The 70,482-nt window shown below is 55.3% G+C and overlaps 1 protein-coding gene and 1 pseudogene across 2 annotated transcripts; both read right to left on the bottom strand.

Moving 5' to 3' along the window:
• Nucleotides 1–7,254: 7,254 nt before the first annotated feature.
• On the bottom strand, nt 7,255–7,440 carry LOC115526036 (annotated as a pseudogene).
• Nucleotides 7,441–11,019: 3,579 nt separating this feature from the next.
• On the bottom strand, nt 11,020–58,246 carry TENT4A (terminal nucleotidyltransferase 4A). Of its 2 annotated transcripts, none has more exons than XM_030332782.1 (13): nt 57,486–58,246; nt 30,706–30,829; nt 30,108–30,154; nt 28,801–28,921; nt 26,499–26,606; nt 25,198–25,326; nt 22,607–22,820; nt 20,079–20,205; nt 18,953–19,053; nt 18,172–18,344; nt 17,582–17,740; nt 15,139–15,303; nt 11,020–13,317 (listed from the first exon to the last, which is right to left on the bottom strand). In XM_030332782.1, exons 1-13 carry the CDS (start codon nt 58,214–58,216, stop codon nt 13,126–13,128), a joined length of 2,391 nt encoding a protein of 796 aa, XP_030188642.1. In that variant the 5' UTR covers nt 58,217–58,246; the 3' UTR covers nt 11,020–13,125. The 2 variants fall into 2 exon arrangements, with proteins under 2 accessions (XP_030188642.1, XP_030188636.1); XM_030332776.1 differs by having other exon boundaries at nt 11,020–13,320.
• Between the last annotated feature and the right edge of the window lie 12,236 nt (nt 58,247–70,482).

The raw sequence follows: 70,482 nt of genomic DNA on the forward strand, positions 1-70,482 counted from the left end.
TCGCTGCCCCACAGCGCCCTGTGTCTTCCCCATGGTCAGCCCTCGCCGCCGTGCGGTCCCTTCTTTGCCGGCATGAGGAGGCAACGTCTACAGAAGCTGGGACCATGACCATGTCCGCCAACAAGCCACTGCTTAACTCATCTGAAGGAGGGAGGGAGGGAGGGAGGGAGGGAGGGAGCATTGTGGCTGTATGTTTGTGTCCCCCAAAGGTCCTGTGTCAAAGCCCTAACCTCCAGTGGGATGGCATTAGGAGTGGGGCCTGTGGCAGGTGGTTAGGTTTGGAGGAGGGTGGAGCCCCCTCCAAAGGTCCAGCCCCCTTTGGTGGAGGGTGGAGGATTAGTGTCCTTTCTGTAGAAGAGGGAGACCGATCTCTCCCTTCGCAGGCATGCACCAAGGAAAAGCCCCATGAGGACAGTGAGAAGGCAGCCAGGCACCAGCCAGGAACCAAATCCACTGGCGCCCCGACCGTGGACCTCCAGCCTCCAGAACCGTGAGCAGTAAGTGTCTGCCACGGAAGCCGCCCAGCCCGTGGCATCTGTCACAGTGGCCAAGCTGACGAGGACTGGGGAGAGAAAGCAGTGGGTTGGGGTGTGGGGCTGAACTGCGTCCTCCAAAAATGCACATCCACCAGGAACCTCAGAGTAGGATGTTGATTGGAAATAGGGTCTTTGCGGATGTCATTGGGTAAATTAAAATGAGGTCTTAACTGGATCAGGGTGGGCCCTAACCCCAAACTGGTGTCTTGAGAAGAGGAGGGAAATGGACACAGACACGGACGCAGAGGGAAGGCGGCCATGGGGAGACGAAGGCAGTGATCGCAGCGAGGTGGCCACAAGTCAGGGCCCGCCAGGGAGTGCCAGCCGCTGTGACGGGCTGGGAGAGTCCAGGCAAGGCGCTCCCCTGGAAACTTCTGAAAGACCATGGCCTCCCAGTGTGTGGCACTTTGTTAGGGCGGCCTGGGGACGCTAGGACAGCCTCTGGTGAGTTTCTATGCAGGACAGCCATGTGCGTCTGGGCTTTTCAGGCCCTGGGGCTTCAGCGCTTACGGATCCCCGGCTGGGCCCACAGCACCCCTCCCAGCCCTGTGCACCTGCTGTGCTAAAGGGACAGAAGAGACAAGCCAGGAGGCCTGGGGGCAGAGGCCGCTGAGCTGCAGGTGAGGGTCTCGGGGAAGGGGGGGTCACGCACGTCTCCTACCTCCTCCCCCTCCCCACCAACCTGCTGATCTTACCATCGCTATGTCCTGGGGCGTGACGGGCATTTAAACACATCAGGAGGAGCCAAATGCTCAGAGCGGTGCCTGGGGCACAGTGAGCCCCGTGTGGACCGCTAGTGTGTTGTGTGTATGTATGTATGTGCTTCTGGCTGGACAGCCTCTTCGCAGGGGCCCGAGAGCCCACACACGGCCGCCTCCTTTCTGCCACCAAGGAGCTCGTCCTCCAGAGCCGGGCCTGTGTAATCGCCTTCAATCAATACCAGCCAGGGGCCTACTCTCTTCCTTCACGTCAAGAAGGGAAAGGTCAAGTCAGGATGAAAAGGTTAAGTTGGAAAGATCATCAGCGTTCCTGTCATTTTCTAGGTCAGGTGGGTTCCACTTGAAATCCTGTCAAACAGAAATTTAGCTGAAATTGTTCCAGGGAGAAAATGCAATTAGAAGAAGATAGAACCAACGGGGCCCGATCACAAGCCGCCGGGTGATTATTTGACAGGCTCTGCGTTGAGTTTGACTGTGTGTTTTCCTGCCCCCCGCACACTCACCCACATAGGTGTGCACACACGTGTACATATAAGTGTGCACACACACGCATGCACGCCCGTAGAGGTGAGTGCACACGTCCATACACGTCACCGACCATTAACACCCATTCCATCAAATTACATCATTCGAGGGGCGCCTGGGTGGCACAGTCGGTTAAGCGTCCGACTTCAGCCAGGTCACGATCTCGCGGTCCGTGAGTTCGAGCCCCGCGTCGGGCTCTGTGCTGACCGCGCAGAGCCTGGAGCCTGTTTCCGATTCTGTGTCTCCCTCTCTCTCTGCCCCTCCCCCGTTCATGCTCTGTCTCTCTCTGTTCCAAAAATAAATAAACGTTGAAAAAAAGAAAAAAAAATTACATCATTCGAGCCTTTCCCAGATGCAGTCTCTGAAGCGGGATGTTGTCCTGGGGCGGGGAGGGTGTTGGGCTGGGAAACAAGCATGCGATTCTTTTTTTTTTTTTTTTTTTTTTTAATTTTTAAAAAAATTTTCTAACGTTTATTTATTTTTGAGAGCTACAGAGACAGAGCGCGAGCAGGGGAAGGGCAGAGAGAGAGGGAGACACAGAACGTGAAGCAGGCTCCGGGCTCCAAGCCGTCAGCACGGAGCGTGACGCGGGGCTCGAACCCACGGACCGTGAGATCATGACCTGAGCCGAAGTCGGACGCCCAACCGACTGAGCCCCCAGGCGCCCCCTGTGCGGTTCTTCTAAGTCATCCATCTGCCTGCAAGAGTCAGGCTGGGGGCAGGTGGGCTTCATGCAGGTGACATTGGATGGGTCTTGGAGATTCAGTAGTGCTTCCAGGTGGACAAGGACAAGAGCTCCCAGCTGTCGCGGAGAGACCACGGGCCTGGGGGTGGGGTGGATGCCAGCATCCCCGCAGCCCTTCCCGGACCAGTGTAGGCACAGGCCAGTCACATCACCAGCTCTCACGGCCACCGCAAACCGCCATGCTTGGCCCTCTCAGCAAGCTGGGGCTCCCTCCGGTCACCACCCTTGGGAACACCAGGGACTGTGCCCATCCCTCCCCGGGCTGGCTGAGGAAAAGCTCTGAGAGCCCCGGCAGCTGTCCCTGGAGGCCTTAATGTCGTAGCTGCACCAGAGGCACAGGAACAGCCGGGGAACCAGGCACGGCTCACCTCCAACGCCGCAAAGGGAGACGCCGCCCCCCAGATAGCCGGGGCCCTCCCAGGACGGGGCTTGTGAACCCCCCACCACAAACCCCACCAAACCCCACGCGAACATCAAGTATCCGGGGCCCACGGCAGCGGAGCAGAACGTACCCATGAGCCCGTAGCCCCCAGCGTCAGGCTGCGCACTGACCAAAGAGAGGCGGGCCAAAGTCACGTGGGGCTCAGCCTCCGGCAGCCGTCCCCGGTGCAAGCAACCCCGGACCCTGACCCTGCCATGCCGAGCCCCCTGCCCACGCACGTGGGCACCAACCAAGAGCAACAGAAGGAAAAGCAAGATGGCACCCCCCCCACGGCGGAGTCCCCCCTTGGAGGGGACGTGCGCCATGGTCTGTTTCTTGGGGAGCGCGTGTTAGGAATGCTGACCAGTAGCATGCGCCCTGTCACCACGCAAAAGCATTTCCAAGACCTCGGCTTGAACAGCTATTCTGGACACGTGGGTGATTCCCGCGTCCAGGCCTCGGGGGGGCACCAGGACCGCCTCCTGAGACGGTGTGAGTGGCCGCCAGAGGCTCACTCCCCTCCGAGCCCCTCTGGTGTCTGTCCCCGTGCGCGTGCTGAGAGAGGTCGCAGATGTCACCACGTGGGACATCTGAGTGTGTGAGGACGACCCCCCCCGGAGGCCTGGAAGTGAGGCAGGAGCTGGGCCGTGTCCCTTCCGTCACCTCAGGGCCGCCTGAAGCCCGGCCCTCCCAAAGGAGGACGCGTGCTGGGTTGACCTCCTTGTGACGGCAGACCAGGCCAGTTAGGTGCTCGGAGCTGTGAGTGATTTTTGTCCCCAGGGCTCTGGCCTCACTGCCCTGCACAACAGGGTGCCACGTTCACCTAACTTAAGGAAGCGCACGTCAGCACTTTCTCTCACTCCTCGGGGAGGCCCCTGCGTCTCCCTGTGAACCAAGAGCGCGAGCAAAAGGACTGAAGGGCACAAGTGCCGGGCCCAGGGCCCTTCCTCCCGCCTCGGGAAGCCCGAGGGGTGACGTGTCAGCCCACAGCTGCCGTAAAAGATGGTCACAGACGTGGTGGCTCAAAATGACACCGATCCTTCCCCACACGGTTTCGCAGGCCGGAAGTCCAAACTCAGTTCGCAGGTTAGCGCTGAGGCAGGGCCGGCTCCTTCTGAGGGGTCGGAGGTCACACCTGCCCCTCGACCCTTCCAGCTGCACGTGGCTGCTGTCATTCCTTGGCCTGTGGCCACGTCACTCCGATCTCCGCTTCTATCACCGCGTTGGCTTCTCTTTCTCTGTCGTCAGACCTCCCCCTACCTCCCCCACCCCGTAGGATACTTGTAATTATAGTCAGGGCTCACCCACGTCATCCCAGGCAGTCTCCCCATTTTAAGCTCCTTAACTGATGACATCTGCAAAGTCTCCCTTGCTGCACACGGCAATGTCACAGGCTTGGGGGATGAGGACACGGGCAGCTGCTACGGGCCTGAACCCGCCCCCCCAAATCCCCCCCAAAATCTCCCACTGAAGCTCTAACCAGTACCTTGGACCATGACCTTATTTGGAAATAGAGCTGTTGTGGATGTAACTAGCTGATAGGACGTCACCCTGGAGCAGGGGAGGCCCCTCATCTGACGGGTGTCCTTATAAAAAGGGGAAATGTGGACACAGACTCGCACACACAGGGAGAAGGCCATGTGCAGGTGCGGGCAGACAGGGTGATGTGTCCACAAGCCAAGGGGTGCCAGAGATGGCCAGGAAACCCTCAGAGACTAGGGGAGTAGCCTGGAATGCATTCTCCCCAGGCGCCTTAGAAGGAAATAGCCCACTGACCCCTTGACCGTGGACTTCAGGCCTCCAGAACCGTGAGACAATGAAGGTCTGTCATCCAGGCCGCCCGGTCTGTGGTATTTTGTTACAGTGGCCCCAGGAAACTGACCTAACATCTTAGGGGCAGGACTCAGGCCAGCCGCCGAGCGGGTGGCCTATGTGGTGACCTGAGGTGGGGCCCAGGGGAAGTGGGGTCAGGTGAGGTGGGGGAAGTGAGATGGGGCCCAGGTGGGGTGGGGGGAGGTGAGACGGGGGGGGAGAGGTGAGGCGGGGGGAGGTGAGGCAGGGGGAGGTGAGGGGGGCACGAGGCCACCTTGCTCTCCAGTTTTTCCCCCACAAGATGAGGAGCAAGAGCCGTGCACCCCAACCTCTGAGTCCACAAACTGCACCCCACCCACCTGGTCACCTGCTGTCCGCACCGCAAATGAGAGACCCCCACCCAGGAAGTTCCTGCGCGCGTGCCCGTCACTACAAAGGAAGCCCGTGGATGGCTCTTGAGGACAGTGGGACCCCGCGCATCCCCTCCGTCGCCCCCGTCCCTGGAGCCTGGCCCTGCCCCCCAGCAGCAGCGGGACCAGGAACGCGACGCGGGAACGTGTTCCATGCTGAATCCCCTCTGTTGCCCTCATCCTCAAGCCCCGTCTGCGAATAGCAGCCCCCGGAGTATCGTTGGGGTCCTCAGATCCCCCTCGGTTTCCATGGTTTGCTAGAAAGACTCAGAGCACTCGGAAATGCTGAGATACTGGGGTTTACAGCGGCAGCAGGATACGGGCCGTAACCAGCAAAGCCTCGAGGGGCGAGCCCAGGACAGACGGCACACAAGCTTCCAAGGGCCCGTTCCGGGGAGCTGTGCGGACGGCCCTGAATTCTCACAGCAGGGACGCGTGGCCACACAGGTGGAGCACTGCCAGCCGGGTAAGCTCACCCAGAGCCTTGGGTCCAGGGATTTTGTGCGTGGCCGACCTCAATTCTCAGGCTTCAGCCCCTCTGCAGGTCCAACCGAGGCAGCGGGCCCCGCGGCCCCCGTGAATCACGTTGCCCGCCTGACAGCTGTCAGGGCCCAGAGCCCTGTATAAACAGAGACACTCTTGTCGGGCAGGACATCACAGGGACTTAGAGGTGACCCCTGGGAATGGTTAAGGACCGCGCGCGTGTCTCTCAACGCTTCCCCGCACGCTGCTCCAAGCCCAGTCCCTGCTGGTCACGCTGGGAGGCCCTGGCAGGCAGATTCCTTCTGCGCACCTCTGAATCCAGCCGCCCGGACAAGACCCCATGCCTGGATCTCGCCAGATGTAACCGTCTGTGGACGTGAGTCAACGACTGCACTGCTAACCTGAGGGAATCTCACCAGATCCCTTCCTCCAGTTGGAAGAGAAGCCCTTCCCCGCCAAGGTCTCCACATCCGAGTCCACAGGCCCCATTTTTAGGGCCTTGAAGAGCAGTAGCACAAGGAGCAAAAAGGGAATTGGCTTCATAACTCTTGTAATTTCTTCAGTATTTATAACAAATCAGTTATAGATTTTTATAATAAATATAAAGGCGGCATAATGAATCTGTGAAGCTGTGGCCATAAAACCCACCGCCCTCCAGGGCGGAGTTTGCTGGTTCGAGCGGTAGAGTGGATTTGGAGTCCTCAGAAGATATTCCTCACTCTTAGGATTTTGCAGATCTTTTTTCCTTTTTTCAGTTCTAGAAAAAAAGTGGCAGCCTGATTTCCCCGTACTTGTCTTTCACCACAGCACATGGTTTCCTTTCCAATATTAACTTATTTCACAGACCACCTTTGGGGGGCACCCACCCACCCTCAGGGGACCCTCTGGCCAGGGGTGAGTGAGCCCTGTGGCCAGGGAGGGAGGGAGGGAGGGGTGTGGAGGTTTGCAGGGCTGAGGGAGCCTACCAGTGAGGCAAGGGCGCCCTCTCTCTTCCCTGCAGGGAGACAGCAGCCAGAGCTTCTGGAAGGACGGGACAGCGGAGAGGGGGCAGGAGGGGGGGGTAGACCGCGATGCCCACCTGACACCCCCTCGCCCCCCTAGCAGGCAGCAGCGGGCAGTGGGGGACACATGTCGGCGGACACAGCCCATCCAGGAACCCGATAAAGCCAAAACAAAGCGTCGGCCGTTACGTGGCTCCCTCCTGGCTTCAGCTTTCCTTCTTCCAGGGCAGACGGCGGCAGGCACGCTATCGAAACACCAAACTCCACCCTCCGGTCACAGCTAAAAGGAGGACTTGGTATTTTAAAAATCCTGGTTCAGGGGCCCCTGAGTAGCTCAGTCGGTTGGGCGTCCGACTTCGGCGCAGGTCACGATCTCAGGGTCTGTGAGTTTGAGCCCCTTGTGCTGACAGCTCAGAGCCTGGAGCCTGCCTCGGATTCTGGGTCTCCCTCTCTCTCTGCCCCTCCCCTGCTCAGGCTCTATCTGTCTCTCTCAAAAATAAACATTAAAAAAAATTAGAATAAAAATTCTGGTTCATATCTGGATTCCAATTTTCCTTGAAAGAAAAAAAAAAGCACCTTGAGTCTTAAATCTACTTGCTGCTGCTTTTGGTAACGTGAAAAAAATTTTCACTCACTAAAGCTTTGCTGTCTGTTTGTTCCAGACTTTCTTTGGTATGTAATAACGGAAGCAAGGGAAGCGTGACCACGTCCCCATAATAGTTTTCAATTAGCAATAATCGCGCCTCGGATAAACCTCATTGGCTACGATACTGCCACTGCGCAAAGCTACGTCCCCATAATAAACCAGTGAGCATCTCAGGCAATTTCTGGGTGGCGCCCAGCAGGGTGATGATCCTGGGAGCATCCCCCCTCCCCGCCTCCAGAAGGCTCGTGATCTATTACGAAGATGAAATTGAAAAGGAAATGCCACTTTCTTGCCATGATATAGCAGATGTCAAAAGGAAGAGAAGATCAACTGGCCAGTGATGATTCCAGGACTGAACACCAGAAGAGACAAAAACAATCCTTCTGGACCCCTTCAGGTGGCTCTGGGGGGAGAAGGGACCCATGTGACGTGGGCGAAGGGGCCCGTCGCAGAAAGGGTGGACAGAGATCATGGAGGACGAGGTTGCCCCCGAGGACAGCCGACGTTCGCTCGGCGCTCCAAGAGACATGGGACACACAGGTGGAGACCGAGGGTGTCAGGGCCTCCCAAACTCAGGCAGGACCCCCTTCCCGGCACCAGACCTATCCCTGGGGTCTTCTGAAACTTTGCAACGAGCTGAAAATCCAGGACACGAAGAGGGAGGGAGGCCAGCCCCGAACACCCCAACTGCTTTGATCTGTACTCCAGACAGAGTTCAGCACCATTCATTATACCTTGATCTCTGTGGACCCCGCCCATCTGAGTTTCTCGAAAAGCGGCACATAGGGTGCTTAACCTCTCTGTGTGACGGTTTGTTCCTCTGGAGGTGGGAAGGACCCCTGCGCCCTGGCGGCGGGGGTGGTGACGGCGTGCCAGGCCCCTGAAGTCATTAGCTCATGTCCATGAATGGTCCAGGCCCAGTGCCCCAGCCATGCCGACCCACCAAGTGCTCACGACGTCAGCCTCCTCTCAGCATCAGGCCCACCTGCGTGGCCTTGGCCGGAGGCCCCGGTGTCCCACACCTGCGTGTACCGGGAGAGGGGCCGAGGGAGGGGAGGAGGCGCCAGGGACAGAGGAAGACCGCAGAAGCTGCCAGAAGCCGGGCGAGTCAAGATGGAGCTACAACTACCGGCTGGGTTTGGAGCGTGCTTTTCCAGAGCCCGCCTTGGCGAGGACCCGCACGGTAAGCGTAAACGCCGACCGCGAAGGACAAGGCCGACGGCAAACCTCCACATTTCACGAGCCAGGAGGCTTCAGCCTCACCATCGAAACACATCAAGCCGGGCGGCTCTCGTCACTGGTTGCTGCGTGATGAGAATTTCCACCGTCCGGGCCAGCTGTCCACAGGGAGCCACGGATCAGGCCACAGTCTGGAAGCTCACGGGACTCAATGATGGAAGTGGAGGTTTTTCTGCCCAAACAGGGCAGCGGCTCTAAGCTCACCGGAGGACCAGAAGGGTGGCCGCGCTGCTTGTGAAGAGCCCCCCAACTCCCGGCCGCCACAGTCAGGATGTGTCATCACTTCGGTCCCACCTCAGGTCTGCCTTGTGGCCCCGAGACCCCGCTCCCAGGGCCGGGCTTCAGTGTCCTCACCTGGGGCAGAGCTGCCCCGGCTGGGCTCCAGAGCCCTTCCGTCTTCACAACCCTCTCGTGATTCCCCTGGAGCCGAGCACACACCTGCTGAGTAGGCTTGCATTTGGCCACAGCCGTCCACACCCATCACCGTGGAGACACTCGGGACTTCGGGAGATTCAGGCAGGAAGAACTCAAATCTGCGAGCCACCCGCTTTTTACCAAAACTTTAAATGACCCACAAGAGAACCTTCATGTGACCTGTAACACTTGTCAGTGCCTCAAATATCCGGGTTCAGAGGTCACGGACAGAGCACGCAGCATCTGCAAGAACCCAAGTTGTGTTTATTGATCTTGCCCGCAGTTCACTCCAGGGCCTCGTAAGCCGTGGGCTGGCCCTTGCCCGGGACCCACTGAAGCCGGGAGACTAAAGGTGCGTGGAACCGCCAGCTTTGTCCACGGTGCCTCGTGACAAATGACTTCTGAACTGCCCCACCCCCACGGAGCTGTGGAAGCACAGCGAGGAAACCGAGTTTCAAGCCATTCTTGACAAGAATTAGCCCCAACTGTGGGGTGTTTGGGCTGTCGTGTGTTTCATCCTTTCTCCGGCAGCCTCCTCTGGTCATGTAAGTTACCCCACGACGGGCCAGGACTCTGCAACTTAGCAAATACTGATAGCACACCCTTCTCCTCTCCCAAGTTTCAGGAAGATCATCACAGGGTGAGGGCAACAAACCGTGCACACGTGGGCTGGTCTGTCTGCATCGCAGAGGTCCCACCTCCCGCGCTGCACACGGAACGCCAGGAACCTAGGAGAGAGACAGCGAGGACACGAGGCCCCAAGCAACTCCAAGAGGCAGTCACGGAGCAGTGGCCACAAGGGAGCTAATTTGGAATCGTGGGATGTCCCGCGGACGGAGTCACTGTCGTGACCTGCAGGTGACCGACCTGAAGCCGTCACAGGACAGTGGGTGCAGGTATCCCCAACTGGGGTGGGGTGGGGGTGCTTACGTTTCAGGTAACTGCAGTCTCCCCATCCCCTTCCCCGAGGCCCCGGGCTCACAGGCGTGACCTACCAACTGAGCGGGCTTCTCCCAGAGGCCGGGGGCTCCCGCAGATCGCGCCTTTCAGAGAACCGTGGGCAGAAACCCACCGGGGGTGTGGGGCCACTGCCCTCCCACCCTGCCCAGTCCATCAGGTGGCCTTGCCGGTCCCACCTGCCCGTAGCTGCCCGCGGCCACCCCTGCTCACCCGGGCCACCTCAACATCCTCCTCCTGCCCGCTCTCCGATGAGCGGCCACAGTGACTTAGAAGCCCTCCCACTTGCCGTCCGTCCCGGCTCACCTCCCTCTAGCCTCCGCTTCTGCACCTGCTCCCGGCCACCGGCCTCTTACGGTGCCACCAACGCGCCAGCTCCTTAACCCTAACCCTAACCCAGCTCAAGCCCTCTCCTGGTCGGTCCTATTCGCAGACACACCTGTCACTCTGCCTCCAGCCACAACAGTGACATCTGGCACATCAGTTGCTTTCTGGGGGTTTCTGCAGCCTTGCTGGAACTCAGGTGCACCTGCTTGGAGCACCCTCGGAACCTCTGTGGAAGGGAGGAGCGGATGAGTGAGGGTTGTACCAGGCTGTGGCTGAGGATTCTGGCACGCGCACTCCACGCAGGGGGGCGGCGGGGGGGGGGGGGGGGGGCTGCAGCTGACACTCGCTGCTCTGTAACAATTTTTAGATACTTCCTTGTAAGTTCTAAATGTGTCGCATTTTAAGTTACATTCTGTTTGGCTGTTTCAAATGTGTTATCTCTGAGTGATATAATTTGACCTACGAGAGACGGAGACGGACGCGTTTCACTGGAAAGTCTTATCAGTACGCAGTGGTATCACACATCCCCTTGTCAGAAACGGCACGTAAATAGCGTCGTTTGAGTGGCGTTCCTGAACCCGCCGGGCTGGCGTGGAATGCGAGCGCAGACTGCCTTTCGGCCCCATTTCTTCTGCGCACAGCCTGGCACGTCAACTGGATTCCGATTTCCTGAACCAGTGATAAAATAATTTTTCGCTGCTCTATTTAGAAACTTCAGGGACATGAACTTAGAGAAGCTCCCCCTCCTCTTGAAAGGAAAGCAAACGTCAAACACAGACACCACCTGGTTTCCAAAGTTTATTAAAAATCAAAGAATAGAAAAACTTTACATAAAAATATGTCAATTTTAGCTTCCACATTGTTGTCCACACACAAAAAAAAATCGAAACATGATATCGTTTTGTTCAACCTGTAGCGCGTGACCACAGTGGTAGCCAGGCCAATTCATTCGGTTCACCATGACGGGGACGGGGTGTGGCGCCTGTGTCTACGAATCGAGCTTTAAAATGCACACCCCCCGGGGCCCTCGCCCCGCGGTGGCTCCTTGATGTAGGGTTACAGTCAATATTGCTAATGTGCGGAGATTAGTACAGGCCTACGTATCAGTTTTTATAAATATTTCTTTATCAATAGATTCACAATTTAAATATCTTTAAATATTTTTGATAACTTTCGATCAACAAGAACTGCAGACATGTGCTACTCTGTTCTGGAACGCCGCCCCCCCCCCCCCCACCACCCCGACAGCCCACAGCCCCAGCTCTCGACGGCGCTGTGAGCCAGTCCTGGGTCCGAGGCCGGCCGCAACAATGCGGAGCCGCCCTCCCTGGGGCCCCACCACCAGGCCGCACTCCAGAGCGCCCACTCGGCACATCGATCAGGTGTCATGGCAGTAAGTCTCGCGACTCGACGTTCTCCACTAGTGGACTTCAAAGACCAGCCTACCTGTAGTGTTCAGCAGGGCCGGAACCCCCATTTTAGAACTGGGGGCTCAGACGGCCTCTGAGATGCAGCCAACAACACCCAGGACAACTGTGGTGCTCCGAAAACTCAGGGTTAGGCAGGATGGACATATTCTTGTTGAGAACAAGGCCAAGGACAGTGGCCGCCGCGGCAGACTGAGCCCGCGTACTACGCCTGTAGGCTTCTCCAGTCGGGCGCCAGCCGCCCCCGGCCCCACCCCTGGGCTGTGCTCTCCTGCAATACGTTAAAAATACTCCCCACGGTGCACTGAGCAGCTGAAGGACTCCTCATAGGTTTGCTCTTAACAGAACGAAGGCATACTGCTATACAGATTCCTCAATGGAATCAACATAATTCCTTTCTCCACATTCCTAAAACTGGGTACCATTGTCCGTACTGATATTCACCAGACCCATCCTTACAGGCCACGTTACTAAAACTGACGGAAGCATCTCAAAGTTCACATTTGTTTTTTTAGGATTTTATAATGTGACAACCCTTTCTCCCCTTAGAAAGTTCTGGCACTTTAAATGCTGGATTTGTTGTCTACTTTAAAAGAACCAAAAACCAAAACGTTAAGCTCTGTGGTCAGAGCGAGACAACAGACGGGCCGGAGGGCAGGGCCGGCGGGCAGCTGGTCAGAGGGCTTGGGGGCCGAGCTGCTTCCGAGAACCGCCGGGGCCACTCGGCTCCCCCGCCGGGCGCTGAGAGGCCTCGCCCGCGTCTGACCAAAAGGAAAACACGAAAACAAACCCCGAGCCCCTCACTCGCGGTGTTGGTAACGGTGCTCATCAGACAACCAGCCGACACGATGAACCCAACTTAGAAAATGCGACTCGGGAAAGGACCTAAGCTTGTTTAAAAAAAACCTCCTCCCTTAAATATAACTTATGTGAAAATATGAATTAAATAAAAATATCTGAGTTATTGCACAAATCATAACTTTTCAGTATTTACATAGAAAAACAGTTCTGACACGGGACACGAAGCGTGAGGGCAGTGAGACGATGGCGGCCTCCCCGCCCCGCCCGCCGAGGAGGACACGAGACCGGGGTCGGCCTCTGTCGCTCCGACAGACGCGCCACGAAAACAGCCGCACCGCGAGGGAGCCAGACCCGCTGCCGAGGAGCGCCGAGGCCGACGTCGTGTCCTGCAGGCCCCGTCCAGGCCCGCCCAGGCGCCGAGGGAGACGCCCGGGCAGGCGGAGGACAGCGTCCACGCCGAGTAAGGCTTCACAGACGAGCACAGGGAGCTGTTCTTGAAGATGGACGCGACCACCACACGAGGAACATGCAGAGTGAGCGGCGGCGGGCGCCCCGAGGGGCCCGGCCCACGTGCTGGATGCTGGTCTCAGTTCCCGGCCGGGCGCGAGGCCGCCCGGCGTGAGTCTGCGGAGAGCAGGGGCCGGGAGGCGCCGTCGGGGCCATTATCTGCTCAGACTGACAGGCAGGCTGTCCCTCGTGTGTGTGTGTTTTTTCCTCCTCCAGCCGGTGCGGTTGTACTGGTGGTGGCCCCGGTTGCCCACGGGGGGCCGCACGCCTCCGCTGCCCACGGAGCCGTATGTGCCGCCCTGGCCGTGGCTGTGCGAGCCTTTCATGGACAGTTTCATGCCACTGTGCTGCTGGAGAGACAGAGGGGACAGCAGGGTCACAGGCCGCCCCGGAGCCACCGGGTGCCACGGCCACGGGAGGCCCCCCACCCGGCTGCCGCGGAGCGTCCCCCAAGCCACGTCCCCCCCCGGCTGGAGACCCGGCCCGGCCCGTGCACGGCGCACACAGGCTCCCGCCCGTGGCGGCCACGCAGCAGTCTGGTCCCCGCTGCACGCACAGTGTCCCCGTGACACTAAATGTGGAGGAGCTGAGAGAAAGTCGCCTCTTCCAGGTCACATCGGCCACTGCATGTGAGGCGGGAAGTCCCACGCCCACTCGGCGACCCACCCGGGTCAAACCACACACGTTCCCGCCCAAAGATGTTAGCACCACACTTCCAACTGGTCCTATGTGTCCACAGAACTAAGGGGCCCCTCGGCTTTTTTCCTCCGCTTTGGCTCTGAAATTCTGGAACACGTGCACGAGCTCTGTGCCCAGGAGGCTGGGGGCTTGAGCCCCCGGGGGTGTGACGCTGGACACGCCGTGGCCGGCGCTTGGCGCTCCTACGCCCGAAGCTCCACGCAAAGCAGAGCGGAGGAAACATGCCCGCGGTCAGGAGTGTCGCAGCAAACAGGAGCAGGGGGTGGGAAGCAAAGCCAAGCAAAGCAAAGGCTCACGAAGGCACCTCCCTTCTCGAAGTCGTCCCTTCACCCTGTTTCTAGCAGGGCAGCGTGATGCCCGTGGGGTGCCACGAACACCCCTCGTGACAGGATGGGTAAATCCAGGAAGGAATGTCTATTACTCGGCCCCAAATAGAAAAATCAGTCAGGATTTAATGACCTAGCTCCAAAGAGCCAGACCTTAAGCATCAAAAATTCACTGGCAAAATACGATCAGATAAGCATCAGAGGAACTGACTGGAGTAATCGAGGGGAGTGTCCCCGTATCCTCAGAGACAGGGGACATTCGCCTGGGGACACTGCACCCTCATTCCCACGGGCAGACGCCTGCTCTCGGAAACACTCCGGCGCTTTGAGAGCATACGAAGTTGATGATGACCTGTTTTCCCATCACCCAAGTTTCTCACGTGCAGCATCTGGAGAAGCCACAGGGGAACGGACATAAGCATTCGCAGGGACCCCGGCGAAACCAGGTCAGATGCGGGCCCTCCCAGCGCACCCCGGCCCCTCTCCACCCCAGGGCGCACACACAAAGAAGGGGGGTGAGATCACACGGCCACACCTTGCACTGGGCCACGCCAGCATTTGTTCTGGATTGTACCACTGGCTTCTTGAAATCCAAAGCATTTGGCATATAATTAACAAATGAACATGAAAGCAAAATATTCCCCACTTTCAACCTTCTTTCCAACTTCAGTTTTATGCTAACAGGTTCAATCAAAGAATTATGGGAGATGCTTAAAACTATATTACACTTGAAAATATCTTAATACTTTTCTTTCATTACAAACAAAAGCAAACATGCATTTTGTTATGGATTATCAGAAAACAATTCCACCTTAAAGAACGTCTCTGTGGGGCAGTTAAACATCCAACTTGAGCGCAGGTCATGATCTGGCGGTTCATGAGTTCGAGCCCCACCGTTGGACTCTGTGCTGACAGCTCAGAGCCTGGAGCCTGCCTCGAATTCTGTCTCCCTCTCTCTCTGCCCCTCCCCCCCCACTCGTTCTCCCTCTGTCTCTCAAAATAATCAAACTTAAAAGAATCGTAAGAGCAAATAAATAGTAAAGAGCTTCTCTGTGGAGCCCTGTCTCGGGCGGAGACAGCATGGAGCCCCGGCCTGTCACAGACCCACGTGGGTGGGCACCACCAGCAAGGGGGGCGGCCTACCTTGTGATACAGGTGAGGACTCGAGAGCGGGTTGGGAGATGCGGACGGAATGGCCGGGGAAGACATGTGGTGAACGGCTTTCAACGCTGGAGCTCCTTCGACGCCAACCTGTCTGCAAGCGACAGGGGCCACCCCGAGGGTCGGTGGAGGTATCGTGAACCTGGTCTAGGAACAGAAGGAGCAGAGACATCAGCCAGGCAGCAAGCCGACAGAGGTCACGGTCCCAGTTGTCATGCTGAGCCCGAGGAGGGAGGGCGCTACTATGGAACAGCACTTGGCAAACAGGTTCACGAACGTTGTTTGTGTTTTCCTATCACCTGACAAGACTTTGTTTTGCCGCAAGAATACTTCACATTCTGAAACAGCATTTGCAGTATGAAGTCTGCCCGGGAGGCCAAGTCATAAAAGCTTTTGCTCTTCCTGGAAGACCAAACACCAATGTAACAAACGAGTCATCAGAGTGACAACCACCCCTCGCATCTCTGGAAAGAGCTGAAGCACAGTCCCCGCCCCAACACAGGCTCAGAGGCGGCGCGCTGGCCTGTGGAGGGGTGCTGGGGAAGGCTGCCCCTCCCCGTCCTCTCCGGCCCCTGGACTGCTTCTGTCTCTGAACAGGGTGCCCCTGGGAACTCTCTCAGACCGTTGAGAGAGGCACTGCCCACATCTTAGAATCCTCCGTGTGCCCCACAGACCCCTGGGGACTGCAGCCCCCACCCTGAACAGCGCCTGGAACAGGTTGCCGGGACAGGTGCTGGGGTGTCCCAGATGGCACTCTGAGGCTGTGACACCTGCAGCCGCAGGGCGACGAGGGCACCGGACACAGGCAGTGGCCCTTCCTTACGCTCTACCAAACGAAGCTCCCCACCGGGGCCTGCAGCGCACACGGGCCCTCTCTCTTGTCGGTGGGCGCTCTGCCCTGCCCAGGAGCTGGCATCACCGGGAAGAGCCCACTGGGTCTGACAGACTCATGCCCCAGCTCCACGTGCCCCTTTCGTCTCGAGCGGGGGACACCTCCATGGAGACCGCACGCACGAGATATTGCAGACAGGAGTGGTTCACTCAGTTACTCTGCTAGAAGTAATGTCTGAAGTTCAGAAAGAAAACCAAGTGGGCCTCAAGCCGTGGCTTCAAATCTGAACGACCGCAGCTTTAGGCTCACTCACTGTCAGCACGAGTGACAGAGCAGACCACGGCACCAGCACCCGGCCTTCGACCTATCCCCCAAACATTCCTGCGCTTCCTGCCAGAATCACACGGTCGGCATTGGCTGGACCACCACGCGGCGGCCGCGCTGGCCTTTGGGGGACCGGGGGCCTCAGGCAAGGTCAGACCCGATGACTGATCCGGGAAGACCGTGGCCACTACCACCCCCAGAGTTCGTGGCAGAATATATTTTGTTTTTAATTTTTTTTTAAGTTTATTTATTGAGAGAGAGAGTACGAACAGGGGAGGGCCAGAGAGAGGGAGGGAGAGAGAATCCCAAGCAGGCTCCACGTGGACAGTGTGGAGGCCGACGTGGGGCTCCAACTCACGAACCGGGAGATCATGACCTGAGCCGCAATCAGAAGTCGGACGTTTAACCGACTGAGCCCCCCAGGCGCCCCCTGAATCCACGTTCATAGCACAGGAAGCCGCCTCAGCATTACACCCGCACGCAGTTCCCGGGAGCTCTAGCGGGGCCCTCCCGCCTGCCACCGTCGCCACCCCGTGTCACGGCACGCTGCCCTCGGCCTGCGGTCTGGGGCGCGTCCTGTGAGGACACCCTCCCAGGGCAAAGCTCCAAGCCACAGAGAAATGAGCCCGTACGTTTGCGCCCACGTCCCTCTACGCTCACCTCATAACCCGCACTGTAGAGATGACCTTTCTTGAAAGGCAAATCCACGTGTTGGGTTTCTCCACACACGTACTCAATTGTGTGTAATTGGGAAGAGCCACCAGATTTAGTGTTTTTTGAGATTACCTTTCAGACATCTAGTTTTGTCCAAATTAAAAAACAACAACAACAGGAAACATATTCTAACAGAAAAAGCCCTATAAATACTGCCTAACGAGTGACATGAGAGAGTCGAAGTTTTTGGAGACCGGGAGAGGACGCCGAGACCACGGCCCCTCCCTGCCCAGGGGCAGCGCCAGACCCGCCAACGACAACAGTCGCACGCGGGGCTCAGAGGCGTCTTGAGACAGATGGTCGGCCCGCTCCCCGTCAAGAGCCCTGTCAGGGTGGGAGGCCAGCTGTCCCCCCAGTGCACGCCTGCCCAGAGTGGGCCTCAGGGACGCGCTCTCCCGCAGAACGACCCAAGTCACAGCCCACCAATCCGCGAAAGACGAGGGTTTCCTGCGAGGCAGAAACGTGCCTGCCGCGACTTCAGGAGTCGTTTACGCTTCAACAGCATCGGCTGGTCCCAGGGCCCGCCCCCAGGACAGGCGCCGGCCGGCCACGTACCTGAGTGTTAGTTGTCACGACCAGCGTCCTGGAGGTGGCGGGCTGGGCTTTGCCGCTCGTCATCGGCAAGGCGGTGGGCAGGCTGGCCAGCAGGGGGGTGGGCGCCTGCAGGCTGAACTGGTAGACGCTGGGCGTCACGCAGGGCGGCGTGTCGGAATCCTGTAAGCAGGAACAACGGCGGGGAGCTGAAGACGGGCGCGCCGACGCGAACGTCGGGAGCCCACGTGCCCATCGGCCCCCCGCCACAGGAGCCCGAGGCTGCCCAACGCGGCCTCCAGTCGTCTCCGGACGGAACGGCATTCGAGCTGCGTAGGAGACCCCTCGCGTCAACGTTTCGTCTCCAGACGGCCTTTGAAAAACCACTTGAGGGCGTCCGCCCTAGCGACGTGTGGACGGCTGGACGGCACGCCGGCTCCTGGGGCCCGCGGAGACCGGGGTCCCCGACTGTCGGCAGAGGCCCGCGGCAGAGCGGGGACCCGTCGGTGCGGTCTTGGGGTGTCCCCCACCCACACACGCACGGAGGGGAGAGGACCCCCGGGCTGCTAGAGTTCAAAAGCCAGCCAGAGACGTCTCCTGGCCGGCGCACTCACAATGTCGCTTCCCGACAGCGAGGACACGGAGGAGGTGGAGGAGCCGGACGAGAGCAGCTGGGGGCTGGGCAGAGACAGGGTCAGGCGCTGGCTGTAGGCGGACTCCGGGTCCCGGCGCTGCGGCTGGTCCCCGTCACACGCGCTGATTCGCTCCTTTATCTTGATTCTGTCGTCTGCGGGGGAGACAGGCCTGAGTGACCTCACTGAGAGGACGGGGTGGGGGGGGGGGGGGGGGCGGCCACAGGTGCCGCTGGGCCCGGACCCGGTGCAAACAAGACCGACCAATTCAATTCCTAATTTTATTCAATTTTCTTAGTTTTTAAAGCTGTGCGTTTCAGCACTGGGACACCTTCAACTGTGCTTAGAACAAGGTGGCTACGGGAACAGTTTCCGGCTGTAAACCTTACGAAATCTGAACACACAGCCCGTGTCTGGGGAGCGTGCGGTGTGCACGCAGGGTCTCACGGGCCCAGCAGCACGGGAGTAAAATCTCTCAAAAATGTTTTATACACGTCGCGTGTTGAACAGAAGTTGAATAGAATACGTGAAAATGAGTTTCACCTGTTTCTTTTCACATTTTTAATGCAGTTACTAGAAGAGACGCTACAAGTCCACGTGTGGCACACGTCGTATGTCCAGGGGCCTAAATCTCATGGCTGCAAACTCTTACGTTACAGAAGACGAGGCACTTAGTCTGACAGTTACCACGGAGGGACCGAGAGGCACTGCCACACGAGGTGCCAAAGTGCGCGAGTGACAGACGCGAGCAGGGAAGTCTCACCAGGCTCGGGCGCGGGGGGAGCCTTGCCGCCCCACTTCTCCTTGATCCACCTCCGGTAGTCGATCACCTCCTGAGTGACCTTGATGATTCTTCCCAGAGTGCTGCAGGAGGACACGGCGGGGGGTGGTCAGTGGAGGGCGGCAACTACTATGAGCCCACAAGCCCTTCCGACCGGCTATTCTCTATTTTTAACAACGTATCCCTTTGCTAAGTGAAAGATAGTAGGAAGAAAGCTAAAATAAGTTTACAAAGCATATATGAATTCTGATGCTTGAGCCCAGATGTGCTTTGAGATCATAGCATAGAAATGGTGGGCTCGCTTATACAGACGTCCCGGGGCCTACAGCTACCTACAAAAGACGGTTTCCAGGAGGTGTCTAAGCAGGGGAGTGCCCCCCCCCCCCCCCCCCGCCCCAGCACTCACGAAGGTCGGACATGGCGTTATCCCCTGCGGAGGCAGCCAGGGCTGAGACTCCCAGCACCCAGCACCGGGCCGAAAGCCCTGCCGGAGAGCACCGTGCGCGGAATGAGGCTCGAAACCCTCGACAAGCCGATCACCGGTAGCGCCGGGCCTCAAACTCCCCGTCCGGCACAGTTTCCACGAGCACTGGCCACCACCTCATTGTTCTTCCTTCCCACCGCCCCCTCACTCCATCCGCCCCCCCAGCCATGCCGCAGGCACGTCTCACAACCCGTAAGAGTCCTCTGAAATGGAGACTCAAGAACGAGCACGCACAGGGAGGAGGGCTGGGGCCTGTGCGCCCAGAGGCCCAGATGCACTCACTCAGAACTCAGTATGTGCATTTTGAAGACAGCCTCAAGGGAATGCATCACGTTCCCAAGTTTTAAAAAGCCAGAAATCACTTCCCCAAAATCAAACGCCCTGAAGAAACCGCCAAGTCCCCAAACAAGAAAGTTTCGGTGCCGAGCCACCCTGAACTCCCGCCCGGCCTTCCTCATCAGCATCTTTCTGGGCTACAAGGCGAGGGCACATCTGCCAGTAACTTCACGGAAGCAATGACAGGGGCAGGCGGGGCAGGCGGGGCGGGCTCCGCAGAGGCCGAGGTGTGTGGCCGCCACACCGCGGGGGCCGCGAGCCCAGGACAGCGACAGGGGCTTGTGTTACCTTTCCGAGTCTCTGTTTGGATAGGACCTCGCGAGGGGCGACACGGCATGACTGAGAACAATGTAGGCATAGTCAAACACCTGCTTCACCTGCATGGCCCCATAGGAACTGCGGCCCACGTCATTTCCTGAAAGAGAGAGGCAGCTGTCAAACCCTGCCCAACATCCGGCCCTTGATCCAGATGTTTCCCGTCTTCTCCCGTGAGTCACTCTGCAGCGGGCCCTCCCCACTTCCGGATGCACCAGGAAGGCCGAGCCAGGCGCCTGCCAACACGCTGCCCGTCACTGACGCCATCTCCTGACGTTCGCGGGCTACGATCCGTGTCTACCTCTGTGCGATGTCATTCAGAGACAGAGTGACAGTCCGTGAAAAAGTCAGGCAGCTCCCCAGGTGGCAAAGACACCAGAGAGTCAAGGCAGCGACTGTGACCGACCACGGTGGTGCTGGCCAGGCATGCACGAGGCGGGCGGCTGGCCCGAGACACAGCAATCCCGTCAGCACCGCCGGGACCTGCGGGGAAGCCCACCCTTTGGGGCGGAAGGCCGCAGGCCCAGACTCTCCCACGGTGAGGACCGGCCGGGCGCGGGGCGCATGGAGCCAACAGGGAAGTCACCAAGTGAGCCACAGTCGAGGAACTTTTGTCACAGGATAGTTTTGAATTTTAATCAGCATCCTTCACAATCCAAGTAAGCAGGACTTTTTTAGGAGACATTCTAAGTATTGGGATTTTTCCTTTTCCAGATTTGGTAATACAATCCAGTGATAACGTGGGCTTTCCTCTTTGAAGTACATTTAAGCAGATAGTGAAGACACTGGAAATACCTCCAACTTAACTGATTGGACACAGACAGATGTGAAACGTGTTCCTACACTGCTGGGGAATCACTACAGAAAAAGCACGGCATTAAGTCACGTCATTTATGAACGACAGAACAGTCAGCACATTTCCTTTCAAGAGGCTGTTAAGAAGTAAATGCCACACTCCAGCAGCCCCGAAACAAAACAAAACAAAAAAACTGTTACACTTGAGGACATTAAAAAATATATAGTAACTGAACAAGAAATGACAAATACAGATGTGAGAGACAAGCTGGGGAGAAATAAAGGACAGTGTGATGACAAGGAAAGCTTCCCTAACACTCGCACAGGATCTCCCAGAACCACTCAGGGTGAAGGGCAGTGTACCTGGAGCTGACATCCCGCCCCCCCCACCTTCTCTGTCACCTGTCCGTCACTGATTTTATCACCAACAGTAAGAACAGTGTCTCACCTAATAGACGCTCAATAAACATTTGTGGAATCGATAGATAAAAATTGGGTCAACCTCACTAAACCACGAAAGAAATCTAAATTCGGAGCACGTGGGTGGCTCAGTTGGGTGGGTGTCCGATTTCGGCTCAGGTCATGATCTCACGGTTCATGAGTCTGAGCCCCGCGTCACGCTCTGTGTTGACAGCTCGGAGCCTGGAGCCTGCTTCGGATTCTGTGTCTCCTTCTCTTTCTGCCCCTCCCCAACTTGTGCTCTATGTCTCTCAAAAAATAAATAAATGTAAAAAAAAAAAAAAAAAAGAAAGAAAAAGAAATCTAAACTCAATGAAAATTTATACTACGTGGTTCTGTTAGACCAGCAAAGATTAAGAAGACTGTCCCTACACTAACGGGGACATGAGCGCCATCAAATCCGCTCGTGGGAGGGGCGCCTGGGTGGCGCAGTCGGTTAAGCGTCCGACTTCAGCCAGGTCACGATCTCGCGGTCCGTGAGTTCGAGCCCCGCGTCGGGCTCTGGGCTGATGGCTCAGAGCCTGGAGCCTGTTTCCGATTCTGTGTCTCCCTCTCTCTCTGCCCCTCCCCCGTTCATGCTCTGTCTCTCTCTGTCCCAAAAATAAATAAACGTTGAAAAAAAAAAAAATTAAAAAAAAAAAAAAAATCCGCTCGTGGGAATAAAAGTGGAGAAAGAGGAGGCTGCCTCAGGACCGTCTGCGCGGCAATCCTTGTAGCAGAACACGCCTACGCACAGAGGAAAGGGGCCTGGGATGCGCTGTTAACTAGAACGACGAGTTGTAAAGCTGTGTGCATTATGGGGGCCACTTGATTAGTAAGATTACAATAATAAATGTTAATATCCGTGTAGGAAAAACCTGGAGAGATAACACGCCGAAACGGAAGGGGATTGCGGCACACTTTCATTTTCTGTGTGACCTGCTTCTCAGAAGTGAATGGTCTACGATGGATATGTGGATATGTTATACTTTACTAATCAGAAAAAATACGCTTTTCTTAATTTTCACTTTCTACATTTTTCTGGTTAATCAAGGAATGGAAACAAAACTCCGACGTTGTAAGAACTAGAAGCATTAAACGAAAGAGTTCTGAAGGTATCCCGCTTAACTGTTAGCACAGTAGGAACCCGCCTGGAACCCAGTGCACTGCCCTTGGCTGCAGGGACTGTAGACACGCCCCCTCCCGGCCCCGCCACGGCCACGGCGTGCACTGGAGATACCAGCTAACTCGGAGCAAGGTGCCCTTACCTGGCAGCAGAGGGTCCTCAATGCACAGCATCGATGGTCTGTACCCACTGGTCATAGCTTTCATGATCTCTTCTTTGGCGATATAGGCACCTCCTTCTTTTATTCTAATACCAGTTTTCAAGTAATTAAAATTTCTTCCGTAGAGTTCAAAAAATTCTACAAGAAGCATTCCAAGGTTTTCATCAGCTCTCCGGGCATCAATTCTTGGATGCAACTGTAAAAGCAATATATCCACAATTTGGATTCAAGTCACTTTCTAAATAGACGGCATGAAATCAGGAGACCTACAGGTCTCTCCAAGGAAACGCCCTCCGGGGCACCTGCTCTCACCAGTTCTGTGAGGAAGCTCCGAGCAGCAGAGGGGAGGCCCTAACCGAGCCTGGAGAGCCTTCGTCAACAGAGAGAGTTCAGAAGAAAATAAAACCTTCTCATCTCTGTTTTTTTATTACAGTTTAATTCTCCGAAATGCGTGACCCACAGAGCGTCTTCCTACTAACGCAGACATGTGATTAACCACAGATTAGCAAATACCGATAAATACGCAGAGCGTCTTCTCCACAACATAGAGTCCTCTGGCCGGTGAATGCAACGTTACAGACTCCATCCAACCTTAATTCCGTCATTCCAAAATACAACCCATAGAGGGCAGTATCAGACCGGAGAGTGTCACAGCGTGACATACAACCAGAATGTGAGATGAATTTTAACTGTGTACAGGTGATTAGTACTGTGTCGTAACATTTACACCAAATTTACATCCCTGCTCGTCACACGGATTAGTGCTAGCCTCAGTTTGGCGCCCCATATTCTGTAAGCGGGTGACGGACTTATTCTGAACCTAAGACGCAGCCTCTGGATACCCTCCTGCTTTAAGAGGCTCGGGAGGCAGGCCTGTGCTGCCCACAGTGACAGCCACAAGCCATGTGTGGCCATTCATAGTTAAATTAATTAAAACAGATTAATTGAAAACTCTGTCGGCCTTGCTGGCCAGGCTGCGAGGGCTCAGTGGGCACGTGTGCTCACGGCGCCACTGCGGGACACGTGGGGCGTCACGCCGGCCGGGGCGGGCCTGGAGAATGACGGCCACGTCCGGGTGAAAGCCACAGTTCCTGAAAACTCACACAGGTCCCTGAGGAGAGACAGCTCCTGGCACCGACAGGTGTTTCCGGGGCTCACAAGAACTGAGGATGTGCACGTGCCAACGGCACAAGGGCAGCATTCGTGCTCCTGCCCTCTCCGCTTCTCTTCCTTCCTGCTTGCCCTCCAGTCAAAACCAAGTACCTGAGCGCCACCCAGTGCAAGGTTGGGGCTCTCACCTCCGTGGGCCACGAAATGGACTCAGACGCTGCTAGGGGCCCAGGTTCGCGGCACGATGCACCGGGCAGCAGGGGGCACGAGGCCAGTGGCAATCCCACGCACACCGCGTGTGGCCTTCTGCGGGGTCACAGGACTGCGCCCGGGACCCCGTGGGGAATGTGCCAGGAGGCACCGAGCTCAGTGCCCGGCACCATAAAAACAGGCAGTAGCCATGACGACAGGCGACTGAAATAGTTCCAATCAGGAAAACGGGAGGGAATCAGAACAGTAGGTTGTACTTAGTTCAAAATAATGGGAAGAACGGGTCCAAGGGCAGCATCACGGAGGCCAAAGTGGAGGCAAAGCGCTGGGAGCAAACTGTAAGAAACTGTAAGAAAACAGGTGTGGAATCCCAGTCTCGCTCTTCTTAACGCATCTCCGGCAGAGACGTGCCCCGGAGTCAGAGGAGTCAGACTAATGAAAGGCGGTGTGACCATGCCTTGAGCCAGCAATATGAACAATAAGGAGAAAAAGGGGCCAAACCTTGGATATCAAATCCCAAGCACGATCACAAGTACAAAAATCAACGGTAAACACGGAGGAGTAGCCCGGCACAGCTAAAATACACGCGCAAGGTTTGTGTGACGAACAGAGAATCCTTCAAGAAAATGTAAACGGGGTCATCAAGGTTTCCATTCACTTAGAAACTGTCTTACATGGTAACAAGTATAGGCACAGCTTATCAACGTCCCAGCGTTGAACACTCGGGGAGGTTTTCTACTGACAGGCTGGTCCTCAACAAAACAAGGGCAACGTAAAATTCAAGACCAAGTATTTGTGTCTTGTCAATCTGAGAAAAAAGACCCTCTTTTCAGCAACTTTTTCAATTGTATATGGTACCCAATTTTTTTCTGCGACAAATTTTTACTAAGCCACAGTTAGTAACCAAGAAAACCAGCTTTTTATGGTCTATCGAGGCACGAGAGCATCCACATGCACGGAGCCCTCGAGTTCAGACTGGCGCACGCCTGACTGCTCTGGCCAGACAAGCCTGCCCTCCCTGTAGCAGCTCAATCAATTAAAAAAATAACCTATGAAGGAGAGAAATGAAAGAAGCATTCATCAAAATAATTTTGTCTTGACAATCAGAGGTTCATTTCTTCTGGACGGGAACACAGGAGTAAAGGGCAGCAAGGACCGTGGGAGCATGTGGAGCAGGGACTCTGGAACATCACGGAAGCATCTACTCCTACAAAGTCTCAGTGTCAAGGTCTCTAGAGAGAACACACACTCACCTGTAGAAAGCTAATGGCCATTAAAATTAGGCTGTATGAGCTAATTCCACCTGTAAAAACTTCATTCAGGTCCCTCTGCAGGAGGAACTGTTTCAATACTAAAATCAAGTAAGGCAGCAATGAATATTTCTGTAAATTCCAAAAAAAAAAAAAAAAAAAAAAAAGAGGGAGAGAGAGAGAAAATATTGGTTAGTTAATATACCTTTAAAGATTTCACATAGCCAATTTCACATAGTAGGAAGAAAAGCTTAATCCTCTTGCCACTTGGAAGGCTCTGGGCCCGTCATCCTCAAACTTTAGGGGCCTGAGAATTCATTATGTGAGGGGCTTATTAAGACATGCCCCACCCCCCACCAGGAGCCACATCCCGGGTTATGGTTCTGCAGGGATGAGGTAGGGACACTTGCATGAACAATCCCCAAAGAGGAGGTCAGGGAACAATGAGTGTATTCCTTCAAATGATTTCCCATGGCCTGGCTTGCCCTGTGACAGGTGCAGGGTGGGGGGCGAGGAGGCGGAGAGGAGGGATGTGGCAGTGAGCCAGGAAGAACCCGGAAACAACACCCGAGGCACCCAGAGAAGACCAAGTGGGGTGTGTGTGTGCAGCTCGTGAGTCGGGAGGACAGGAGCAGAGGGCCACGGAGAGCAGGGTGAAGGGAACAAGGAAATGCAGAGGCTGGAGAAGCAGGGGGGTGGGGGGTGAGGGGTGGGGGTGGTGGGGAGACAGTGCGGAAGCTGCTGTTGTTTTTCACGTTCTGCTGTGGCAGAGGAAAGGGAACAACTGAAGGACCAGGGTCCCTGGGCCTGCAGGAAGAGGCAGCGTCCAGACGGTGACACTGGGGTTGCCTCTGTGAGGGGCTTCACCTCTTTCCCGGTAACAGGAGGGAAAGACCGCCTGTCGCACTGGACCCCCCCCACACCTGTTGGGCTCAGTGAACAAGTCGGCTACCCCGCCCTCAGGCACCGAGACAATCCAAAGTAAGCAAACTATGTCAGGACGTCTTCCACTTCCGGTAAACTACCCTTGCAAATCAGGCATACTGAGCTCCAGGGACAGTCAGTTTGTAATAATGAGAAAGAACATTTTAACCAAGCTCTCTAAAATAACACTCTACTTCCTGGTCAGCGTGGAAAGTGAAAACTTACAAAAGAGCTACACAATTTCAAAGCATCTCTAGAAATAATATCGGAGATAAGTAATTCAACTGTATTGCCTTTATCATGAAGACTATCACAGAGTTTAAAGTGAGATGCTGACGTAACAAGGCCCGTTTTTACAGCGCTAACGCGGACGACAGCACCTTCATGTAATTCTTGATGAGCTCCGCTGCCCGGACCCCAGTCTCCATGTTAAAGCTGATGTCGACTTTAACTTCAGTCTCCTGGTCTGTGAGCTTTATTATCGGTACCTGCAGAGATTGAATTTTAAAAAAACAACTAGGTTCTACTGGCCAACATTCACCACAGTCTGATATCAAAATGTTTCCGAACTTGTACAGAGGGGTTTTCTTTTCTAACTCACAAAAGAGCTGAGAGATCATGAGTCCCAGGCTTTAAAGAAGAAAAGAGATTTTGCAGTGTGAACCTTGACCTCATGGGTCCCTGGAGCCCCAGACCCTCCTCCAAACCCCCCGACAACAGCCGGTGCTCACCTCTGCCCGGCCCTCCTGGCCAGACTCAGCATCAGTCATGGCCACTACCTGCGGGAAGGCTTGGGCTCCACAAGGAGAAGCCGGCTAAGTTCTTGTCCCGCCCCCGGGGGCACCTGGTGATGGGGCGACACTCCAGGTCCCCAAATTATGTTTGCGAGAATTTTTGCAAACGCTCAAAGGAACTCCAAAGCCAGCTTTTAAATTATGTTTCGTGCTGATGTTTCTCCAAACAATCCTACTTTGGGTTTTCACTAAGACAATTTAACTAAAAAACAAAACCAAAGCAAAACAAAAAAGCAAAACAAACAAAACACAAAAAACCACTTTCCTGAAAACCCAGAGTTAAGAAGCTAGACTGGAAAGGTTCTCATCATAAAGACATGCAAGGTGCTCAAAACCTGCCTCGTGAGGGCTGCCCAAGCAGCCATACTGACAACACCCCTCCCCACCCCACCCCCCACAGAAAATGAATTGTGTACTTCCAGAACAAAAGGCAGCCTGGAAGCAACGAAAAAGCACTTTCCCTCACCAAAACGACTGGTCTAATTAAAGGTCTGGATACAGGGTGCGCACCTCTTCTGGGCCCTGAAACGCACCTGGCAGGAAACTGCCAAGGCCACACAGGGATGTGACAGGGATGGGCCAGCGGGTGGTGACTGTGACTCCTGGAGACCAGCAAGACCAGCAAGCATGGGCAGCTACAGCGAGTGTGGTCCAAGAGGGCAGAAAACCAAAATGCTTTCCCAAAGAACTTCCCAGACGGTGTTTCAGAAGGAGCCCACGTGTCACAGCACAGTCAATTCCTCATGAACAATCCCTGCTCCCCATCACCGCTGGGCACGGCACCTCCTTGTCTACACTCACGGGACGCTTTCCCAAAACCCCTCCCGGTGCTCGCCTGGCTTACACACACACACCCACACCCACCCACCCACCCACACACACACCCTCCTACACACTCACAGATTCTAGAGATTAGCGACAATACCACAATACTTATTTCTCGGTTGCTCAATACAGACAAGCTTCCTTCTTAAACACCGCTCTCAGGCTGGCCTCCGGAGCCCGGGACGAGAAGCAGGTGAGGCCACCAGCAGAAAAGGCGGCCCGGCGTCAGCTCATGCTTAGAGAACCGAGCAGTGCCGGACCCGCGTGGCTCGGTTCCCCTGAAGTCTACACCGGGCCCCTGGCAGCGGAGGGAGAGGTGTGCACAGCAGCTCCTGTGACACCGACTGGACCGTCTGTCCGCCCCGTGCTCCGAGCCAAGGGCAAGCAGGGCCTTCTTCCGCTCCTCTGCATCTAACCCGGACACTGGTCAGAGACCACCGCCATCTCGTTCCCGTCAAGGACAAAGGGCAGAGCCCCAGAGGGCAGGGTGGGGGGCTCTGAGAGGCACCACGCGAGGGGCCAGTGAGAGTCGAGGGCCCGAGCAGTGTGTGCCCCAGACTTGGACTTGGGTAAATCTGGATGAGTGCACGTCAGAGCACCCGCATCTTGCAACTTGTCCCCGAGATAAAAGGTCTCCACAGGTACGTGTCTGAACGATGAAAGGAACGGACAGGTTCTTGCTTAACTAGAAGCCGGCAAACGGTCATTGTCTTCTGTGTAACAAACGCCGTGTTTTAATCACTGGGCTACGGGAGCGAGACTGGGCAGCACAGGAACGCGTCGGTTCCTCACGCATCCGGACGGAGGCTGGCCCTGGCCCAAGCATGCACTTCAGCGCCAAGTACCGTGTGATGCTCTCACAACGTGCCATGAGGTACGTGCTCGGCTGGTAGTCCTAGCTACTCGAACACGGCTACATTTACACCGGAAGTAGAGAACTCTTCAGAACCCTACGCGGTGACGCCCGTAAACAGCGTGAGCTCAGACACAGGAGAGTCACCGCAGCTGGCAGGTGTGCGAAAGCGCCAACCGGGGCTGAGGGGCCCGAGCCACCCGCACTTACCGTCGCTTTGTCAAGGACTTTGATGGAGCACGGCTCGGCCACGTTGTGCTTCCGCAGGGCCTGCTCCAACAGCTGCAGAGGAGGGCGCTCCCATTTTCCAAAGACCACTAAGTCGATGTCGCTGGACAGAAGAACACGTGACCGTGAGCCACCCGCTCACATCACTGTGCAGTAACACGCGCACATGGGGCACACGCTCACAACTCCTTCGAGGGGCACACCCACCCCCACCGAGCACATCCCTCTGAGGGAGAGAAAACGCGGTGTGCGAGCTGCTGGTAACGTGTGGGCGGAGAGCCGAGAGGCGGGAAGAACCTCCCAGCATCCTCAGGTAAGTAAGGAGGTTGAAACGCTCCTCGGAGGTTTCCTGGCCCTCCGTCTACACTGTTGTCTACACTGCACCACTCTGGCTGACCTGTGGCTCCTGGATACCCGGGATCTGTTCCGTTCCCTCCGGGCCCTGCCACGGCTATCTCCAAATCCTGGGATTACAGCCCTGTTTAGTCTCCAAGTGTTAACAGTGGGTTCGGAGAAAATAAGCTGTTAACGAAACACTGCACATAAAACCGATCTGGGTATCAAGATAGTTCTTGCCGGGGTGCCTGGGTGGCGCAGTCGGTTAAGCGTCCGACTTCAGCCAGGTCACGATCTCACGGTCCGTGAGTTCGAGCCCCGCGTCAGGCTCTGGGCTGACGGCTCGGAGCCTGGAGCCTGTTTCCGATTCTGTGTCTCCCTCTCTCTCTGCCCCTCCCCCGTTCATGCTCTGTCTCTCTCTGTCCCAAAAATAAAAAAAAAAAAAAAAAAAAAGTTGAAAAAAAAAAAAAAAAAAAAAAAAAAAAAAGATAGTTCTTGCCGAGGAAATACTGAAGCACAACTTTAGGAGGCTACCTCATTGGCTGCTTTTCAATTAAATACAAATACAAAATACTGCCTGAATAGAATTCTGCTGGAATCTTCATTGAAACATCAGATCAGTTTTCAAAAACCACCCAAACTTTCAGAGTTTTCTCTACCGCGTTGTCTTCCCATGGCCCTCCCGCTCGTCTTTACGTTCCTAACGGCCAGCATTTCTGCGACACCCCAAATCAAGCGCAAGAGGGGAAATGCAATCAGTTATTATAACACTAGATTAAACGTTATTTCCTGCCCTGTTCCCTCTGTGCTGCCGTCTCTTCCTTTAGCTTACGTTTCTAGCCTGGGTTCTGAATATGAGGAGCCTGCGTTTAGCCCTGACCGCACACTCAGATGTCGCCCGCCCCAGCTGAGTGGCCGTCGGGCCGGCCTGTGCAGGGCAGCCTGGTACTCACCTCGTGGGAAGATAGAGGCCTGTACTAAAGCTGCCGAATATCTGTACCTGAAAGAAAAGAGTGGTCGTCTTACAGCACAGGCCAGTGCGAGCAGGCAGCCCTCCAGCCCCCCCACACCCCCCTGCAGAAGAGTTTTTTAAAACTCAAAATTGAGAGATGAAACAATTACTGGCCTTTCCCACAAGTGCTCAGGGCAGAGGACTTTTCAGAGCTGCTTTCAAACCCTCCAACCCCAGGGCGCAGAGGTTGAAAGACAACCGTGTGGGAGGTCATCTTCCAAGAGGAAAGGAATGCAGTGGCCGCCCGTGCCCACGGGGACCCCCCCCCACCCCGCCGCACCCTCCACCAGCCCGGCCATCAGGAGGGGGGCCCACATCAGGATGGGGGCCGTGGGCACAGGACGCTTGCGGAGTGAGGGCAAGGGGTCGGATTTCGGAGTCCGGAAGGTGCAAGGCGGGGGCCTGGGAACGTGCATTTCTAACAAACTCCTGGGTGATGCCTGCTGCCCCCCCAGGGCCGCCCCTGGGGAAGCACGGCCCCGGGCAAGGAGAGCCCAGGCCCCGGCCTGACACAGAAGCACAGTGAACAGGGCACCCACATCAGCTGCTGGCCAGAGGTCCTTAACCACCGTTTCGATCCGTTTCACCACCTCCCGTCTCATGGCTGCTTCTTCAGGACAAGGGGACATGAAGTTATAAAAGTCAATTATTTCCTCATGAAGTCTGGTGGACAAAAGAGAAAACACACGCGTTATTGCTCTGAAAGTCAACCACGTCCACTCTGCTGTTCGATCAACAGGACTCTGGAATAGCCGTTGGGCCCAGAGCACCCCAGCCCTTCTCCCCTCGGCAAGCACAGGACGGAATGAACACGCCGTGGGCGACGGCGGCCCGGCACGCCTGGCCACCACGGGCGGACTCGGGGAAGTCTGCCAGGACACAGAGGCTTCCTCTCGGCCCTGCAGGACCCTCCAGAACAATCCCCACGGGGACCACGTTCAGAAGCCGAGGGAAGCCCGTCCACAGAGCGCAGAGCGGGGCCGGCTTGGCATCCAGGCCTCCGATCCCACCGCACCCCGGGGACGAGAGCCCCCTCGCCCTTGCCACCACGCTTGGGGGTACGCCCCCCAAAGGCGCCAGCCGACCAGGAGGCCCACAAGCAGACGCGGGCGCGGTGCCAGTGCGAGGCCCTCTCTCCTTAACAGAGATCTCCTTAAGCAGCGGCCGGAAAAGCCCATCCCGTGGCAGGCCCTGGCTCATGGAGCTCGGTTTCAGGGCCAAGGATCTACACGGAAGCCTCCTTCTGCAGGAGGGAGATACGGTCATCCTCAGTCACTTTCAGGGATTAAATTATGGGGCAGGTGATCTAATCCTGGGAAGCAAAACAAATCCAATTCACCTACTTCCTCTCTAAGTCTGATCAGTGAACAAAGAAATGACAAAATAGAATCTGCTCGATAACAACATAACGTTAGCGCGACAGCCAGTGGAACAGTCCGCGTGACAGACGGCGACACTTCTCAACAGGACCTGTTAGTGTCAAGTGACAAAGGCAAGGGGCATCACATCCCCTTACGAGTCACATCGGCCCTCCACTCCCTCGCCTGGAGCGCTGCCCCAGCACCCCCGAAATCCCTGTGCAGCGACCGTTCCTAACACTCAGCAGCCGGCTGACAGGCTCCTGGAGGACGCTGAAAGCTCGCTGGGGGCTCTAGCTGGCAGTCGGCGATCCCCCACACCTCTGCCCTGGGTACGTCCGCACTGGATGTAGGCCAGTTAGATTCAGGCCACCACTGGAGCTTAAAATCAGGTCTATCATGTTCAGCTTCGTAGGAAATCAAAAAAAGAAAATCCCACCCAGGCACGCTGCTGCCTGAGCCGGCACAAGAGCCCACGGGCTCCAGGGCCTCTCAGGACCCCTCTGATGACAGAGGTATGAGATTTGGAGGCAAAATTATAAAGACACAGATCTAGAGAAGTTAAACAGCTGACCGACCCAAGTCGCAGAAGGGGAATACCCAAGCCAGCATCTGGAATTCTATCCACATCCCACACGCCTAACCCGTGAAAACATCTGGCAAACGGGGCGTGCCACTTTCCCGAAACGTCACTGCAGGCCGGCACCCGCAGGGTAGAAGGTACCAGGACCATCAACTTCCTTCTAAGCCGCGTGCAACTCAAGTGACAACCTAAGACTTTCAGCCCCCGACGTCCCAGGCCTCTGCCCTCATCACCCTCAAGGCTCCAGAAAAGGAAGGAGCAGGAGGGACCCCTCGCTGTCGTCTGCACAGACACCACCAGCGAGCGTCACACCGTGTCCTTTTATCGCAGGTCCGCTGACCGGCTGGAGATAGGAGACGGGGCTGCCTGGCGTCTCCCCTCCCACCCCCGCCCACATTTCAGGAGAGATGAACAACGAGGTCGAGGCAGGCCCACGTTCCCAGAGCTCGAAGCGGTGCCAAGTGCAACACGAGGCCTCCCGGTTTCAGGGTCGCGTTCCGCCGAGAAGAGAAGATGCGCTGACAACGCACTGACCTGAAATGCGGCTTTCGCCGGGCCTAACCGGTAACAGCTGTGACAGAGACCAGACAGCAAGAGGACTCCTGCTTTGCCTTCTGGGAATAAGAAGGGCACTCCCGGCGCACGCAGGGACTGGATGAGAAGCCCCCGCTGGCCCTTTCTGCAGGCGAGCAGGGTCAGCGAGCCACAGTGCGACTCCTGCAGCTGCGGGGACCACGGCGCTCTGGGCTGCGATGGCACCATGGGCCAGACAGACAGGAAGCTCTAGCCATCACCACAAGTGGGCAGACCCCAAGAGCCCCCTCGGCTGCTTGCTCTTACTCAGCAGGGTCCTTGCGGAGCCCTCCCTCAGCTGAGGAGGCACCCAGGACTGGGTGAGGAGGGTGGGGGAATTGAGCAGGGAGGGGACGACCGCCCAACCCCAACCCGAAAAGGACTGTGCCATCAGAGCAATTCAACAGACACCACAGGACAGGGGCGCCTGGGTGGCTCAGTCGGTTAAGCGTCCGACTTCGGCTCAGGTGGTGATCTCACGGTTTATGAGATGGAGCCCCGAGTCGGGCTCTGTGCTGACAGCTCGGAGCCCGCTCAGATCCTCTCTCCCTCATTCCCTCTGCCCCTCCCCCACTCTCTCTCAAAAATAAACATGAAAAGAAAAAAACAAAAAACACAAGACAAGGGGGGCAGCACGCCTCTGCCCTCCCACCCACCCCCCCTCCCCCGCCTTCACTGCCCCCTGAGTCCTTCCCGCAGCGTGGCGAGGGCCTCCCCGCTCACTGCCTGGCCTCCAGCGCCCGAACAGTGCTGGTTCCTGGGGAGCATCTGACTGGAGTGTGTGGGATGAATCAAAGCAAGCTCTGATTAAATGAATGCTTTGCTTAGGACCTTGTCATTTAACATCTACATTCCCCATGAAATACACCCAAACTTAACATTCCAAACAGGGCTAAATACAAGTTTGAATTATTTTATTCACGCCTAACATTACGCGTAGTTTTCATCACTTTAAGAAACTGCATCTTATGTTGTCGACAATACACTTTCACAATGAAGTGTTATCAGCCACAGGCCCAACTGCAGGCATCAGACACCCCACAGGTCAATTTATTAGTCTGTTACTCCCGACCCTGAATCCAGCAGCACACTCAATTCTCCAAAGTGGTTCAGAGTTTCGTCCGTCATCATTTATGTCCACGTGATCATTTCCACACAGCAACAAAAGCGAGGAGGCTCACTCTTCTCACACATCAAAACCTCAAAGGCATTGCACATCTGACAAGACATCTACATAAAACCACACTGAAGTCTCCGTATCTACGATTAGTCATGATCTCTTAGGGCTCAATGTCAGCCACCAGCATTCGGTCTCCAAATCTTCCATGGAAATTTCTGTGCTGTGACCATCATAGAAAAATCTCCTCTATAACGGATCACAGAGAGGGCATCTCAAAACCACCAGGACACTACGATTGTTTAATGAGATTTCCTGGCAAGGTTTCTTAAGGGAAGAGAGGCCCACGTGATTGATTGCGAGAAAGGCCCCAGGTATGGAACAAGGAGGGCAGGTGAATGCAGTGGGCCAACCCCATGATCTAGACTGGACCACCAACACTCCATTACTTCTGTTCTCTGTAGCCAAAGTGAATCCTGAACAGGAGCCTAAAAACAACGGTGTAAGAGTCCCACCTTGTTCGACACTTGAGAATGTAATACAGATGCAGGGTGGAACTTTTTAAGTGAAAAAAGCCAAACATGAGAAGGAAAAACCCACAAGGAACCATCAGCAGCTCAGACTTGAAGACGGCCTTTCTACGCTCTCATACAAAACGACAACGATCACAACACAGAGACTGAAGAACTTCTCTCCAAAAACATGCTGACAGTAAACAAATTAAAAAGCGACCGGCAACTGCACGTGGCAGAAATAGGACGAATCCGACTCTGCAGAAAGACCAGGCCCTGGCATACTCTGGGGTAAGCTGACAATTTATCAAAAGGCTGACCCAGTCACTCCACTTCCGGAAACCTGTGCTGAGACCCTGAACCACCCCCAGAATCTGCAGGGCCTGCTCAGTGCAGGACTGGGGCCATCGGACCTGGTCCCACAGGAGACGCTGTCCACTCATTAAGAACACGGAAGACGTGAGTGCCCCGGTGAGGAAGATCCCACGACAGCCTGCTGGAACGAAGACTGATAACAGACCCGGCCCCACTTGCGTCCGAGTGCCCGGCCCCTCCCTGTGTGCAGCACTAAGCACAGGACAAGGTCTAAAAGGCCACCTGCTAACGCTCACAGCGTTTCCCACCCAGGAGACTCAGATGGGCTGGCCTGAGAACAGTCCACTTTCGAATCTCGAGACTTCTATGCAGATTGGGTTTTTTTTTTTTTTTTTTTTCCAAGAACGTGCTAATCATACAAATTAAAAAATGAACACAAAAGAGTCAACTGCATTTTAGATGACCAGAGTGTGATTTTTAAGTTCTCTTTGCCTTGTGCATTTTCTAACGATGAATATAGATGCCCTGAAAAAAAAAGAGGGTATCAAGTCAGGCCTCCCATCTGCCCCACACGAGGCAGTGGACTCCGGCAGAGGTCTCCCAGAGCAGACCGGCAAGGGGCGCACAGGTACCAAGGTCGCCTCCGGGAAAGGAGGGGTACCTGCTCCCCACACGGTTGGCCGTGGGGATGGCACGTGCTGTGCGAGGGCCACTGAGCACCCGGGACGTAGTACTGCACGTGCACAACCGCGGACCCGGGGCTCTAATCTGCCTGAACGTAAATCTAAACAGCCACACGCGAACTAGCGGGCCTCTCGCGCGGCCCTGGCGGCCGCTTCCTGACTCCCCCCAGGACCAGGCTAAATGAGACACGGGGCAGGCAGGGGCAGCCCCACTTAGGGCACACTTGTCGAGCTTTCCCAGAACTGCACGCACGGGCTCTGTCTCATCCCCCAGATCCTCCCTCTTCTCACCCTTGGAGGACCTGGCAGCCCCCGAAAGCAGAAGTGACCCCCCCACCCAAGGATCGGTCTCGCTTGCGGGGCTCCACCAGGCGCACACAACCCTCCAACCAGAGCCCAAGTGGACAAAAACGCACTGTGGTAAATAACGCTGCAAAAGAACACAGTGAGGCACAGATCTTTTCACAGCACCGTGTCGTTTCCTTTGGGCAAATACCCGGCAGAGGGATTGCTGGATCAGAGGCTAGTTCTGTACGCATTAAAGGAGCCCCCACGCTGCTCTCCACAGCGGCTGCACCAACTGACGTTCCCACCGACGGTGCACAGGGTTCCCTTCCCTCCACGTTCGCGCCAACACTGGTTATTTCTTGTGCTTTTGGTACCAGCCATTCTGACACGTGGTATCTCATCATGGTTTTGATTTGCATTTGGGCATCTCTTCGCGTGTCTGTTGGCCGTCTGTACAGACAACACGTGGAGGCAGCTCAAGTGTCCTCTGACAGACCAATGGACAAACATGTGGCGGACCTACACAACGGAATATTACTCGGCAACAGAAAAGAGCGACATCTTGCCATCTGTGACCACAGGATGGACCTGAAGGGCATGTTATGTGAAGTCAGTCAGATAAAGACAAACAGCATATGATTTCACTTATATGTAGAATCTAAAAAATAAAACAAGCAAGCAAACAGAAAAAACAGAAGTGGACTCATAAACACACAGAACAAACCGGTGGTTACCAGAAGGGAGGGGGGTGCGGGGATGGGCAGATAAGTGAAAAGGATGAAAAGAGGAAGACTTCCAATTATAAAATTGGTCACGGAGATGAATAAACAGTACACCACGGGACCAGAGTCAACGGTACCGTAATAACTGCACGGTGACAGATGGTGGCCACATCTGAGTAATGTAGGGAACTGGTGAATCAATGTTGTGCACCTGAAACTAACACTGCATACCCACTCTACCTCAATTAAAAACAAACAAGACAAGGCAGCTTCTAACAGGTCTTGGGACTCTCTTTTCCAAACTTTCTCCAAAACACATGTTCTTGAATCTCAGGGCTAAAAGCGGGTAAGAGAGAGTCATGTCTGTCAAAACTAAACATTACAGTTCTTGATAGAATTTAGACACATACTTACTGTTACATTTACAAAACTGTGGCTTAACAGCTTAACAAGATGTTAGTAACAATGGTGCCTGATTACGGCATTTTCCAAAGACGCTGATCTAATTACAGAACTGGGCAGACTATTCTTCCAGTCTCACTGGAAGGCACTCTTTTCCCCCAACGTTCTAACATGCCTGGAACTGGGATGCAGTTTTCAATCAATGCCCGGGCATCAGATCAATTTTAAAATTAAACACTTTTCTTCCTTCATGGTACATTTCACAATGGTGCATCTTTTTCGGGTCAGCTGATCTCTCCAGGAAGTTGTCTATATGAAGTTTATATTTCTGACCCACGAAAACAACTTCAAATGGGTCAGGGTTTTGCATACAATGGCACCAGGACCCAAAGAAATGCAGGAACTAGAAGCTGACCACAAGGCGTCCAGTCCCGGGGAGGCAACAAGAGTAACAGCAAGGACCCCCGGGAACGTGACGCCTTCCCCGCCACACTCTCCAGCCTCAGAGCTGTGCGCAAACCCTGGAGCCTCTGCGCAGCGCAAACTTCCTACTAAGCAGAGAAGCCAGGTGTACGTGCTGCTGGGGCCGTGACACTGCTCTTTTGACTGCTCAGTGGTGGCGTCGCAGCCTCATCGGAAGCGGATCACCAATTTGGGCAGGCGCGGTGGGAAAGGAGGCCGCGAGCAGCGTGTGCGTCTCTGGGCGGTGGAACGCAGGTGCTCCAGCAAGGCGCCCGGCCCATTCGGGTCGGGTGCGCTCTGAGATCCCATGTGGAAGATCTCACCTTTGCACGTGGCACTCGCTGCAGAGAGCCCTGAACGATGCATTTTCTGGTATTTTAAGAAAGACGGGAATGGTGAGAGCAGAGTTTTCAGTAAATTTCAGTTTTAATCATGAAAGTACTCGACTTCTGAAGCACCATTTCCCAGCGTACTCTTAAACTAAGGATTAGAAAATACAGTTCTTTCAAAAACAAGACACTTCTCATCCACAGTTTGTTCTCTTCCAAGAGTCCAACCCCATTCAAAACGTAATGACTGCTCAATTTCTAGTCGGTTTTGCAAATTCTGCTTTTAGTACCAAATATGAAGATCAGTAATGTTTCAGTATCTATCTTAGCACCTGGTATATGGTTGCTGTAAATATCTATGAAACCCAACTCCAGTGAGCTACTTGGAGGGTGAAATGTACTATTTGGTTAGCAAACCCAACCATCTGATTTAGCAGCTCCTGGGGCTACTGATGAACACAGACGACCACTGCGGGAGGACGTCTGATTTTAGAAGCTGAGCTGGAGGGCTTACATGGTTCCCAACTTCGTCTAATCTGCATCGAAGCCAGCGAGGAGGGCTGGCTGGTTCCGAAGGTGCTGCAGGGCGAGCACCCCCCTCCCCCGGGGGGGGGGGGGAACTTGGTGCCCAGCCCCAGGCAGAGCCAGCTCTTACCCCCCCCCTCCCAGCCCCGGCACCCTCTGCGAAGTGGCCCAAAGGTGGCTTCTCTGTACCCACCACGCAGGACAGGTAGGGGTGCTGCTGCAGGTAACGGACACAAAGACACATGGGCCAGAAGCGAAGATGATCAAACGTATTGCAAGCAAGACACACGGGAAGAAAAGTGGCAAAGGAAATGTGCTGAACAAGTAACGATGCTGGCCCAGGAGGCGGGAAGCACAGGTGGGTTTGCCTGTCCCCCTAGATTTCAAATCCCGCAGTTTCTTCCAAGGAAAGTGATGGCCAGAGGTGAGGGTTTGGTCACCATCTCCTTAAGGGAAAAGGGATGCCAACGAACGTGCACAGGGCCTCGGACGCAGCCCCGATTTAAGCACCCGCCTCTCTAAATACGAGCTGTGCTCCACAGGGCCACCAGGGTGGATGTTCCTGGCTCACTGAAGTCTCAAACCCTAAACACTGGTCCCCAGACCCCTCCCTGGTCCCCATGGTCCCTGTCAGTCCTGTTAGCCACGCGTTCCAGTACACCTTCACCATATGCCCCACGAACCTGGTCAATTCCAAATGCTGGGGGAGAAGCACGCTTTCTATTACAAAGGAAAATGCAATAGAAAACACCAGAAATTGCGTTCGACTGTTAACTTATTCCCTCCTCTCCCCCACTTCCTCCAACTCTTTTAAAACCTTTCAAAAGCGTCAGAGCACCTGAGTGGCTCCATCGGTTAAGCGTCTGAATCTTGATTTTGGCTCAGATCATGATCTCACAGCTCCTGGGCTCAAGTCCTGCATCAGGCTCTGCGCTGAGCGCGGAGCCCACGTGGGACTCTCTGCCCCCCCCCCCACACTGCGCACCAGCAAATGCTCTCTCTCAAAATAAATACATAAACTTAAACTGTAGCAAAACAAAAAACCTTTCAAAAGCCTTAAAAAGCCAGTGGTTTCTCATAAACTGGAGCTCCTTCCCCTTGACTCCACATGTTCACTGTCGACATTTTTGCCAAAACCACTGCCTTGATGAAACTATCTGGAGTTAACCACTGGAGTCTGTCCATTTTGAAGCACGCGCCGATGAACCTGCAGGGGGACGAAGGACTCAGACTCCACCCCACTGCACAGACGGCAGAGAGGGAGGTGCTGACTCAGATCCGAACCGAAAAGAATGGGCTGCTAAGCCAACGGCAAGTGCAGACTTCCACGAGGGAAAGGCTGAATCATTTCTATTTTCGGGGGTGAATGATCCTCTTTAAATTACCCATTTACGGATACGGTTAATGAACTAATTATGAATCATTTTTATTTATTTTTAATTATATTACAAGACAATTAACATCTGCACCAAGTACTTAGAAAACCTTGAAGAAGGCTTTCAAAAATGTATTTGTTTTTTAAAATACAAGCTCACTGGGGTGCCCGGGTGGCTCAGTCAGTTGAGTGACCGACTTCAGCTCAGGTCATGATCTCACGGTCTGTGGGTTCGAGCCCCGCGTCGGGCTGTATGCTGACAGCTCAGAGCCTGGAGCCTGCTTCGGATTCTGGGTCTCCCTCTCTCTCTCTGCCCCTCCCCCACCATGTTCTGTTGCTGTCTCAGAAATAAACATTAAAAAATTTTAAAAAATAAATAAGATAAAATAAGATAGATAAAATAAGATAAAATAAAATAAAATAAAACAAAATATAAAATAAAATAAAATAAAATAAAATAAAATAAAATAAAATAAAATAAAATAAAATAAAATAAAATAAAATAAAATACAAGCTCAGAAGTGTAAGGAAAACCACCGGAACTGCAGATCAGAACCCAGTGCTTCCAGGGCGTTCCTCTACTTCTGCTGTTGACGCGGCAGCTCCACGCCAGGCTCCCGTCAGCCTGCGTGAAGGGCCTGCACCCCAGCACTCCCGCTCCGGAGACCCACCTGTGTCCCCGTCTCTCCGCAGAAGGGCTTTGAACAAAGCTGACCTGCACGTGGTGTAACATGTGAGTGGAAGAGCGAGGCCCTTGGGAAGCTGCTACAAAGGGAGGGGGTTGAGAGCAACAGAGAGGAAGAGGAGGTACCTCCCTGGGGTGGGCAGGCAGGATGGGCTGGGAGGGCACAGCTGCCGTGGGGCAGGCCACGGCCAACCCAGGTTGAAGGGGCCAAACCCAGCTAGCGTTCACAAAACAGCCAGGCCAGAAGGGCGCTGCAGCTTTGGAATCATCAATGCTGTAACTCTGGTCCCATGCACATTCAGCTCCCAATAAAAATGCGCTTTCTATCCCCTTCCGTCCAAGACCCCTCCTGGGATCGTTCGGCCGACAGTGAGTCCTGGTGCAGGCAGATGTCTGAGGGCCTTTCAGAACCTGAGCTGAAGGCCAGCAAAGGAAATGACACTCTTCTACCTTAGCAAAGCAAACCCAAGCGCACTGCACATGCCAAGCAAAGGCCCTGGGGCCACTCAGACACCACAGATCCACAGCAGTCTTCTCTTCCCCTCACAACAGAAAGCAAGAACTCAGACACCAGGAGCTTATAATTAATCCATGACAAAAGTACTTAATTTAACGCACTTCTCCTGAACTCACTGCTAAAGAAAGGATATTCTGACATGGCTTCGAGAAAGAGAACTCTAGTGAGGCACCCGGGAGCTTCCTACAGACCAGAGTGAATCTAACCCAGCATTTCACAAGCTGAGTCAATAGAAAGTCCAGTGGTGGGGTTAGTGCTACTCAGAACCATTTTGTATTATTACCCCCGAGAACCTATCCCATGCCACGGGTACCAGCTGGAGAAAACCCGTTTGCTTATTAGCACGTCCACAATCCATCAGGGGCAAAAATGACCAAAGGGCTCAGTCTCCTGACACTGGTGCCCTACAGAGCCCACAGTGCAATCCACGACCTACAAGTCAAAGGACTAGCTCACAGCCAGGAGAGCTGCTGGGGGGCAAGGAGAGGCCAAGAAGGCACTCTGCTGAGCCACGTATGCTGGCTTTCTCCTGCGCTGGCTCAGGCCATTGCCACCAAGACTTGCACGGCAGCCACGGCACAATCAGGAAGCACCGTGGCCACCTATAGGGTGCTCAGGGGGAACCGTATGGCTGCGTCTAAAAGCCCAGATCCCGAGCCCTGTTTGCCAGCTCCAGTTGCTGCACCATTTTTGAAATGAACACAGCTACACGTTCTGTCCTCTTTCCAGAGATCCCGACCCTCCATGAAGACAATCATCGTTTGAGGAAGATTAGCAAGAGTCTGAAAACGTTAATATTCCGGAATGCTACACAGTATTGTCTACGTTACCAGCATTTTCTTGAGCCTCCCGGTCCTCAAAGCAAATACTGTCTTCTCTTTACAAATGAGAAAACTATTCGTTAGGCAGGTGGTAACCAGCCCAGGATCATGCAACCGAGACTCAGACCCAGAGCTGTGTAGTTTGAACTTCAGCATTTAGCCACAAAGCTGGGAAGCCACACTCAGGAGGTGATCCGACATACAGAAACCTGTGCAGAAACTTCTGCAACGTGGGTCCCTTTATAAAGAATGCAAAGTCATGACTATAACTCTACTCGGGGAGTAACGTACATCCACATAACGTTTTTAAATTGTTTAAAAGAGCTTTCTTTCCAATGACCGAGGAAGCACTGATCGCGAGTTAGATTTGAACAAATACAAAATGACACCTGTGCAGTGTATTTAAAGTAGCACTAAAAACAGCAGAGAAACACACTTGAGTGCCAGCAGGAAAATCATGGGTGACTCCTCTTCCCTATTGTCCAGGTCTCTTCAACAAGTACATTACTGCTCTCATAACCATAACCCACCAAAAAACCATCCCATCAGCTTCGTGAACTGACACCTCTCTACCTCTGAAGGTTCTAGGGCAGACATCCCTGTACCTGTGGTAAGTCTTCTCTAAGACCCTGGTCTCCTGCCCCTACGTCTCGGGCACACCAGCAAGGGCGCATCCTCTGGCCCTGTCAGCCCACGAGAGAGCCGTGCCCAGCGCCGCGACTCTCGAGGAGACTCCACGCCCGCTCAGCTCCGAGGCCCCTTCATCGCTAACGTTCTGGTTCCGGAGCCAGCCAAGCCACTGGTTCAGGAAGCTACCGCAGACCGCAGCATTCACCCCCCGCCCCCACAATGCCCACCCAAGGATGGGGCTCCTGGAAACACTACCCTCACGTTCCCAGAAAATCCTCCGCAGGTGCCAAAGGATGAACCCAGAGGAGACGTGTGCGAGGCTCTCTGGCCACCCTACACCGGGCACGGCTGACAGGCCCGCTCTGCTGGGCCAGCTCATCAAAGGCACTGCTGCTCAAGGTCTGCGTGTGGAGGGAGGTCCGAAGGCTACACGTGGACTCGCGAGAAAAACCCCACAACTCCCTGGCCACACGCGTATCATTCATCAGCTGACGTGTACCACCGGCTTGCTCTGTGCAGGCACCACGGGACACGTTTCCTGAGCGCGACCCGGGTAACCACCAGCATCACCCCGTCCGACGGGAGGCTCGGCAGTTCAACACCGCACCGGCGCTGCGCTCCTGCACAAAGAGCTGAGGCCGGTCAGCGCCCCGGCGGCCTCTGCTCCCGCTGCGCAAAGTGCTCCCTGGAGCCTCCCGCTCAGCCGCCCTCCCGTGTGCTTCCTGCAGAATCTGGGACCCCCACCCTCCACCGCCACCCGCTGCTTGCCTGGCCTTGACCACTCAGCAGGACCAGAGGCACGCACAGTCTCACTGCCGGTGCTGTTCTAAGGAGACAAGTCGTCCCGACGCCCCTGACGGAGGATGTGAGGCCACCTTCCCTGTCACCAAGACCGGAAAGGCACTGGGTAAGGCCTACATCCGGTTCCAAGTGGCCCCCCCAGACAGGCACACGGCAGGCGCTCATCACCTGCCCGGCGCCAGGGCCGCAAGCCCCCATCCACCCCACACGCTGGCGCGTTCGCCTCCCCGGGACCTGCCCACGTCCGGTACCACATGTGTCACAGTTCAACGTCCGCTCCCCAAAGGAGAAAAGCTCCCGGGACTTTCACTTACCGTATGCGTACTCTTCAGCCAGCCACGACTGCTCCCGTCCAGTTTACAGGACCGACTGTCAGGGGCCCACGCGAGACACCACAGCCTCTTTAAGGCTCGGGAGAGGGTTCAGCGCTCAGCAACCTCCCAAGGTCCCTCCAAGAGGACTGAAAACGTTTTTAAGAAAAAGCACAACAAGGGGTGCCTGGGGGGCTCAGTCGGTTGAGCGTCCGACTCTGGCTCAGGTCATGATCTGACGGGTCCGTGAGTTCGAGCCCCGCGTCGGGCTCTGTGCTGACGGCTCGGAGCCTGGAGCCTGCTTCGGATTCTGTGTCTCCCTCTCTCTCTACCCCTCCCCCGCTCATGCTCTGTCTCTGTCTCAAAAATAAACGTTAAAAAAAATTAAAAAAAAAAAGAAAGAAAAAGCACAACAGGACTGGAAAATTGCTGGGGAGGGGAGAGGAGGAGGGGGAGGGCTTAACGGATCCAAAGGTTTAAGGCAATACGAAGTGCAGAAAGCAGACGCAAGTCCTCTCTCTCCAGTTTCCTCCCGCAGACCTACGAGACAGCAGGCACTACCCTGCTGCTGGCTCTGAGTAGGAAGCACGACGAAGTAAGTAAGGCCCTTGCTCAAAGTCTGGGAGAGCAGAGAGGGCAGCGCGGAGAGGGGAGGCAATAACCACACGCACAGCCCGGCCGTGCCCGTGCTGCCGGAGGCTGGGTGCCGAGGGGCCGGGGCTGGTGCTGGGCTCGCAGGGCCAGCAGCAGCCAGACCCCACAGCTCAGGGGGCAGCGTTCCGGGAGAAGGACATGCGGCAGGGTCCCCACGGCAAGGGTGAACTCGGGAGGCCTGGGGAAGCGGAGGAAGCCCAAGCCCGGGACACAGGGGCAGCTCCCCTGGGCTGACTCCCGAGCAAACAAGACTGTGGGCATGTGAAGACACCCCATGGCCAGAAGGAAGAGGGCCCAAGAGGCCTGCAGAAGCCGGAGTCATTCAGGAAGACTCCAGCCCCCACAAAGATGCCCGCCGAGTCCCCCAAGCCTCTCCTCTAGACCCGCAGGGCTGCTAGGTCCCAGAGAGGCCGGCCTCGGACACGGCCTTTCAAGCCTGAGCTGAAGCTTCTCAGTGAGGTGGGAAGGGTACAGCAGGAACACACTTGTGCCACGTGGGCACAAAGGTGGCCGGGGGGGGGGGGGGGAGGAAGAGAAAAGAGAAAAGAAACAGAACACAGCGAAAAGAAAAGCTAAAAGAAACGAAATGAAACACAACACAAAGAAAAGAGAGGAACCCAGTACGCAACGGAAGCAAGGAAGTCAGTCGGGAGGCAGGCACAAGCGGAGATCAGGACAAGTGTGCTCTGGAGCCTTGTTCTACAGAGAAGAAACCTCGGTAAGAACGTGCCCAGGAAGTCGGGTGACAAACAGCAGAGTGAGGGGAGGGAGTGGTCACACAGTAAGCACACAGACTGGGAGCCGAAGCAACGGGAGCCTCGTTCCACAAAACGAGCGCAGGGTAGAAGGAAATGACTGCAGTCATCCGAGGGGAAAAGGTTCCGGAGGGAAAAGACACCCCATTAACAGGAGGACGAGGCGTTCGCGGCACAGCCGGTCTCCCTAAAGTGAGGGCAGAGCCCGCTGTGCGGGTGCGACCGACGCTGGGACAGCCGCGGCACAGAGGACCGTGCCTAGGCGAGGGGAAGGCTTGGGACAGGCGACTGACAAACTGACCAATGCGAAGCACCCTCACCCACGGGGGAGTCCGACCTGCCTCCGATCTCGGACAGCATCCACAGCCAGACACACGGCCAGGTTGAGGCAGGGAGACTGGCACCGGGGCCCGCAGCGGGCCTCCGGGAACATGGCCCCAGTTAGCTCCCCTTTAGAGACCTGAGTGCAGGCACATACCAGAGAGACACCAGAGGCTTCTGCATGCAGAGCTGCTGAGTACGCACAAGGGCTGCCGGGGGCCCCCGGTGCTCAGCGGAGCTCGGTGCGAGGACCAGGGGCGCCCCGGCCAGAGCAGAGCAAGGCCAGGGTCACGGCCAGAGGAGCAGGATCTGCTCCTGCGACGCCGACGACAGCACCTGAAGGCAAGAAGGCACGGCTCCTGAGAGCTCTGCCAGCGAAGCTGCACCCTCGGTGAGGCCCACTGGAAACAGCGACCCCGCCGAGAACTCGGAAATCTTCAGGAACCCCGTAAGAGTCCTGGTGGCGAGCACCGAGTTGACATAAACACAAAACCAAGACTAATCGATTGTAAACTGTGGTTTCCGGTGTCCAGGCAGCACTGCAGAGTCACCAGGCATCCAGAAGGCCTGGGGTCAGAGGCCCTGCTGCTTTCCAGCTGGGAGACCTCGCGGGGCCCTGCGCTGTTCCACGTGAGACACGAGGATGCGCACGGTGCCCACCCCTCCCCCCCCCCACGTCACTGTCATGAAGATTTAATGAATCCAGACGAAGCACTTAGAATAGGATCTGGCACTCAGTAAAGGCTCAGTAAATGGTAGCGATTCTAATTACAGAACAAAATACAAACGCTTAACTCATGATGACAAATAATGTAATGCAAATCAGGAGGTAAAGATGTATAAAAGGGCTCTTTTAGTCTGCTCAGGCTGCCGTAACAGGGCACCACAGACCAGGCAATTTCAACAAGAGAAATGTGTTTCTCACAGTTCTGGAGGCTGCAAGTCCAAGATCAGGGCGCCGGCGTGGGCAGGTTCCGGCGAGAGCCCTTTTCCCGGGGTGCACACGGCTGCCTTCTCACGGACAGGGCCTCGGAGCTCTCTGGCCTCTGGTCTCACAGGCACTAATCCCAGGGTGAGACCCCCATCCTCATGACCTCATCTAAACCTAATCACCCCCTCAAGGGCCCCTTCCCCAAATACCACCACACTGGGGTTTGGAGCTTGGAGCTTCGACAATGTAGGAATTCAAGGGGGACGTGATTCAGTCCACAGCAGGGGCTTAACATCTCTATGTTAAGCAGGAAGCAAACTGCTATGATTTCATCAAAAGTTTTACTCTCTTTTTGCACTTAGCCACTTAAGGTTTCCATCTTTTTTTTTATGTTCTTGGTCTTCACAACACCTCTCAAAAGCTAGTATTTCTATCTGATGCTCAACATTACTTTCACTTTCAGGCAAAATGAATAATGTAGTGACTGTGTTTAAAGAGATGTGAGTGGTAATGCAACTATTTCTGTTGGTCAATCCACGTGTCCACCCGTGCGTGGGCTTAGAGAGAGAGGTCCCCAATGGCAGTCACCTAATTGCACTTTGCTTTTCTCCAGGTGGTGAAAGTAATGATTTTTAAGCTTCCTTTTTTTTAAGAAAACACAAACACACACAAATCCATTTAATAAAATAATACACTTATTTAAAAATCAACAGAAAGCACTCTTGGAAACGCCCTCTAAAGCAATTAGGGCACAGGGGCACCTGGGTGGCTCAGTCAGTTAGGCATCCAACTTCAGCTCAGCTCATGATCTCATGGTCCCTGAGTTCAAGCCCTGTGCCGGGCTCTGTGCTGACAGCTCAGAGCCTGGAGCCTGCTTCGGATTCTGTGTCTCTCTCTCTCTTTCTCTCTCTCTCTCTCTCTCTCTCTCTCTCTCTCTCTCTGCCCCTACCCAACTCGTGCTCTGTCTCTCTCAAAAATACATGTTAAAAAAATATCAAAAAGAAAAAAAAGCAATCAGCACACAGAACTGTAAGAGGCACAGCATCACATGTGGCAGTGGCATCACTGGCCGCTTACAGGAGTCACTTCGAAATGCCGGGTGACAGCACCAGGACCTCACACTTGGGTTTGTCCGAAACTACTTCGGGCTCCTTCTGGGGAGATCAAGGCACAGAAGCCCACCTTCGGGGTCCCTGCCTCGTTCGGAACCTGGGCAGAACTTCAGGCTGCCACCTGCAAGCCGAGAGACTGGAATTCAACGTAATCATTTTCTTCCTATTGCCGTACCTCTTCGAACAATTCCCTCTTTGCTCTGCACGTCTCGCGGTTGACACGACGCACTGTGGACTCAGACTGCCTGGGACCCAAAACCAGCATGGCACCTGCCAGCTGTGTGAGCCAGGGGCCGCCCTGCCCGGAGCCACACCCTCCTCCTCTCCCGGCCGAGGGCCACAGGAGCCGCTACACAAAGGGGTGAGAGTCAACAGGGCCAGTGATGATCATTACAGTGACAGGTGCTGTAGGCCATTGGCTAGACGGGAGCAAAGGGAAGACTGGAGTGCTCGCCTGTGAAGGAAGACTGGAGAACAGTGAGCCATCTTCCCCAACCACAAGCTTCTCACTTCTGCCCATCTTTACCCAAACACAATCCTAAAAGGCCATTTTCACTCTTACCAATTTTGCAAGCTTCAGTTCATTCCAAACTTTAACCTGTGACAAATTCTCACCTGGAACTGGTCTCCGTTCCATGCTCGTTTATGTTGTGCTTATATGCAGACCTCGCATCTCTTGTGAGTCGGTCTCTGATAGAGCCACAAACTCTCTAGACAGACTCATCATCAGCTTTTTCCCAGGAGCTCACTTATAGCAAGACCTCGGGATGTCTGCATTTCACAAACCATGTAAGGTATCCTCTTCTGTATTTTGGATCACTCAGAGTTGTCCTTCAAGTTTTAGAAATCTCTGCTTAAACTTAGAGACGATGTCTATAACCAAGATACTCCACTGCGTTGCCCTATGGCTCCCTTCTCTGCCAATTCACCAAGTCCTCGCGTCTTGCTCCTAACCCGAGCACACCAGTTCTGCTCCCGGAGGGGCAGTGGCGAGGCCCAGGGGCTCTGTGGTCAAGCGGGCCCACCATGGGGCTGCAGCCCTTCTGGTTTTCTAGGTGCACCCTGGACAAGGTGCCTCATCTACTAAAGCTTATTCTCTCTTTAAAACGAGCTCTTGTCAAGAAGAACCGGGAGGAGGCAGTCCAAAAATGCTCACGGGTCCTGCTCTTGGCCTTCAGTTGTGTTCAGCTAAAACAGCAACTCATCACGGGCTCCACTTTTCCTAGATGGCAGCTCGTAAGGAAGCTCCAGATGGGAGGAGCCCTGCTCCTTCCAGGTCGGTTCTGGAATGTCTGCAGAAGGCAGGAACCGCAGCTCCCAGGGCCGCAGGACAGGCTCCCTGTCCCCGAGCCTCCCCCACAGCATCTTTGTCATCATCTGCCGTGTCTCACAGCCCCCTCGCCCTCCCTCTCCCCCGTGCCATCTCGCTCTTCAGGAAAGCAAACACATTGGAGCCAGATCTGCAGGGTGAGCTGCGAACCGTCGCCCGCGAAGACGAAGACGTCTCCGTCATTCAGCGTTGCTTGGAGCTCCTGACGTCGACACTGGAACGATCGTGTTCGCCTGTCTAGGCGTTAGTTACTTTTCTGTCTGCAAGACAGGGGTGGTATTTCCCATTTCCTGGGCCTGCTCTCAGAACACAGGGAGGAGGCTCGCGCAGAGAGCCGAGCCCCACGAAGCCTCCGTGGCCGCTGCGTGACAGGGAAGATGGGACCGTCCAGGTTCCGGCACGCGCCCGGCAGAGGGGGTTTGACACCACCGCCCACGGGCCAGACTGGACGCTCTGAGCCACACGCAGTCGTTCCGTCTGGTACCCTGCCACGGACGGAGTCCAGGCTTCGTGTGCCACCGAAACAGCAGCCCTTTGAAGAGGATATACGCTAGGAATTCCGAAACGCAATTTCTAGAGCTTTCCCAGTGGGGACTGGCCGAGCACCACAGCTTTTGCTGTTGTTCAGGTTTGGGCTCGTTTAGGCAGCAGCTACTGAATCAAACTTTGTGTTTCAAATAAAGAATCTAAAGTTACCCTAGTTCGGTGCCGTCCAAACACAAGGCTATCTAAGTTTTCACTAAAATTAAATGTAACTAAAACTCAGTCCCACAGTTGCATCAGCCACACTGCAAGCGCTCGAGGGTCACGCGTGGCTGGTGGCTACTGTACTGGACCACACAGACACAGAACTCCTCCATCTTCCCAGAACATTCCGCCGGACAGTCTGCTCTACATCGCAAGTTCCCTGCCCCTTCCTGCTGTGTGCACCACCACACCAGAACGGAAGTTAGAAGCTGCAAGGAGCTCACAGAAATAACACAACAGCCACTCCTACCATGAACACAGGACAAAAAACCCTCAAGGACTTCAAACAGGTGACATGCAGAGACAGACCTAAGAGATCAGGAGTGCCGTTAAAGCTCTGGAAAGACGCTTATTTAAAAACTGCAGAACGCATTACTTAGGCACAGTTTAAATTGTTAAACTCGGAGAAGAATTCCTTCAAAGGGAGAAGCGTCTTCACAGCATGGCAGGGGCCCCAGAGGACTTGGAACTTCAGGCTTTAGCAATTTCTCCGAGAAAAGCTTTGGCCGAAGGGGGAAGCTCGTATTTTCAAACCCGGAGCGAAAGGCTTTTTCTGTCCAGTTGGCAACAAGCACCGCCTAATTTTTGGTTTCCATTTCCTCAGAGAGAAGAAAAGGGGAGGGAAGGAGCGGCCGTCCCCGTCCTCCACGTGACAGCTCACATGGCTCTTCCAAGTCCCCTTTATTCGGTCCATCCTGCGAGGGCGATGTGGCAGACTGCACTTCAGAGATGGGGAAACTGAGGCTCAGAGGTCAAAACCCAACCTGGGAACGAGGCCCTGGGGTGCGGGACGCAGGCTAACCGAGCTCCAGGCCACAGGCCCGCCTCAGCGGTGGGAGACAGACTCCCGCCAAAGGGTTCAAAGCAAGAAGGAAACGATGTGATTCTGCATTTCCCTCGGACCCCTGCATCCCAGCCACTCCTTCGGATCCACGGGATCGCAGAAACAGGAGGATCACACACGGAAAGATTAAAAACTACCTACATCCACATGTGATCACTTAGGAAATGAACTCCAGTCTTAAACCACAGGGGAGCCCAAACGGTTCCACGGAGCGGCTGGTTTAGGAATTAAAAACGAGCACAGACCCACCATAAAAAGGCACGTCGCCGACGGTGAAAGACATTCCTTGCCAACGGGAACCTGGGCACCTCCAAGACACTGCCATCGAGGCTTCCCTGTCAGTGGCTAACCTGTGCAGAGGCCTGCTGAGCCTGGAGACCCAGCCCCGCCTCGCCACCGGCCACCGACACACGGGAAGCAGGCCTCGGGAGCTCAGGACCCCCTACGTTGATCACCGGGCACGCGCCAGGTGGCCGAAGGATGGGCAAGCTGTCTTTATACTCTTAGTGTCTCCTAACTTTTCAGGCTTAGGTATTAATTTTACAATAACAAAGAGAAACTGGCTAAATCTAAATGGATGCCTTTCAAATACAGGATTTTTTTTTAAAGCTTTCTGCTTTGTGTTCTACGTTGCAAGGTATTAAACTGGTTTAACCACGCTCTTTGGGATGATGAGCAAATAAACTGCAATCAATTTTATTTTAATGTTCTGCATTAATATAACTTCAGGTTGGCCATCAAATCTTCAAAAGTTCTAAGACAAACGAGTTACCTTCAGCATTTGACTTCAACTATACAGCCCTGCCCCTCCTCATCTGTTCACCTAAGCGGGCAGATCCTGCCATTCATTCCCTCCCTCGGTCACCAGGCGCTCACTGGGAGGTGGCCGCCAGCGGGTACTGGCACTGGGAAGGCAGGCTGAGACCCGGGGCTGCAGGAGGACAGAGGTCAGCAGTGTCAGAGCAGAGGGAATCGCAGGAAGGGACCAGGGAAGCACCGTGTGGGGTTTTCATGCTCTGCCTGGAGGCGGCACAGGGCTCTGAAACCAGGGTCACCCCCACGAACTTGGGCCGCCGTCTAAGTGGTGTGGCGTCTTCTCAAAGCAAAGACGGACTGCTATGTATGTAGAAGTTCCAGAGACAGCTTGATGGATGACCTAGCACCCCTGACCTCCCCCCCCCCCCCGACCCCACCACAGGAAGGACAGCTTTCCTAAGCGGGCCCATGCAGGATGCCTCCTGAATGGTCCGTCAGTCACTACAGCTCTCGTGCGTTCAGTCACACGGCTTCCACGTACACTTTTCTCTGATGACAGATTTTAAGAGAAGTTCACGTGAGAGAGGCACAGAAAGGCACTCAGAGCTAGTCACTCTGGTTGTCCGAGTTCAGTTGTGACACAAGCCCGAGGACAGGGACCAGAAATCTACCAGAGTCATCATGATGGGCTGGAGTCCAGTCAAGGGAGAGAAGAGCTGGCAAAGAAAACCACAACCTCCTTGTCACCTAAGGCAGGGAAGTGTACCTACAGGAGCACGCCTCCACACGTGGCAGTCGGCCTCCAGAAGATTCCGGGCCCCAACCCCCAGAACCTGTAGCTAAGACGACATCACCATCACTCCCGTGGTCCCACCGTATTAGTACATGCCCTGAAAAGAGACAATCGCCTAGGTGGGCCTGATCTGAGCACACGAGCCCTTGAAGCACAGGGCTTCCTCCGGCGGGCAGAGACCTGGCCAGAGAGATTCAAGGCACTGTTGCCAGATGGAAGACGGAGGGACCTGGAGTCAAGGAAGGCAGATGGCTTCAAGGAGCTGAGATAGGTCCCCAGCTGGCAGCTAGTAAGGAATCGGGGACCTCAGTCCTACAACAGCAAGGAACTGAATTCTGCCCGTATCAGGAATAAGTCTGCAAGAGGTCCCTGTGCTCCAGCTGAGAATACAGCAGTCTGCCTTCAGCCTGGGGAGAGGCTGAGCAAGAACCCAGCCCAGCCATCCCAACCTCTGACATGCAGAGTCTGAGGCACAGCAAACGAGTACTGGTGTAAGCCGCTAAGTCTGTGGTCATTTGTTACACAGAAAAAAAACAACACTGCGCACAGGATTCTTAAAATAAGACACTTACTTTGCAGGGCAAATCCCACACCGTAGGGACAATGCGCTCCTGACCACCCCACTTGAGACGTATACCTGCACGGGGGGCAACTGTCCCCGTTACCAAGATCACCTGTCTGCCTTTATTCGGCCGCCCCGCTCCCTCAGCAGCCTTAGGAAAAGAGAACCCCCTGACGGGCTGCCCAGAGCCTTCTGGAGGGGCCCCTCCAGAGCCACAGCCAGCAGCAACTTCCAGGTGGCACTGTGGCTACACAATGTCCTATGGACGTAGTTAGCACAAGGCAGTTACCCCTCACCTGTTAGCCTGTGTTGTGGCAGCAGCGTCGAAATCCGGTTTCCCAACCTCTGCATCACAGGGCGTTTCGGTTTGTTGTATTTTTCACAACCCGCTTTTATTGCATAACTCAAAACCTAGATCCTAAACAATACCAAAGTATACCAAGGTATAGAAAATCCTCATTTCCCAAAGATAACGATCATCCCTCCTTCCATCGGAGGTATGGGACTCTCTTTAAAACAGGAACCCAAATTTCCTATCAAATAGCAACCAAAAGGAGGTTTGAGGCCTAACCTTGAAGTACAAATCTTAAAATTACGAGAACCCGATACTTTAAAACACTGACTTACAAACCATCATCGAAGGCATTCAGTCCAGGCCGCGTTATTTCTAAGGCACGAACGGCACTGTGTCATTGCTTTCTGGTCACAAGCTCACAGCAGCAACACGGGGTCCCCGTTCCCCCACTCAGACGTCCTCAGCAGGAGCGTTACCAAGGCCAGTTTTTGCAGAAGCATTTGTGGGCTCGATCTTCCCACAGGACTGCCCCATCCTTCTCTGGGGCGCCCGTCCTGCCCTCCGCCTCCTCCTGGGTGCCCCTCTCCCGTGTCCGCAGTCCTCACCCTGCCCGTGGGCATTTATCAGGGAGCAGGTGGAAGTGTTTCCAACCTCACCAGAGCGGCACCCTGCACAAGCTTCCCGACATCACTGTGCAGTGACAGCCGCCGGCAGGACGGGCTGGACCAGGCGATGCTATTAGCAAGCGGGGAGGAGTCCCAGGGTGGGGGCTCATCTCATGTGGCCGGTGCAGCAGGAACGTGTGCACCATGTGGTCGCTCCTATTTCCATCTATGGCCCTACACTTTTGGGGTCACAGGGGACAAGCATGAGGAAGGGAGGCCCATGTGCACCCCCATCACCTTCTAAAAATTTTTGTTAACTTTATTTATGGGGGAGCGGGGCAGAGGGCGCGAGAGAGAATCCCAAGCAGGCTCCACGCTGTCAGCGCACGGGCTGACATGGGGCTCGAACCCAGGAACCCTGAGATCATGACCTGAGCCAAAATCAAGAAAATCAAATCAAAATCAAATGCTTAACCAACTGAGCCACTGAGGCCCCCCACGCGCCCATCACCTTCTGAGGAAGGTCTCGCACTAACCTCTGCCATGCATCACTCGGGGTGTGCGGGCAAGGCACGCTGGGGTCTGCGGCGGCCCCGCGGGTCTCACCTGTGCCCTCCCACTGGGTCCCCGCAGGACCATGCTGCAGGAGGGAGTGCCGGGCCCTACGTCCGGCATGCCAAGTCAGGCCGCAAGCACAGAGGGGGACGAGGGATGCCGGGCGCGCCTCCAGGCTGGCTCTCAGAACAGAGCGAAGAGAGCACACGTGGAGTAACAAGGCCAGCGTGGCTGACCACATCCTCTGAGCGACATGTGTCCGTCTCTCACCAACTTCAGATCGAGAGCGGTCTTTCTCTGAGTGAATAGATGTCAAAAAATTAAACATTGCCGAGTACCCCGCAGAGAGGATGTGGCCCCAGCGAGGCACGCCAGAGAAGACCTGCCGAGGGCCAAAGCCCTTGGGAAGCCTGGGCGGGGCGCAGGCCTGCAGGTGCCTGCCAGGAGCTGGAGGCTTTGCCTCGTTCCCCTGCGCTCTTCCCGGGACTTCCCAGGGCACCTCTCAGGACATGGCCAAGTTCTGCGGTCCACGCTCCCGCCCTCTTACCCGGGCCTTCTCTTCGCCTTCAAGGAGGTTTCTGAAGGATTCAGGACCAAGCCGGGCAAAGTAACAACGCACTGCTGGGCCGGGGGTGAGGAGGGGAGGGCATGGGGAAAGGGAAGGGGCAGAGGCTGGGATGCGCAGGGCCCGTGAGCCTGTCCACACCCACCTGCATCTCCGAGTCAGAAGCCTGGGTAGAGGGCACAACTCACACCGCTCCCAAAACAAAAAGCTGGACGGTTCAACCAAAACGCAGAACACGAACTAGAGCGGTCCGGAGCTCTCCGGAACCAGCGTTTTGCCTTCCCCGCTTCGGAAGTTCCTGTACTGATCCCCGTGCCCTCCTCCACTCTCTTTCTTCACCTCACTCCAGGAGGAGAGCACACCGGCAACCCCCCCCCCCCCCAGGGCTGGGCCACCAGGTCAGGTTCCTAAGGGCAGAGCCCCCTCCCCAGAAAGGAACGAGCAGTGCAGGCTGCCTGCCACACGGGCTACCACGCAAAGGCCGTAATGGCCTTGGCTGATGCTACTCTGGCTCCCGCAGCACCGGGCTCCTGCTCACCCGTTCTCGGGGCCGCAGACACGATCTTTCCAGCAATGCCTGTCCTGGGAACTCACAGGAAGCCTGAGCAGCTCCTCATCACCAAGGCTCCTTGCTACTGACCGGGCCGAGGGCTCTCCTTCTAAGCTACAGAAGAACCACGTCGTGGTGACCTTCCTCGTCGCTTGGAGGAAGCCGGCGCCCGGAGCCAAGTTCTCGACCAGCGCTACTTCTCGATGCCAAAAAGTTCTGTCGCGTAGGCCCAGCGGGCCTCGGCGGAAACCTCACTGCAGGCACAGCTCAAGTGCTCCCGAGGTTTCCCATTCCTCTCCTCTGTCCCTCCTGAAACGGGGTCTGCTGGAAGCGTGCAGAGTAGCAGAGCAAGCAGGGGCACCGGCCTTTCCAGGCGCCTGGCAGGCAATCCCACAGGGTCCTCCCTCCAGGCACAGATGGCAGGAAGTGGGGAGACCCAGAGTGGGGCACGCGACCCACAGAGGCAGGCAAGGAAGGGGGGCCAGCAAAACAGAAAACGGGAGCGTGACCCCACGCGTTGCTGCAGTGGCTCCCGTTTAGGTAAGTTAGAATGCAGAGTTCCCGGGGGCCCCGGGGCCTACTCTTCAACCCTACACGTGGCCTCCGCACAGGTCCAACAGGGCCAGCAGGGGTTGAAGGGGCAGGACCGTCAGCAGGCCCCCAGACAGGGCACCGAGCAGCAGGGCCCGGGAGGCATGCTGAGGGCTCAGGCTGAGGACGCGGGAGGTGCCATCACCCGGTTCTACGCGGATGGGAGCTGACCAAAGCTGCTGACAGAGGCCATTATCCCACTGGCAGTTCTGGGAGAGGCCCAGAGGCCAGCAAGTGCATGTCAGATGACCACGGGCCGCTGGAGCAATCTCGAGGAGAGGGGACCGCTCTGCAAAGGGTACAGAGAAGAAGGCGCAGAGGATCTACTGAAAGACAACACTGGGGACACAGACGAGAAGGAGGACCCGCACGCCTGGACAGCCCGTACTGCTGTGTGCTGGCCAGCGGCACTCACGGAGGGCCTGGTTTCAGAGTCAGGATCTAGAGACGGGGGTCTCCCAGGCCGACCCTGCCCCCGGATCCTAGCAAAGAACCCGGTACACAGTGGGCTCGTTTGTAAAGAAAAGCAACACCAACGTACGTACCGCAGCTCACTGGAAACCGAGGGGTGAGGAAAGGGGTTCTGGGGCCTGAGAAATTTGCACAAGGGCCTGGCGCCACCAGGGCTAGAAGCTCACGGAAGGAAGACGCGGGACTTGGGACTGTCTGGGGCCCCAAATGCTCTCCCAGTGAAAAACACGTGTCTTCCTACTTTCCTGGGGCTAAGGCACGGAGTCGGTTCCAGCGACAGGACAGGCTGGAAACCTGTGGTTCCTGTCCCCAACCCCACCCCAACAACTCAGGTCAAACGCCAACATCAAGAACCCACTGCGCGACACCTCTTCTTGGACAACTCCACAACGGCTCCTACTCGGGGCTGAGGCGCATGCTCCGGCTTCGGCCAGTTTACGAAAGTAACACTTCTAACCCCAACCAGGTGGTGGGCACCTCACAGACTTTAAAGGAGCACCAGCTTAAGTGTTTTCCAACTCGAATGAGCAGATATGTTAAAAAAGAAGCAGCAAGAAAAAAGAGAATTTCTTAAGAAGTAGCCTCAGTATCTAGCCATTGCAAGATTTATAGAACTCTAATATCTGTGAGTACCCTGACAGCCTAGAAGATCCTTGACTGAGCGCCTTTTTAAATCAGGATGCGAGGGGCGCCTGGGTGGCGCAGTCGGTTAAGCGTCCGACTTCAGCCAGGTCACGATCTCGCGGTCCGGGAGTTCGAGCCCCGCGTCAGGCTCTGGGCTGATGGCTCGGAGCCTGGAGCCTGCTTCCGATTCTGTGTCTCCCTCTCTCTCTGCCCCTCCCCCGTTCATGCTCTGTCTCTCTCTGTCCAAAAAATAAATAAACGTTGAAAAAAAAATTAAAAAAAAAAAAAATAAATCAGGATGCGATGTGCAAGGAAAGTTGATGAGTTAAGTCTTGAAATACTGACATAAAACCTGGGTACAAATACTTCATTTCTAGGTGCTCAGAAGAGCACAGAAAGGCAAAGGAGCAGGGTAAGTGCAGTTTTCACCTGAGCAGCCTCACCTGGGACTGCTTCAACCCACACTCCCACCCCCGCCCACGCTGTTTTTGGTTTTTTGCTTGTTTGTTTGTTTTTAACCAGACCTTGCCATCTGTAATTGCACTAAACTTAGAACTTCTCCTCCTCTCCAGGCTGAGAAGAAAATATTTCAAGAAAAGATGGCATCTTCCAAAGAATATGTGCTACAAATGTTTTTATTCCCCTCAAATGCTATTAACTGGCTTTTAAAAACTACAAAAGAACTTTTATGTTATTTCCTGCATAAAATTAAATCACAACAGGCAAGTCCTTATCCAAAAAAGTCACTTGTAAACTCACTGTTGGTTAAATTGTATCGCTACCAAAGAAACCAATCATCCCTCAAAAGGATTTTCTCAGGAAAAAAAGTTAGTATTTAACCAGTATTTGCCTTCAACTTGATTCAAGTTCCTGGCAATGCTGACACCGTCTGCAACTGACGTAAAACTCCACAGCTATCTGCATGCACCCCGCTTTGACCAAGGGTACCTAACATGCGTTGGGGAGAGGACGAAAGAAGTATCCGTACCCCCTTCCAGGGGCACTCGAGAGGCTGAAAAGGAAAACCTCTGCACAAGTCGGGTTCGGGGGCCCCTTCCTCGCGCTTGTCAGTTTTAGGGCCCGAGCAGAGCCCTCGTTTACAAGAGGAATTTAATTGTTAATAGAACTAAACACCTCGGGGCACAGAGTGGAACCCGGGCCTCCCACGGCCACCCTCCGGACAAAGCGGGCCCCCCTCCCCTCCTCTCCCCTCCCCCCCAGCCCCGGTCCCCGCCGGCTCCGCACTCACCCCTGGATGCCCGGGCTGTACGCGCGGCTCTTCCACGGCGTGCCGGGCCGCGGCGCCTGGGGCCCGGGGCCGCCCCCTCCGCTCAGCGCGGCAGCGCGGCTGCCCGACAGCAGGTAGTTGAGGCCGTAGGTGCTGGCCTTGTTCTCGCGTTTCCGGCGGCCCGGGTGGAACTGGTGCTGCGGCGGGGAGCCGGCGGGCGCGGGACCGCGCGGCCCCGGGTGCCCGTTGGCCGCGCCCGGGGCGCTCGGCGGGCCGTCGGCGAAGTGGAAGAAGGCGCCGCCGCCGCCGCCGCCGCCGCGGCCGCCGCCCGCCCGGCCGAGCGAGGCGCTGCTCGAGGACGACGACGAGCAGCCTGGGCTCTCGGTGCCCGACTCGGCGTTGGACGAGGACGACGACGACGACGACAGCGACGGCGACTTGTGCAGGCGCCGGGCGCCCTCGGCCGCGGGCCCCAGCGCCGTCAGCAACGCGGGGGGTAGTGCGGTGGGGCCGGGCACGGGCGACGGGGGCGACGCGGCGGGCAGCGCGGGCCCGGCCAGGCCGCCGCCGCCGCCCAGCCCCGCCGCCCCCGCCGCGGCCGCCGTGTCCAGCGCGGGCGAGTTGAGGCAGAAGTAGGACGCGAAGCCCGAGCCGCCGCGGCCCACGCCCTGCGAGGTCTCCCAGATCTGCATCCACAGGGCATTGGCCGGCCCCTTCTGCTCGGGCTGGATCCAGGCCACGCGCGGATCCATCCACGCGCCGCCCCGCGGGCCCGCGCGCCCGCCCCGCCCCGCCGCGGCCCCGCCCCCGCCGCGCCCCGAGCCCCGGCCGCGCCGCGCACGGACGGACGGACGGGCCGCGGGCGGACGGGAAGACGGGCGCGCGGGCCTGTGCCCCGGTTCCGGCCGGCTCGCGGCGGCGGCGGCGGCGGCGGCGTCTCCCGTCGGGGTCCCGGCGCGGCGCGGGGCGGGCCCGGGCAGGGCCGCGGCGGGCGGCTCGGGCCTGTCGGGCTCCCTTCACGCGGCGCGGGGCGGGCGCGGGGGCCGCGGCGGCGGCGGCGTTCCACTCGGGCCGGGGGGAGAGGCCATCGGAGAGGGGCGGGCGGCCGGGCCGAGGGGGCGGGCCCAGGCGCCGCGCGGCCCGGGACCCGCGGGAGGGCCGCCGCCGTGCGCCGGGCCCTCGGTCACGCTCGCGCCGCTCGTTCCGTGCTCCTGCAGCGGTGGCGGCGGCGGCGAAAAGACACTCTCGGCGGCGACAGGGCGCGGGGGAAGGAGGGGGCGCCGCCGCCTCCGCTCCAATGAGGGGCGGGGAGGGAGCGGGGCGGGGAGGAAGCGCGGCCTCCCTCGTCGGGGCCGAGACGTCAGTGCGCACGCGCGGCTGATTTCAAATCCTCACTAGACACCGCCGCCTTGGTTACCGCGCCTGCGCACGAGGGCGCTCCTCCGTGAGGGTGGGGAGAGCAACGCGTCGGAAGGAGACGCGACTGGGAGGGGCTGAACGGGCGGTGGCGGCGGTGGCGTGGGTCTCCCTAGACTAGACTTGGCTGCGGTGAGCGAGGGAGAAACGAGGAGGTCGCTGCGTCGCCTTTGGCCGGGCTACGTCTGCCGGCCCCACCTCCCGCCGCCGCGAGAAGGCCGAGGCGTGGAGACATGCGCGCTGTGGCCGGGGTCCCCGGCAGCCGCCCGGTCACGTTGCGCGTGCGCAAGGACGAGACGCCGCCGCCGCCGCCGCCGCGGCTGGGTGGAAGTTTCCGCGCCGCCGGGCGGGGTCGGGGATCCAGCCCCGTGCCATGCCCTGGGGCTGCCCGCTGGCCGTGCGTGTGGGCCAGGCCAGCAAGGACCGCGGATAGGCCGCTCTTTTAGAGAAAGGACAAAAATGCCCCGAGTCCCGTCCCGTGCATCCTCAGGCGCCCGTGTGCAGCCGGTCACGCTGCGGTCACTCGTGCCCGCCCACGTGTTCACCGGCGGCCTGGGCAGCACTGCCTGCTAAGTCGCGGCCCCGGAGCAGGACTCTCCTTGGCGGGTTTTTTTTTTTTTTTTTTAAGGCTTTTTTGTTTCCTTTTAAAAATGATTTTCTATGAAGAAAATGAAGTTAAAACTTCCAAGCTAGCTCGCTGGTGCGATTCCCCGAGGCCGACTTGGCAGTGCTGCCTGCGTGCTTGGGTGTCTGGCCTCTAGGCCGGCACTGGGTTGGCAGGATTCCGTAGAGGTCCTGTCCGCTGTGCGAGTCCCGGGTGCCCGAGGATGCTCTGAGCCCGGTGTGACAATGGTACTGTTTGGAATGTGACGCTAACCACACGTTTTGTGAAGTCCAAGGCAAACGCCAGAGTTCATTATGTAAGTCTGCGTGTAGCCACTGGAGCCCGGCCAGCGCGGACACCATGGCCCTTCCAGAGCCCCCACACCCCCTCCGCCAGATCTGGTCCCCGCCCAGCGGATGCAAGCCCTGGCCCGGCAACTTCGAGGAAGCGCAGCGCTTGGGCTGCATTCCTTTGAAACATATTGAAACAAGGCCTTTTCAACATGCTCTCCTGCCTGGCCTCTGCCGTAGGTGAGTACACATCACTAAGCGCTGACACTTCAAACATCCTAACACGGCGAAAAATCCGTGGATTGCCTACGGAGGCGTTTTGGCAAATGGTATAAATAATAAAAATGACTATTTTGGTTAAAAATGACATTTTTCAGCCAGTGTATATTGTACACGTGGAAATCACGACCAAGGATTAGAACGTGTGCGTTAAACAAACTGGAGAAACAAATCGTTATTCTGGAACCCCTTGCTTCCAGGGCCTAGGGCCAAAATTCTTGGAGTCATCCCAGCTTCCTCTCTCCATAACCAACAAATTTTCCTGGGTTTACCTGCAAGAAACATCCAAATCCAACAGCTACCCCTTCCTCCCTCCCTGCTCTCACCTATAGCCCCTTCAAGCCACTGCTATTTCTAGCATATTTTAAGCCAGTGCCTCCTTGCTAGTTTTCCACATTCCATTCTTGCCCTCTTTGGCATTTTTCTCCACAGAGCAGCTTGTGAGTGATCGTTTAAAAAGAAAAAAAAAAAAAAAAAGAAAAAAGGTTATGATGCTCTCTTGCTCAAAACCCTCCAGTGGCTTTCTTTCTCAAACTGAGGCTTACTGTGACCTGTAAGTCCCTACCTTGTCTTGTTCTCATCCCTTTATCTCTCATTTAGTCTTTCAGCTCTTCCCCTAACCCACCCTGCTCCAAGCCACGAGCATTAGCAGACAGATTTGAGCCTCAGGACTTTTGCACTTGCTGCATCCACCTGGATTCTCCTCCCCCACGTCCGCACCTGGCTCTCTCCTCCCCCACTCTCGCAAACCTGATCCTCAGCACTCGCCCCGTGCATTCCGTTTTATTTTGCTCTTAGCATGCATCTCCATTGGTTTCCTAGGGCCACGAACGTGACAAAATACCACAAACTGGGTGACCTATAACAACAAATTTATTCTCCTACGGTTCTGGAGGCTAAATGCCCGCGAGGTAGGCAGCAAGGCCAGGCTGCCTCTGGGGTCTCTAGGGGAGGACCTGCTCCATGGCTTTCTCTTAGCTTCTGCTCTTTTCTTTTTTTTTTTTTTTTAAATTTTTTTTTTCAACGTTTTTTATTTACTTTTGGGACAGAGAGAGACAGAGCATGAACGGGGGAGGGGCAGAGAGAGAGGGAGACACAGAATCGGAAACAGGCTCCAGGCTCCGAGCCATCAGCCCAGAGCCCGACGCGGGGCTCGAACTCCCGGACCGCGAGATCGTGACCCGGCTGAAGTCGGACGCTTAACCGACTGCGCCACCCAGGCGCCCCGCTTCTGCTCTTTTCTTTGGCATTCTCTGGCTTATAGGTGCCCCACTCCGGGCTCTGCCTCCGTCATTGCGTGGCGTTTTCCCTGTATCTATGTCTCCTCTTGTTAGAAAGATGCCGTTCATACTGGATTAGGGCTCACCCTAATGACCTCATGTTACCTCGATTACATCTGCAGAGACCTTATTTCAAATAAGGCTAACATTCTACTGGAGGGTTAGGACTTGAAGCTCATCTTGGCGGGGCGAGGGGCACAGTTCAATCCGCTATGCCATCGCGTGAATTTTATTTACCTTGTTTATTATCTATGTCCCCTCCCCCCATTAGCATCTAAGGCTCCACAAGGAGAGGGCTGTTTATCTGTGCTTTCCCCTGCTGTGTGCAAGCTTGAGGACTGTGATTGGCACATTGTAGGTCCTGGATGAACGCTGGTGAAATGGCCAACGGTCGGTTGACCAACTCAACAGGAATGAAAGCCTTTCCTGGCTTCCAGGATCTCTTCCACAAATTGTTGTTTACTCCTTTTCAACGTTCTCAGTTTGTTTTCCCCGTGGCTGTCTGCTCTATGCTTGTATTTTGTCTCCAGCTGATCCCTCTAACTTTGGTTCATCAGCCATAGTTAACTTCCTATCATTAAATCCAGGGTTTCATTATTTATGTATCTGATCATGAGTTTTTACATAAATGAGAAGCAATATATTTCTTTCTGTAAAGCAAGAAATGATACTAAGTCAGCTGCATCCCCTGTGACTCTGGGTAGGGGAGGTCTTGGTCATTGCTTATCAGTTTTCACAGATAAGCCATGCTTTTTTTTCTGTGGCCAAAATCAACTTTTCTCGGTCTCTCTCCTGATGTTAAAGGACAGGTAATGTTAGAGATCATACTGTGGTTTAGTGATTCATTCTCATGAACAAATGGTTTCCGAAGCTGACACTACCGTGGGCTTCCTGTGCCAGAATCAGATATGCTGGTTAAAATGCAGATCTCTGGAGCTCACCCAATCTTTGGAAAGTTTCTAAGAGTGAAGTCCAGGAATCTGGATAAGTAAATTCCCTGGCCAATTCCCAAGCACAGTGAAGTTGGAAAAACTCTGCCTAATTCAGGGTCCCCGAGCCCAATTGCTCACAGGAACTGAATAGGTTATAAAAATAGCTGAAAAAGAATCTGGGTGTGCGTGTATTAGTCAGCTACTGCTGGGAGATAGACCACTCCCAACACAGTGGCCTGAAATTAAGGTGTAGTGTGGCTCAGAAGTCTGCACATCACCTGTGTGGTTCTACTGATCTGCTTCAGACACGGCTCATCTGGGCTAACGGATCGCTTCCAGGCTGCAGTCCTCGGCCAGGTGAGCTGAAGCCGGCTGGTCTAGCGTGGCCACACTCACACGGCCGGCCGTTGGCTGTCTGGCTGCCTGGCGGGCAGCTGGGACACCAGGGTCAACTGGTGCGTGTATCTCTCATTATCCAGCAGGCTAGCCCCAGCTTGTTCTCAGGGTGGCTGAACAGGGTTTCAGGAAGGCAAGCAGACATGCACGAATTACGAACTGGCATGCCTTCACTTCCTTCCTCACCATTCTGTGAGCTCGAACAAGTGACGAGGCCTTGACAGGATTCAAGGTGGGGGGGGGGGGTGTAGCCTCCACCTCTCGATGGAAGAAGCTGCAGAAGCTGCAGTCACATTGTGAGGGGCATGGGACGCTGGGAGGGGAATAATCAGGGCCCCAGTATGACGTGAGCCAGGAGCAGTAGGGACGGTAGGGTCCTAGAGAGCACCTGCCTGGTGTAAAGAGGTGTAAAGCCACTCCTCTGCAGCTGGCGGGAATGCGGGAGCCACCCGAGGTGTGAGACGGCCATTCTCCTGAGAAACCAGCTGTGGCACCGTGAGCCTGAATTCTCCTGTCTTGAAATGTCAACCTCTAGGTGGATGCTGCTGGTTGCCACACAAGTCCCTTGTCCCCACTGCCCCTTTCTGCTCTAGCCGGCAGAGCCCTGATTCTGCTCAGGTATTTTCATGGCCAGGCATGGGGGGAGGGTCCCTGTCACTGCTGGTGGTCTCATCCTCTCTGCCAGCACCAATGTAAGCACAATATCCGCCTCCGTGCTAGAGGAAAAGGCTGTCAGGACACTACACTCGTGGGGAAGCCCTCTGGATGAATAAAAAGAGACACGGCAGGGGGACACTCCCTGCTTCACCCCTGGACAGGGTTGCATCCGCAGAGGACGCCTGGGACAGCTGCAGCCACCTTGAGGCCAGAGGAGAGATGTGACCACCACCCCAGGAACCAGGCCGAATGAGGGAAAGACAGCCTGGACCGTGCCACCAAGCAGCAGAACGAGCTCCACCATGGGCCCCCTGCAGCTCCCTGGCATCGGAAGCGCTAGGCTGTCCGGTGACTTGTACCATTTTCTGGACACATCTCACTGCCACTTGCTACGGACAGCACCTTAAAGCAGCAGCCAGTTCAGAAAGTGCCAACGCAGCATGGAAAGCGGACAGTAGGAGGCGAGTTGTGTCTGGCTGGTGAGTAATCTCCGATCCCCAGAAAGCACATGATACGATGGGGTGGCCGGGCGATACCGTGCGCATTCACGGAGACAGGCTTCCTTCGGAGAGCGGCGTTCCTGCCCAGGTGGCTGCTGAGATTTTTGAGTTTCAAGCACCAGTGTCGCTCGTGAAAGGAAATCTTGGGAATGAATTTTTTGGCAAAATGATCATCCTTTTATCCTTAATTAAGGAAAGTTGCAAACTTCGACAACAAGTGGAGAGACCATACGTATTGAACTCCCGTGTGCTCCTTACCCAGCTTCAGTAACTCCAAGTCGAGGTCACACTTGTTCACCAGTGTCCTCACCTGCTTTCTCCTTCTCCAATTATTTTGAAGCCAATCCCAGATAATATTTCATCTCACCCATAAATAATTCAGTATGCGGGGGGTGCCTTTGTGGCTCAGTCAGTTGAGCGTCCAGCTTCGACTCAGGTCATGTTCCCGTGGCTTGTGAGTTCAAGCCCCACATTGGGCTCACTGCTGTCAGCACACAGCCCACCTTGGATCCTGTCTCCCTCTCTCTCTGCCCCTCCCCCATGCTTGCTCTCGTTCTCTCGCTCTCGGAAATAAAAACATTAAAAAATAATAATTCAGTATGCATCACTAAGTTATAGTCATACGCGTTTTGAAACATAAGTACAATATTATCATATCAAAGCGTGAATGATGTTTTACTTAATATCACCAAACATCTGATCTACAATATTTTTGATTATCGTAAAATGTGTTATTGATATCTCAAAAAAGAGGTCTATAAATTGCAATTCATTGATTTGTGTCTTCTAATGCTTTTAATCTATGGTTTCTCCTATCTTTTGGGGAGGTGGGGGGGGCAATCTGTTGTTGAAGAACAAATGGTTCGTTTGTTCCCACAGTCTGGATTTTGCCAATTATATCTCCCTGTGGTATCATTTAACACATTTCCTGTCATCTGTATTTTTTGTAAACTGGCCGTCGAATCTAAGGTCTTGATCAAATTCGGGTTCTGTCTTTTATCGGCAAGACAACTGCAGAAGTGATGCTGTGTCTCACCTGGAGGCCTACGGCATCTGGTGCTGTCTTTGGTGATGTGAGCATGAGCCCCTTTGCTGAGCACTGCCCCAAGCTCTGCTCCTCTGTCTCTGCAGTAGGAACCATCCCCTTTAAACAGCATGGGATCCCAGGACTGCCACTCTCCCGGGATTTGAGAAACCGATGCCCTGCAGATGGTCAGGTCAGTCTCCTGTCTTTCCAGATGAGAAGTCTGAGGCTTGCCCGCAAAAAAGGCCCAATAGGGACGATTAGAGTTGGGGGCTCAGCAGAGCAAGTTGTACTAATTAGACCCCATAAAAATTAACTTTGTTATGTCACGCGGAGTATGACATAATCGAATGTGCAAGGATTGGGGAAATAGTCTGTTAGGGAATCTAGAAACAGGGAGCCCCAAATTATGCCTTGACTCTCTTGGACCAAGAAGGCACTCCCTGACCGTGGTGGGCACAACAGAAGGTGGGCTCTGTAGGAGGGGGAAGATGTCAAAGGGCCCCACCTAAGGAAAAGGGGGGGAGTAACTATGTGAGAAGGTGGATACGTTAATCAGCTTCACTGTAGTAATCGTGTTACTGTGTGTATCACATCACCATGTTGTATACCTTAAATACATACAATCATTATTAAACTAATGTAAAGGAGATTGAATTTTTTTTAATTCTCATAAATTAAAGCATATTTTTAAGATTGGTTTGAGAAAGCAGAAAATGCATATTTCAAAATGCTTCAGGATTAATATTAAGTAGGTATAGAGTAGAGAATATTAGAAGTTTGTCACCACAGAAAGTTCTCTGTAGTATCAGTTGGTGAGGAAAGTCCTGTTCCCTCAGAGTGTAAGATAAATGATGTATTATGTATGGTGTCTATTTTAAACATCTCAATGATAAAAAATAAAGACTAAATTAGTGGTAAATACTTGGAGCCCATTTTTTTAAGTTTATTTATTTTGAGAGAAAGAGAGAGAGAGAGAAAGCACGAGTGGGGGAAGGACAGAGAGAGAGAGAGAGAGAGAGAGAGAGAGAGAGAGTCCCAAGCAGACTCCACGCTGTCATCACAGAGCCCGACATGGGGCTTGAACTCACAAACCATGAGATCATGACCTGAGCAGAAGCTGGATGCTTGGGGCACCTGGGTGGCTCAGTGGGGTTGGGTGTCCTACTTCAGCTCAGGTCATGATCTCACAGTCTGTGAGTTCAAGCCCTACTTCAGGCTCTGTGCTGACAGCTCGGAGCCTGGAGCCTGCTTCTGATTCTCTGTCTCCTCTCTCCCTGCCCCTCCCCCACTCACACCCTGTCTTTCTCTTTCTCAAAAATAAACAAAAAAAAAATTTTTTTTTTTTTTTTAATTTAGATGCTTAACCAACTGAGCCACCCAGATGCCCCAACAGGAGACATTTTTCGTTGTCACGACTGAGAAGTAGCTGTTGAGGCCCTTCTGTGTGTCAGGCACACAGACAACCAAAGCAGAGTTTCTGTCCTAAGTGTTCTTGGTGCAGAAGACGTGGTGACGTGCACAGTGTGCAGGTTCTTGGCCAGGGCAGGGTGGGGGGGTGGGGAACCACACGGTGGACGTTGCCAGACTGATCCTACAAGATGCGGAGGGGTTAAGCTGGCCGAGGGAAGTAGAAGGCGGAGAGATGGAAGGATGTTCCAGGATGAGGCTGGTGAGAGAAACAGCCCCGAGGGCAGAAATGCCCAGCGGTCCCGCGGCCAGGCCCCCGTGGGCGGTGCTGTAGACCCGACAGTCACAGGAAGTCCGTTCGCCACATCAGAGCCCCTGGAAGGCTGTGTCTGGAGGCACCATTGAAAGATTTACACTGAGGAGCCGATGGACTGACTTGTGGCCTAAGAGGCTGAGTCTGCCCTAGCGGCTGGCATTGTGAGGCAGAGGTTGGAGCTGGAGGAGAGGTGTCTCCTAGACTTGGAGAGAAGCAGAGAGGCAGTGACGGGCACAGCATTAACTCCAGAGGGATTTCCAAGGAGAAGAGATTGGTCAAGCAGCCGCGGTTGGCAGAGGAAACAAGCTCACGGCTCAGGGCCTGCCCGAGGCCGAGTTCCTTCTCACTCGCACGCGAGCCCAGTGTGAGTCTGTGATGGGGCCCGGCTGTGGCAGGGGGGGCCCACGCCACGCCACGCAGTCACTCGGGGACCCAGCCTCCTCCATCCAGAAGTTCCGCCATTCCCAGGGCCTTGCGGTCCTCGGCAGAGTGCCGGTGGGAGAGGGACCAAACAGCACGAGAGATCCTGCGGGAGGCTGAGGGCCCAGGCCTGGGGAGCCCACACGTAATTCCTGCCTGCATCCCGCCTGTCAGAACCGGGGCCGTGGCCCCATATCCCGTGAGGGAGTCTCGAAAATGGAGTGGAGCAGGGAGCCCAGAGCAGAAAGGAAACGGGTCTGGCCAACAGACAGCCCTGACTGCCACAGAATGTTTCAGGGGTAAAATCATCATCGGGCCGCGTAATTGATTCCACATGGCGGAGCGGAGAGCCTCCGGGTTCCCACCAAGGGGCTTGGGGTGGATGCCTTGGGGGTGCACGCAGGAGCCCCTGCCTTAGCAGGTGACGCAATGGGTCCATTCTAAAAGCACCACAGGACACTTGACACGTGGCACATGTTTTACTGTGTGGCCTGTGTTCCACTTACACCAGTGTCTCCTAGTATGCTCCTTGCTCCCTGCCTTTACTCTTTCCAAGAAGCACTTACTGTTTTACGTACGTGGAGCGTGTGATGCTCCAGATCCCCTGCCCTCCTCCATCCCGACACCTGCAGCTGAGTCGCCCCCAGGCTGCCATGTCCCTCTCGCACTGAGCTCATCAGCAGCCTTGTCCAAACCTTGTCTTCATAACCCAAAGCGCCGTGAGCTGTGACTCTGTGCGGGGACGCCGTTGTGGGTAAATGAACCCGATGGTCCAGCTTAGGGAGTTTGCTGAAATTCCTCTGTTTTTGGACTTGAGTCAGGGCGTACAGCCCATTGCCAAACTCAGATCTGTCTCTTTGGTTAGGAGCAGGGACTGTGGAGCGAGTTTTCTTTGCAATGGCTGTACCGTTTCCTGACTGCGAGGTCTCGGGCAAGCTCATGAACCTCGGTGGCCTCAGTTTCCTCATCTGCAGAATGGGACAATAGTTGTAAGTGAAGCTTTGGATTGTGTGAAGGTTAAAAGGATCAGTGCACCTCAGGTGCTTGCCAGAGTGACCCATACACGGCACCTGCCAGACCTGTGCTCAGGATGTTATGCCTCCGAGATTCTTAGAGAAGCTGGAATTTCCCTTGCAATGTTGTCTCCTGCCGGTCTGTCCTCTAATGAGGGGGAGACGGGGCCGAGGGCGCACGGCTCTTGGGCAGGCCCCAACTGCCCGTTGATGGAAGGGAACAGCTCACTGCTCCCCACCCTAATGAACTCATTAATTTTTCTATTTCTCTAACTGTTCTCCGTTCCCAGCCAAACCCTTGGGGTGAGTGTTTTGTTCTGTTGTGCAAACTGGGACTTGGGGGTGAGGAGGGGGGTAGGCTGAAGGCACCTCTCGTTGCTAAACCACCGTTTGACTCAGGAGCTTCTGTAGCTGACATGTGACAACCAGAGATAAGAGGGGCCTCAAAACCCACAGATACGCCACCCCTCCGTCCCAGGCCAGGACAAGAGGTGGGAACCACCTGGGTGTCTGTGCCAAGCAGTCGAAATGGGGTTTACGTTCTCTAACAGATCAATCTGTGTGTCTGTGAAAAGGTACCTGGGCTGGGGCGGGGGGCGCCAGTCTCGAGGCAGGGAACGAGTTCCTGGGGAAAAGGCAAGGGCACTGGTCGGAGGAGCAGATTCAGCGGAGAGTCTGAGGGGAGAGTCATCAGGCTCAACTGGGGAGTGAGGCAGAGGGAAGAGCAAAGCATCGGACCCAGTTTGGTGGCCTGAGCAGTTGAAGAAGTCGTCTTCTCCCCAGATGCAGCGCCTTGCGGGGAGCAGGAGGCGTTCCCTTTTGGAAAGGTCAGGTTTGAGGACAGGTCCCGGAGGCAGCGGGGCACACAAGTGCTGCATTTAGAAGAGAAGCTGGTCTGCAAAGGCGTGCCTGGGCACGAACCGGGCACTGCTGGCCTGTGAGGGGTGGGTGTGGCGTGAACCCAGGAGCGGGGTGCGGCCGGCCCCAGAGTGCAGGGCCAAGGTGCCTGCCGTTTGTCTTTGTGAGTTAGCTGCATGGCATTTTAAACCTGTTTAAATTTCCGAGCAGATTCAAGATGTGTGTTGTTATTTTTCAAGGCCCTATTCAATAAAATATTTGGATAATTACTACACTCGGGAAACTGGCTCAGGTCCACCAAGACCTAAAAATAGCGAGTTTGCGGACCTGTGGATTCTTTTCTCATGACAGCAAGGCCTCCGGGGCCCGGCCAGGAAGTGGGGGGGGGGGGGCGCAGGGCCCCCTTAGACGCACAGTCGGAGGCTGGACACGGAGACGTGCTGGCAGAGAGCTTTCCAGTGAATTCCGTGCCACCAGATAAACAGATGGAGGCTATGACTGGGCTGTCTGCAGCCCACCAATCGGCTGTTGGTTGAGAAAAAGTGCTCATCGTACGTCTCCTTCCTTCTGAATGTGAGGCACAGCAGGACGTTGGCCAGATCCCCGCCCCGGCAAAGGGGGGCCACGTGGCAGGTGGGAGAAGCAGAAGATGGACCCCGTCTGTGAGAAACACAGGGCAACACCCCAGAAAACGCGTGTGCGATCGGGGGAATGCATTTCCGAGGCTGTGAGTCAGTCGGGGATGCTACAGTGCTTCCTTAACAGATCGGTAGTTGTGAAAAAGGCAGGAGTTTCCCCACCAGCAGAGAAAGGGCACATTCCAACGTTTAAGAAAACGACAGAGGCCAGGACGCCATTCTCCGCCGTTGTCCATTCAAGTACATCCTTGAATGGGAGGAGTGTTCAGTTTCAGCCCGACCTCCTGGGGAATCGGACGGAGCCCTTCAGCCCCAGCCCCACACCTGCCGGCGGGAGGCGCGCTCGGTACGCATGGGCGACTTAGAGCCTCTGGCACCCTCCCCTATGACTCACGGAGGGACAGGGGTGTCCTGAGACCCCTGCATCGCACAGGCAAGCAGCGATTGGGTGTAGGTCTTTTGGAAGCACGTGAGAAGCAAGCGTATGAAGGGGGAGGGGGAAGAAGAGAGAGGGACACCACAAGAGACTCTTAGTGATGGAGAACAAACTGAGGGTTGATGGAGGGAGGTGGGCTAGATGGGGGGTGAGCACTGGGGAGGGCACTTACTGGGATGAGTACTGGGTGTTGTCTGTAAGCGATGAATCACTGAGTTCTATTCCTGAAACCAATACTGCACTGTATGTTAACTAACTAAAATTTAAAAAAAAAAAAAACTTAAAAAAATCCCAAACTAGCAGGTGATGGATACTGTTCACCTCCAAACGCTCCGGACCGAAGACAGAACAAAGGAGTCTGAGGACAAAAATGTATCTGAATCTGTGAACATTTCAGGAGTATCCCCTCCAGGCCCAGGGTGCCTGTCGGCCTCTGAACCAGCCACACTCTACAAGTCCTTGATAAGAGAGAGGTTTTCACACTGGTTTGGAAAAAGAAGTACTTATTAAGTAAAAACTAAACGACTGGAGTGGGTTGCTTAATTAGTC

This window comes from Lynx canadensis, chromosome A1 (genome assembly GCF_007474595.2).
Source record: "Lynx canadensis isolate LIC74 chromosome A1, mLynCan4.pri.v2, whole genome shotgun sequence".
NCBI classification, from domain to species: domain Eukaryota; kingdom Metazoa; phylum Chordata; class Mammalia; order Carnivora; family Felidae; genus Lynx; species Lynx canadensis.

Excerpts from the sequence above, each read along its gene's own strand:
- TENT4A (XM_030332776.1), bottom strand. The coding sequence starts at position 58,216 with ATGGATCCGCGCGTGGCCTGGATCCAGCCCGAGCAGAAGGGGCCGGCC. Across the intron at positions 22,821-25,197 it reads TGGCCATTAGCTTTCTACAG|TTGCATCCAAGAATTGATGC; the intron begins GTGAGTGTGTGT and ends TTGCTTTTACAG. Across the intron at positions 13,321-15,138 it reads GTCCTCACCTGTATCACAAG|CAGCACAGTGGCATGAAACT; the intron begins GTAGGCCGCCCC and ends CTGTCTCTCCAG.